Source organism: Micromys minutus, assembly GCF_963924665.1.
Source record: "Micromys minutus genome assembly, chromosome: 4".
Taxonomy (NCBI): domain Eukaryota; kingdom Metazoa; phylum Chordata; class Mammalia; order Rodentia; family Muridae; genus Micromys; species Micromys minutus.
Window position 1 is genome coordinate 28,367,211 of NC_137973.1, and position 72,089 is coordinate 28,439,299.

A 72,089-nucleotide genomic window follows, 5' to 3' on the forward strand; every position below is an offset into this window, starting at 1 on the left:
GAAAAGAAGTGCTTGAGAATATTAGTTTTGGAATGAAAAATAAATCTTAAATTGGCATTACTGCTCCCCACAAGACAGGATGTGCAAATGTAAGATACATATATTTCCCAAGTTCCATCTCCCCCAAAACTGTGGTTCTAATTCTGTTCATCTGCAAACACACCGTGGGACCATCTATAAAGCTCTGCATTCAGGTTCCCAAGTAAGGCTGCGTCTTAGAGGTGGTAACAGCTTCCAGAGCAAGAGAGCTACTACTCTCCAGCAGACTTTTATTGCTTCACGTGCTTTGGTATTTAAATAAGTTCCATTCCATCCAATAACACCCTCTTATCTCCGAGAAGAACTGATATCATCTGATTTGATTGGGCATGTTCATTTAGTCCTGTTTTTCTTGGTGTTTTCAGTTAAGGACATTGGCTGATATATTTGAAAGTAGCAGAAGCAGAAGAATAGGGCATGACTCATTTTAAATCATGTGTTAAACACTCTGGATGCAAAACATCATGCTGGATGCACACAGAATTGGGAGATAATAGAAACCACCCTTATCATAAATGATGTGTCTACAAAACTTTCCATATAGAACTCCAAAAGAGTACTGTACTACTTTAACACAAGGCAGAAAGTAAAAATTGTAGAGAAGGTTATTCTTTAGAAAATCAAGGTAGACCTATCTGTAGATAAAGGCTACATGCTGAAAATGTGCAGATAGATTCAGAGATATGAATTTCTAAGTGTGTAAAAGAAAAAAGATAATAAGGGAAAGTTTCTGCATTGTTAAAACAGTTACATCAAATAGTAAAGAAGAGGGTGTGATATAAAGTGGTATGAGAGAGACTTTAACACTCTGATCTTAGCATAAAACATGAATCTTTAATTGAATTAATGCTTCCATAGGTTGTATGAATTCAGAAACAAAAACTATTTTTATGGGCTTGAAAAAAATACATATTTTACACTTACAAGAGCTAATAGAGATTATAACAGGATTGATATTTCTGGGTGGTTATAGTTTACTTTTAAAACCTCAACCATAAGTGGGGATATGTCAAACAAATTTATAACATAGTTTTGCTATTTCTTTATACAATTAAAGAGTGCTTTATTACTAAATTATTTATCTCTCAAACTCACAATTAAGATTGAAATTACTTTTTTTAAAGATAGATTTAAAAGATAGACTAGTTCAAGTAATGAAGCATTTACCCAGCATGCTTAAGCCCTAGATTCAATCCACAGCACGACATAAAACCTGGCAATTGTAGAATTGCAGCACTGAGGACCTGGAAGCAGGAAGGTTAAAAGTTCAAGGTCATCCTCAGCTGTATATCAAGTTCAAAGTCCTCTTAGGCAGTGTCAGACTCTTCTTTTTTAAAGTGATTTTAAAATACAAATTATGGTGATGGAGAGAGGGCTCAGCAATCAAGAGCATGCCCTGTTCTCCCAGAGGACTAGAGTTCAGTTCTCAGCTCCTACATGGGACAGCTGGCTATTAACCCAGCTTCAGGGGACATGATTGGGTTCCTTAAATTTCTCTGTGCTCTGGCACTCATATGCAGATCTACCCAACCCTAACACACAAACACACAACTAGGAAAAAATTTAAAAGACAGCCTAAAACTTCCAGTTATAACTGAAGAAACTTGGTTTCTTTGGTGCAATGCAACCTCACTTTCTCTTCATCAGACTTCTCTTTAACCCAGTCTGAATCATGAAGAAGGTCTGATTTCCTTAAGATATCTGCAGCAATGAATATCTTCATAAGACACAGGCATGCAGGGGAAGAGTGGAGGGACACAAAGCCTTTAATCATCTGTTCCCATGGAGGTACCTGTTACACAAAGACCTAGCTCCACCTAGCAATTATAAGTACAATTTAATTTTCCACAGGCTTATTCATTTATAAGCTTACATATGAGATGAATAAAACATTAATAAAATAAATAACATGCCCTGACCTGCTAATATAGGTTTATAATTGTACTTGCTCTGCAGAGAGACTGGACTTAGAGGAAGATAAATAGAGAGTTAGAGGGCAGAGGGAAGTCCTACACTTCTCTTCCACAGCCACTTGTATCTGGATCAATAAATGGATTAGACTTATTGTATTTAAGTTTTTACAACAAAGATAACAGTAATAAATTTGAAGGACCCTCAAATAACTCTGTCTCCTATGTCTCACAAAATTCTTTCAGTGACCTACATAAAATAAGAATTGTGGTTATTAATATTTTGAGCATAGAAACTGGAGAGAAAGAGGTTAAATAACTTACCCAAATTTTGACAATAGGCAGTGGGCCTGAGACATAGAATTGGGTGTTCTAACTTTATAGCCATAGGCAGTGTTGTATGCCTAATCTTTTTCCTGCAGATTTCTTTCTTTGAAATCTGACTTTGTGGAGGAAGACTTATTTGCTAGACATGGTACCTTTTCAAGAACCAAGATTCATAGGCCATTTACTGACATAAAGCATATAGATCTACAGCACATCTTTAGAAAAGTTTCCTACGAAGTGTACAAGAACTGCTTTCTGACTCACGTCAATCCCAAGATTTACTCCTGACTTCAGATTCTTCTACTCTACCTCTTCTCCTTCAAACTGCACCCACCATTCTCAGATGATCCCTTGATCTAGCTCAGGTCATAGAAGTATAAAAGCTGTTCCATAAACTACATATTCATGCGTCCCAAGAGAGAGCACTGTCTGGGACACCACAGTTATGGAGCAGGCCTGCAGGTTTGTGATAGCAAGTGAAGAGAGGAAACTAATGGCCTGAGACTAAGAAGAGAGGTAGTCACCCCCATCCCTCAGGGGAGGAGGGATGCTATTCTCTTCCAGACCACTCTTCTACCAATCCCAGCACCCTCAACACCTGAACACCATGATGAAAACCTTGACAGGTGTGCCAAGCCTGAATCTCAGGAAAATTGCATACTACGTTTTGGGCAGATAACACACAAATACACACACTCCTTTTTTTCAGTGAGTTTAGCCAATATTGTTCTCAAACAACTATCCAGATTTATCCTTCTAAGGCTAGCTTATAATAATTCACTCAAGGGATAACAATAATAATTCACCAGTTTTATACATGGTGAAATTGACCATATTTCTGGAGGCTTCCAAGTTTTCCAATGAGAATTGTCTTATTTGCCCTTTATTTAGTAAAGCTCGGCATATTTTCCAATTCATGGTGATATTTTTACTTTATTTAATTTCTGTAGAAATTCTAATATTATTTTCTCCATCCTTTTTAATCTCTTAGTGTTAGTTAATGTGACAAAAAGATGCATGACTATACATTATGTAACGATGAATAAAGTCTGCATGTAATTTGTGATTTTTGCCTCAAATTATAAGTTTAGCTTTTTCACTCTGCTTTGAACAACCAATATGGGGGCTTCTATTGGGAGAGGCTATTTTTCCTTCTCCTAGTAATCATTTGCATGGAGTTCTTTATCTAGGAGTAGAACCCTGTGAGACATGCTGTTGTTGTTGTTAACATGACTGTTGATATTGCCATTGTTCTGATCCTGTTTATGCAGCTCATGCTAAGAGAGACTGTTTCACAGCAGGCTTCACAGCAGTGTCCCCTGAGGCACAGATGTGGGATATGTAAAGTAGATGTTATTAAGTGAGACTCAGTTCCCCAGTTTATTGATCACTGCACTACATCTAGATGTCGTTTTCTGTTCATTTGCTGTTCGTTTGCCTATGCACACAAACAACAAAACTGAACTCAGCAGGTTTTGTGCGGGGGAGGAGGGAGGGAGAGAGAGAGAGAAAGAGAGAGAGAGGGAGAGACTTTATTGTGTGACAATACAACAATAAGATGAAACTGCTATTAATTTTAGAGAGGAATCATGGGAGAAGTTAAAGGGAGGGTGAGCAGCTCAGAGGGACTGGAAATTAGAAAGGGACAATGAGAATGAAAAATCATGTAAGCCTATTTCAATTAAAAACAGGTTTTAAATTCAAACGTTTTCTAAATAAAGACAACGTAAAAGATAATTAAAACTTTATGTGAAACTAAAATCCTGATCTCTTTCCTTCAAATGAACTCAATGTCCTTCCCTCCTTATAACCCTAAGTTTAGCAGTTACAGTCCCAGGACATAAGTTCTAGTGTAAGAAATTGTGGTATTAATACATGGTTTTCAACAGGGCAACTCTGTCACAGAATTCTAGTGTTAGAAAATACCAGAAGATCAAAACTGCAAAGTTTGCTTGATCCTTTATGGCAAAAGAATAACACATTGATTGAGGAAAATAAAAATAATATTATAAAGGTGGATGGACTAAAGAAAAGGGTTTTTGGTGAGGACAATGAAAAATTGCTAGTAGATGTGTTTGCTGAAAATGTAATTTATCTATCTTCTATTTGACAATATTTCTCCACCTTTATGTACAGCATGCTAATGTCACCTTTCTCTATGTCTGCCAATATTTTCTAAATAAATCCTGGTAGTCTAACAACCATAGAGACAGAATATCTGTCCCTACAGCTCCTCAAATTTTTATTTGACTCTTAGTCAATATAGCTAATCTAGAAATAATTGACACTAAGAGTACTCATCTACTCACAGGGAAGATATGCCTGCCATCCGTTAAGCCTTAGATGGCCCATGGTTCCTTGTAGATAACCAGGCAGTGTCCCAACAGGATAGGAAGTATGACAGCTCCTATCGAGACCTATCAGGATCATTCCTAGTGTTCAACAGAAAACAACAGCATGGGCTCGTAGCTATGTTCCCATTACCTACTACCTAGGGGCTACACTACTGTTGACCAATAGTGTCTGAAGGGTACACCTGTAGCCCAGACTTTCAATAATGCTCATATACACTTTTTCAGATAAGAAAGCACACCTTTTGCTAAAGTTCTGCTCATTTCTGGCTTAAGTTTCATGATGGGCTTTTCATACAGCCTCTCCTCAATCTAAGTTGAGCATCCTTCCTCTGTGCTCCCATAGTATCTAACTACTATAGTAAATAGTTTTTCATTGCTGTTTGACGTGCTAGCTAAACGAGGACACTGCTCATCAGAAACAGAAACCATGTATTCCTTATCTCAGTGTTTCCCACACCCAACTCAAAGCACAGAGCATGTGCGTTTTGCTCATTGAGTGTTATAAACACGTTCCAGGGGTGTGGGAATTGAGTGGTAAAGGTCCAGGAACAAATAATATAGATGGCTTTCAAGATGGTAAGATAAAGCTCAACTCTACCTGGAACTTCTAGAAGGGTCTTAGTATATCCTCAGGCTGTATATCCTCAGTATGTCCCTAATTGCAGGTCTCCAGGCAGTTCCACACTGGGAGGCCATTAGGCTGGACATGGGTATCCCCAAGAATGTTGCTCACTCCCTTCTCAGTGCTTGGTGCTACACATTCTATGGTGCTTTTAGGAGTCAGTCTTGGAAGGAACAGGATAAATCTGAATACCCTTTGAAACATGAAGAAGGTGGACAGAACAGAGGGATGGAAGTGAGAGAACACAGGGATGAAGGAAACAAAGGATGAGTCACATCCATCTTCTCTGGATGCTGCCTGGCCATGTGCCTACTCTCTGATCTGGTAGAGTGCATTACCATCTCAGACTCTCAATTTTCAGTGCTATAAACACAAAGTGGTGGTGATGTAATTGTTTTATTTACTGTTGCACGTGTCTCCTATTTGACCATGATAATGGATTTAAAGCTGCTTTACAATTCAGAATTTGTGAAAGCCAAATTTTACCTTGAAGTTTTTGGTAAGCATTACTGCTGGTACCTATGGAAGACCTAGAGAACTAAAGGGAACAATGTGAAAAGAAGCTACAAACAAAACCATTGCCAGCACCCACATGAAAACTCATAGCTGTCTGTAACTCCAGTTTCAGAGAATCTGGTCCTCTCACACAGAAATACATGCAAGGAAAAACACCAATGCACATAAAATAAATAAGTCTTTAAAATAAAAAAGGGAACTCACCACTAAGTGAAGATAAAACTTGTACCTGCTCTCTGGGTAATATGTGAAATTTATTCTTCCAATAAGTACTGCTATTTGCTGGAGAGTTTCACTCTAGACATCGTTCTTGGTGTGGGTATTCAGATAGTAAGTAGGCACCAAGGATCTGGCAGAAAAGGGACACGGTATGAAAATGGAAACAAACTGCAGATTCGGGCAGAGAAAGAGTCAGGAAGGAAATAAAGAAAGAACAAAGAGTAGACACAGCACTTGGTCTTGTGGTTGAAGGCCACGAATGCAATGGAATGCTTAGTACCATGCCATGCTCACAAGAGCATTCACCCCTGTATGAGGAAGCCACAGACACTGTCCTTTATGATGTCACAGGATTAGGAGGATGAAATCCCCACAGAACAGACACATAGAGTCATTATCTTATTTGACAAGAATATATTGTGATGTGTGGATTTGGTGATTTCGAGCAAATAAGGCCTATTTTCTTATTGAAGAGTGCTCAGGCTAAGGTAGGGCAAGACGAACAGGTCTCCTACAGATCCACGTGTCCCAGACATGAGGCTGGCCATGGGTACTCACTCCCTGCTTTTCCCAGCCTACACATTCTGTTCCACCCCCTCCTTTTCCCTGTGGCCCAGCCTACCCAGGCACTTGTCTGTCTCACTCAGCATATGATCAAATCAGGTCACGAATAGTCATCATCTGGGTGGAGATGCAGGAATGACAACCGATGGTGAGATACTCTTGCCATTTTCGTTCTGATGATTTGGTCCAGAGTCCCCTTCTTGCCAAGCACTGACTCTGTTCTGTCTTCCCCTTTAAGTGGTACTTATAGTTACCAATCAAACTTTTCTGTTCTGTTTTCAATATCTTAGCAAGATAGTCTATGTAATTTGGGGGGAAGATTCAAAGAATTGAAATACAAGGTATCCAGGCTACAGTTTCTGAGTGACTGTATCTTCCAAGATCACTCATGGTACAGAAAAAGAAACTTAGGTTTAAAGAAATTATTTACTCAGTGTAACAAAGGGAGTTTGCAGAAATGTTGGAATGAAAATGGAAGTAAAACAAGCTGGAATGAATGGTGGGGACATCCTCATGGAGACAGCGAGTGGGGGGTATGGGATGTGGAACAATCAGAGGGTGAATCGGAAGGGAAAATCTGGAGTACAAAAATTTTTTAAATATATTTTAAAAATCTGGAAAGTGATTATTGCAGTGTTAAATGATGAGTCTTCACAACTTTATCTACAACAAAATTCTTCTCTCATGGCATTTTACTAACAGAAGACTTCAAATTATGTTAATGCTTTCATGCCTTTTATCTGACTGCCCTCTTCTTACTGGCTGCCACACATATTTATTGGTTGCAATCATGGGAGGAAAGCTGTTAACTATGGTTTCGAAGTTACTATGGGCGATTTCATTACACAGTCCCCCTGGATCAGAGATCATGATATCTGCATGAAGTCACAGGTTCTCATTCAAGTCTACATCTTACATATTACTATAGAGCTATGCCTATCGCTACATTCAGACTGCTAATCAGTTCAATCCAAATCTCAGTACTCGGTAAGAGAATATCAAACACACAATGAGCAACACAGTGACTGGGACACAGAAGACCTTCAGCTATTGGTTGGTGTGCATTATTATTTACTTTTACCCCTATGTGTTAAGAATAAAGAGATTTGACATATCTTTCTCATAGATTCTTTAAAATATCATCCATAGATTTGTATATGTGTAAGAGTCAAAACCACAGATATATAATTATATTTTTATTCGTTTGGGGAAGTGTAAATCTATCTACCTGCATTAGATTTATTTGTTAGGAAATTTTACAGAACCTGGGAGGGAAAAGTACTGTCCTACTTCAGGTACAGAAGTTGAAGATCTACTCTGTAGACCTTTTTACACCATAAATCTGCAGCAAAGCAACTCATGCTGGATTCCACACTGCAGCCACATGGCCTGCCCTAGAAGACATTTCCCACTTCAGAAGTATGATGCTGTGGTCTGGGTTTGTGAATTCCTTATTGTTACCTTCTCCACATATACTGTAGAGGGACTAGGGATCAGAAAATCAGTTTCACATAAGAAATGGCATGCCAGATGTTTAGGTTATAAAATGCAGACTCTCATTTTATTTAGGCTAAAAATTCCCAGAAACCAAATATATAAAAGGCCACATTTCCAACGCACCGGTTTTAGAAATAAGATAGTCACCATCATGTACTTCAGAGTCTCTGCATATCAGAGTCTATTATTACCTAATATTGTCTTTTAATATTGTCCACTATAGTTGTGCCAACTAAGAACAAAGATGGAGTTACGTGCAGGCCTAGAGGAGAACAAGGTGAACTAATGTTATGTGACAAATTTCTTTCACTATAAAGAAATAACTTTAAAATATCGTATGTTGTCCCCTGCCTCCTCGGCTCCTCAGAGAAGCTTCGTAGATCCCTATGGTGACCTGAGGTGCTTTTAGCAGTGCTACCAGACTCCCCTGCTACCACTATGTTCCTCTCTTCTGTCTGCCAGACTACTGACTGTATTGAGATATTAACAGAAATATATGCCTCACTGCTGCAGGGAGTAACTTCCCTTCGAGCTGAGCCCTGTCCCACCTAGAAAAGTTGTACTTTCTCTGAGACATCTTGCTCAATTCTCCTGACCACGTAAAATTGTACAATGCTTGGAACTCTCTTTCACACTAATCATCACAGTTGAGCATTAACATTCATTTATTTCTTTATTAAAATATTGAATAGTGCATTTTTTCCTCTTCTCTCTCTCTCCCTCTCTTCCTCTCTCCCCCTCCCTCTCTCTCTCTCTCTCTCTCTCTCTCTCTCTCTCTCTCTCTCTCTCTCTCTCTCTCTCTCTCTCTCTCTTCCTCTCTCTCTCTCTCTCTCTCTCTCTCTCTGCCTCTCTCTCCCTCTCTTCTCTCTCTCTCTCTCTCTCTCTCTCTCTCTCTCTCTCTCTCTCTCTCTCTCTCTCTCTCATAAGCTCCAAAACCATAAAGCTGATACCTGGGACAAAACAGATTTTAAATATCTATTTATTGAAGAATCCTTGAGAATCAGGCACATGACTTGTCTATAGTCTTCCCAGAATAGCAATATTTATGAAAGCAGACAAGCTCTGGCTCTGGATATTTGGTCTCCTGAAGTCTGCATAAAACAGAGATCTCTGAAATTCAGTGCTGGAGTCACTGATAAAATCTCAGTACTCATTTCAGTTGCCTTGAGAGACTAAACACCCTGCATTTTCTCTACATCCATCTAACACATAGCAGGGCTTTCATAAAGATGTGGATTGTGGAAAGTTATTATGTTCTATTTCATCTTGTGTATTCATGAGGGTCAGAGAATTTACTCTCAAATGAAAAATAAATGTCTTGGATTGATAATAACGGTAATTCGCACACTTCTAAAAGTAATACACACACTTTACCTCTTAATGTAAAACTGGAGAACATCTTAGATTTTTAACCTTAATAAAGGGGAGAGTAGAGACAGAAAGAGAACTTAAATGGGGTATAGAAACCCAAATAGGGTGCCTCACACTCATGATATCAGAACTCAAGAAACAGGGACTTGAGGAACACCGATCACCTCAAGTTCAAGGCCAGTCTGAACTGCCTACAAAATCTGAGCCTGACAGAGCTACATATGGAAAACCTGTTTTGACAAAGGACCATTAGGAAGGACCCAGTTATCCAATTAAGTTACTTAATGTAATTAGATACACATTGGAATATTAGAACACAACAATAGTAGGAAATAATTATACACGCTATCCAAAGTAACACTTATCAGTTACTGCATTTAGACAGTACATCCATGAAATGGAAAGTGAAAGTGGATGAATCTGGAAAGTATAATATTAAATGAGGAAAGCCAAATTCAGAAAAAAGCCATATATGGATCCTAGCTTGTAATGTATAGACGGATAGATGGACAAAGGGACAGATTGATAGATAGTAATGAAAATGTGTGTAAAGCCTAACCACCTGAAAAGAGGGTGCCAGAGTGATGGTTCAGTGGTTAAAAGCATTTGCTGTTCTTGAGAAGACCCAGAATTGATACCCAGTAATCACATAATAGCAGCTCACAACCCTCTGTAATTCCTATTCCAAAGATTTTTTTAAGACACCAAGTAAAATTAAGTATTACAATAAAGGGAAGAGAAGGGCTTGAGAGAAAACACTGCAGTAAGAATGCTTCCTGCTCTTACAGAGGACCTGTGTTCAGTTGTTTCCCACCCACATGGAGACTCTCAACTGCCTGCAACTCCTGTTCCAGGGGATCTAATTCTGTCCTCTGGCTTCTATGGGCACTGTGCACACATTGTATTCATAAACTTACTCAGGCACACATACATACATATGAATTTTAAAATTTTAAGAAAAAAAGAAAAGATCAGAAGCATCGCTTATGCTGGTTGTGTAACTGTTAAACCATTGTTATAGAAAAGCATCGCATGCTCAAGTTAACTTCTGAGTAAGCAGCACTCTCTTCCTAAGCTGGAAGTACCACTTGATGGTGTAGGAAGAACACAGGATCCTTGGCATGGCTATTCCTGGCTCTGACTTGGATACAAAGCTTAGTGGGGTTGTATAGAGAGAGGGTCTATGATTTAAGGAGCGTTCAAAAACAACAGGGCACTTGAAATAAATAAATAACTTCATAGTTAAATTTCACTAGTTCTCATTCTTTCTCCTCCTTCTCTCCCTTCTTCTCTCTCTTTCTCTTTTACTCTCTCTCTCTCCCTCTCCCTCCCCCTTCCCTCTCTCTCTTTCCCACATTCATTTATGCATTCACCAAATATGTCGTCTACTATGTACTAGGGCTGTGTGGTTCTTATGAACAAAATCTTCCCTTGGCACGCATGCTTCTGTGCGTGCACAGGTGAGCCATGTTGCTTGTGCGTACCTCTGAAAGTCAGAAGTTAGCTTCAGACGTTCCTCGGAGTGCCATCAGTCTTGGCTGTTGTTATTGTTTGTCTGTTTCTTGGTGTTTGCTTGTTTTATTTTAGAAAGGGTCTATCACTTCATAGCCTGAGACTCACTGAGTAGATTAAGTTGGTGACCCTCTCCACTACTGGGATTACCAGTATGCAGCATCTGTGACAACATGCCAAATCACATACATGTGGGTTCTGTGAATTTGACTCATTCTGCATAAGAAGCATTTTGCTAACTGAGCTATCTCTCCAGGAACCATCACCACCTGTGGATTTTTCATGCATACATATACCCTATGCCCTCAAGAGGAAAAGTCTAATACGTGAGAAACATATAATGCACAAAGCCCACCAGTATCAAACCACGTTCACTGTAGTAGTACACCCTATGATTTTCCTGAGATTTGAGTTCAAAAGTTCCCCAACATCCAGAAGAGAAACTGGGTGGCATAGCAATGACAACAGAAGTCATGCCTCCTTGAAGGTCTGTGACCAAATCTAAAGAGATTAATCAGAGAAAAAGAAGGAAGACCTCAAACCCAAAGTCTGTAGCCTTACAAAAACTAAGCTGTTCATAGCATTCTAGACTGTGTGGGAAGTTCATCCACTTCATTTACTTATCTGCCCATTTAGATATTTAATTGACAGTTGAAAACCAAGAGCATGAAAAGGCACACCAGGGTGTATAATGATAAACATAAATGCAGAGCAAATAAGTCAAAAGGAGCCGCCATGCCTTGCATTCAGAGTTTTATTCTTGCCACAGTTTGGGGGTTGTGCTAACTCTGGCAGGATGCCTTGATAAAGAAGGAAAGTTACGAACTAGGGAAGCAACTAGGAAGTTGTTCGGTTTGGGTAAGTCCAGAAGACATAGCAGGAGGTACGTTTTGGAAGCAGAACAGTTCTTTTGTGTTTAACAGCAGCAATCGTCGTCCTCGTTATCGCAGCATGCAGGACCTCTGGACCTCATGGGAATAATCCCCAAACAGCAGCACCCAGAGCCGCAGCCTCCGCAGTCTCCAGAGCCACAGCCCCCGCAACCTCCAGAGCCACAGCCTCCAGAGCCGCAGCCTCCAGAGCCGCAGCCGCCAGAACTGCAGCACCCAGAATTCTCACAGCAGCTAGAAGATCCTGTGTTCCATCCTTGGGGCCGCTGGATCCAGCGTCTTAGAGGACTCACCCCAAAGGTCCGGGGAGCCAAACAGCAGTAGCTGGTGGAACAGGGGGCAGAACAAGGGTCAGGGACACAGCCCAGAGACCCTGAGCCACTTGAAGAACCCTGAGTATAGTATGTCTGGCCAGGAACCTGATTCTGGACATAAAATGTCTGAGCCTGGCAGGGAGCTGGACATTTGACAGAGGTAGTCTGGCATGGGGCTGGGCACTTCACAGCAGTCGTCTGGCATGGGGCTGGACATTTCACATAAGTCGTCTGGCATGGAGGTGGACATTTCACATAAGTCGTCTGGCATGGAGGTGGACATTTCACACAAGTCGTCTGGCATGGAGGTGGACATTTCACACAAGTCGTCTGGCATGGAGGTGGACATTTCACATAAGTCGTCTGGCACGGAGCTGGACACTGCACGTATGTCTGGCAAGGAGCTGGGCATTTCACGTAGGTTTTGGTCTGGCACGGAACTTGGTATCTCACGTAAGTTTGAGTAGGAACTGGAGTTAAGTATCTCACAATGGTTTGAGGCTGGCTGGGAGCGAACCCTGGAGCACCACCAGTTTGGATCTGGCCTGAAACTTGGCCTTTTCCAGAAGCACCATCACTACCTTGCCCCATTCCCAGTCCTCCCAGTCCGGAACCCTTCACACAAGATGGAAGAAACTGTGGCTGCTTCTGCTGGTCACACATCTTGCTGTGGTTTTTAAGTATCTGGAAAGAAAAGATTCATCGAACTGTAAGATCAGAAAGGTTTCCACAAAATCCTGCAGTACATCCACTTGGGGGCGGGGGAGGGTGATCTCAAAACGGTCTCCTTTCTGAGAAGGTTGTTACCAACCAGAGGCTGTCCATCTGGCAGTAAAGTAGGGGTGGAGTCAAGTATTCTAGGTTCACTTCTCACACCTTCAACCTTCAACCAGCTGTGTGACTCCAGACAAGTCCTCACTCAACCCAGCTACTGTTTCCACAGTAGCTTGAAACAGTAACTTACATTTCTACCAAACTCTCTGGGTTTGACTTTAGTTTCTGCTTTGGGAAGCAGCCTTACATTATTCTTCAACCAGCTTAGCCTCCACCAATTTGTCCCTTGGGGGTGGCATTACTTCTTCTTCCTTCCAACTCAGGAAGTCCTCAGGGAGAGCAGATGTATGTGCCTGAGCTAAGCCGAGTCTTTAACTGAACCGGAGAGAGCGAAACACATGCTCAAGATTTCGGAAGTTTCTACCATTTGCCGGCCGTTGGAACACTTGCATATTAATTCACTTTGTTAGTAAATAGAACCAAGAAAAGATGACACAAATGTCCCCACACAAACCTAATTCTCTGAAGTCCCTGCCCAGGTAATGCTTCCCCCTCCTCTATCCAGCCAGCGTCTCAGTTTCCCATTATCAAAGGTATCCTCCTTCTTCACAGATGTCCCCAATATCAAGTCCTGGTTCATTATCAATTTTGTAGTACTCTATCCGATCTACACCTCAAGTCTATTTCTTGCCAAGTCTCTAATCACAGGAAACAAGTCTTACCTTCTTTCTTGGCAGCAACAACACTGGAAGAAGCCAAGGCTCTGAAGAGCTGGCATTTGGTGAGACTTTTATAGGGTGGCAATGAAGCAATTTGATGCCATTTAAATGAAGCACCTGAGATCACGAGGACAAAGGCTGATATTGCATTGGTGAAATTCTTCCCCAGTATGCCTGACTGTTAACTCAGAGGCAGAGCATGTCTCTACTTGACACTGAATTTTCCTAAATATAAGCTAAATGTCCACCTTCTTCATGAAACAACCCTCTTTCTCTTCCTAGACGCATGAGAGTCATTCTGTGCAATCTGACCCTAATGTAGGGTCATTTAGTTGAGACTCTCACTATTTCATACACTATGACGAAAGCTACTCTGTGTCCTTCCAACCTGACATTCTCATTCCTTCTGGAGACTTCTGGTACTTTCTGCTGGTCAGGGTTGTTGGGGAAAGAGTTTGGCATGGTGGTCTCTGGCTCAGTATAGCGGAAAAGTCACCATGAACTAGTTTACCCATGAACCATAGGTTTTTCTCAGCTAATTTGGGGTCTGAATGGTGTATGATCTCAGACCCCAGGAATTAGGCCTTTATTGGCTCATCTCAGCTTTGCCTAGTCCCATGGACTTCCCTCAACTCACCTTTCCGGGCTTCAATTCCAGAAATAGATTCCAGGAACCTGGGACTGAGGGAATTCCAGACAAATGAATGTGAGTGAAGATGATGATAAAAATCTATCACCTAGTTGAATGTTTTTATGGGCCAAAATGTATAAGGCAGATGTATGTGAGAGAGGCCTGAAAGATAAAGAGGGTTACAAAGCATCCAAAACGAGCAAATATTATTACTACCAGTTGTTGCCTTTCATGATCGAGTTGTTTTTGCATACCAGCCACATTTCGTTTCCCCAATACAGTAAATGTGGAATAAAGACAGGAATAAAATCTCTTGAGCACTATTGAATACTGCTGTAGTCTGTGTCTCTGTTTGGTTTCCCCTATAACTCTGTAAGGAGGCAAAAGAGGAAGAAAAAAACACAGGGGTCCAAATACCTCACCAAGTTATTGTTACCAGTGGAAAACAGAGTACCATAAGAACCCAGAACCACCCAGCTCCATAACCTTGCCCTTCCCACTGGGCCTTGAGGGACGTTTGTGGGATCTGCCAGGGGAGGCTATAAAGCCTGTATCCAGAATTGGTTTCAAATGCTTCTTCCTCAGTTCAACCAGTCCATGCTTCACAAGTCACTCTCAGGTGAAAGGTGGTTCTCAATTGGCTCCAAATACATCTTCAATTACCCAGAATAAACTTTCCTGAAAATACCAAAGTGCAGCTGGGTCACTCATCTTGCCATATCAGGACTTACAAAGCCTATCATGAACAATTTGGAAGAAACAAGAAAAGGTTCTGCCCCAGGCTCGGAAAGTGCCCTGCCTCTTTCTGTCACCTCTGGCCAGTAGGCTTGCCATACTGTGTATCATCTATGTGAAGCCCACTGTCTGTCAGGGGTAAAGGAATAAAAGGTCCTGGCCTTTCTAGTCCTCAGTTGTTCCCCAGGCCTACTGTTTCATGAAATGAAGAATGAAGCAATCATTTGCGGAGAGAGAGAGACTCTTCACATCAATAACCTGTTATTTCAATCTTTGTGATAATGGCTAAAATAAAACAGGACATAAAAAGACAACTGTGGAAAATCACTTAGCTGCAACTACTAGAGCCATAATTTAAAACCAGGAATAAGATACTTCAGAGCCTATTATTTCTCTACCTCATGCTGCTTAAGACTGGCATGTCTTTTCAGTTTCAGCTGTGCAGCCCTCTGTAATGTATGTAGTGTATGTACTGTGTCTATGGTGTATGGGCCATGGACTAGCACTATTTATGGCAATGATAAAGATTTAGAAGGCCACTGGTTTCAAAACATGCCCACAAGTTAGGACAGACACTTTTATGGACATCAATGAAAAGAACTGACCTCTTGTTTTACAATTCTTCAGCCCCTCTACTATTTCAGTATATGATTAGAAGGGTCTCTACACACACACACACACACAAAAATGTTTGCTTTCATAGACTACCTGCCTATGGAGTTATACATAGTTTATAAGTATGGGTAGATCACTATATTTCACCTTCGGACCTGGGAAACATTAACAATTAATTAAAGAAATGGGTGAATGAGTGGGCATTTGTTCCATTGAGGTCAAAGACTAATTTCTCTCCTGATGAGGTTCAAGTGACCCTGCTCTGCCGTTAGTCAATCTGTGTGTCTCATGCCAGCTCTGAGCTCTGATTGGCTCATATCCTGCTTTGTGGGGTGAGGCTCTCACTAATGGTTTTGACATCTTTAGGTAGCACCAACATCACTGGTGAGAGATACTATATCCATGTGCCATTCAGACAGGTGGGTGGGCTGTGCCCCACCCACTTTATAGGCTTGAACGCAGAGCTGGTGAAGTCAGAAGATAAGTGCCAGTGCAAATATGAGTCATGAGGATATTCCAAGAAGTTCCCAGAGCCTCTGTCTATTTATCCCTTTGGCAGCTCATGGATCATAGACTTGTTGGTTTATGCAATAACAGTCCAGTGGACTCACATGAGAATAAGAATAAAGAATCATCTCTGAGATAGAAGAGCCTAAAACAGGTCATTGGATTTGGATGCTGATCCTGTTCTATATGGAAAGTCCCCGTGGATTGTAAAAGCTCTTAGAATCCCTTGGTTAACATGCCTCATAATTTCCCAGCTGAATAGTCAGGAAGTACATATTAGATTATCAATTCATCTCCTTGTAACACCAGCATTTATGAACCCTTAACAGCCAGATAGTAATCTTGATACTTGAGGTGGACAGCATAAAGAATAGACTATTTTTTCCATTTCTATCATCCCAGGAAGGGGCTGTCACACCCACCTCTGGCCGTAGCACCCCTTGACCCTCACCGTTTTCACACAACACATTTCTCTGAATACAACAGGACTGGAGTGTCAAGTACTGTTCTATAAGCTATTCATACTACGGCTGCTGGTGAAGAGAAGCCATCCATGAGATGGTGCTGCTGGCATTCTGGGTGGGTCATTGTTCTTTAATTAAACTTTTCTAGAAACCTTTCTGGAGCACACGGAAGCATGACCCCATGGTTGGTCTGAATTTAGTAAAGCTGACGATGAACTCTTGGGGAACTAATTCTAAAGTACTCCCTGGCCAAGTGTCCCTTACAAGTAGGAATGAATAAGGAAGAGAACAGGGCGAAACTTCCACAGATTCCAAATCTGACTGGCAGATAACAGTAAGATTGACTTGTTTTAAAATTGTCTGCACTGTGATGATATTTTAACTGGTTCACATACACAAAACACAAACAATGAGAGAAGTGCCAAGATACAAGATTCCCACTTGCTCCCCAGGAAAACATAAGCTGCTCTGTTAAGGTTTCATTTCATTATGCATATTAATTGTACACTGTAAGCACTTCATCGAGACACACCCATATGATATGCTTTGATCATATTCCCCCCTCAGTTGCTCTTTCTTATCTCCTTCTCCTCTCTGCTTCCTCTCCATGTTCCTAACAGTCCCTTTTACTCTTATAGGATCAGCTTCTTTTACTTATCCTGTTGCACTGCATAGACCTGAAATTTCATTCATTTTCCTGAAAACAACCCAATTTCATTCTTCTTTAGGGCTCAGGAAAATTCCACTGTGTTCCTTTATTCATTCATTCTCTTGTGGCCCACGGCCTGATTCTATGACTTTACTTGTATGGAGAGTACAGTGCTAAACTTTATGGATGCCTGCATAGCAAGCACACTGATTCTTGGAGGATACATGCCCAAAGGTAGTATACCCAAGTCATATGGTAGTTCTCTTTCTCTGGATGTAGGTGCTTTTAGATTTGGGGCATAATATTCAGAATTGAGATGTCATCTTGCTGGCTTTTTCTTTCATGAATATGAAAACTCCTTCCCCCATCTCTTTTGATTAATTTTGATTGAAAGTCTATTGTATTGTGTATTACAATAGATACTCTGCCTTGTTTCTTGGGCCTGAGTGCTTGGAAAACCTTTTTGTACCCTTTTACCCTGAGGTAATGTCTATCTTTGTTGCTGAAATATGTTTCTTGTATGCAGCAGAATGGTGGATACTGTTTACAGGTTCATTCTGAAGCCTGTTTCTTTTTACTGGGAAAGTGAATCCACTGATGTTGACAGACATTAATAACAAATGATTGGCAATTTCTGTTATTTTTGGTGTTAGTGGTGGTGTTCGTGTGTGTGTGTGTGTGTGTGTGTGTGTGTGTGTGTGCATGCGCTCACATGCACACATGCTCATGCACATGCACATGTATTTCACTTTTTTTGGTTTCATTGGTATAAGGTAATTTCCTGTGTTTACTTGGGTGTAGTTTGCCTCTTTGGTTCAGAGTTTTCCTTTTTTTATTTTTTTATTATATATTCTCTGTATTTACATTTGAAATGTTATCTCCTTCCCTCATCGTGCTCTCATCCCTCCTCCTCCCCCACTTGCCTCTACAAAAGTGCACTCACTCATGATCATCCTCTCTACCTCAGTACCTTGCAATTTCCCTACATTAGGAAAACATGCCCGTCCTGGACCAAAGGCCTCTTCTTTCATTGATACCAAACAGTGCTGTCTTCTGCTACATGTACAATTGGGGTCAAAAGTCTCTCAATGTGCTCAAAGGTTGGTGTTTTAGTCCGTGTAAGTTGTGGAGGGTTTGGGTGTTGATAATGTTGCTCTTCCCATAAGGTACCAACTCCTTTCAGCTCCATCAGTCCTTCCTTTAGCACTTTCATTGGGGTCCCCGTGTTCAGTCTGATGATTAGCTGCAAGCATGCTCAGCTGTATGACTTTGTATGACCCTGGTAGAGTTCCTGAGGAGCAATTCATATCTGGTTCCTGCCAGTATTTCTTTTTTTTTTATTTTACAACTTTATTTTACAAAACAAAGATAAATGTACATATTTTAAGCAATTTTGCTTAAAATTATACAATACATTTTGTCAGTACTTTTTTTCAGATTTTAAGATAATTTTTACATGAAAATATATGAATATATATTTTTAGTCAGTACTTGATTTTTTTCAAGGTTTGATAGTATGCATTGAAAACTTAATAGTTACAATGAGCATAAAGTACATGTAAAACAAAATGTAACATGGAAATAGTTAAAGTTTTCTTGTTTTGTAAAGATTTTTTTTGTTTTGTTTTCTTTATTTCTTGGACTTCATACAGTCTGTGAGTTGTTTCTGGGGGAGTGCAAGCCTCTGGGGTTAGCATCCCACTATCAGTGACTGCATATTATGTCTGTTCCTTTGGGACTGGGTTATCTCACTCAGGATGATATTCTTTAGATGCAGCCATTTTCTTAAGAATTTGGTTAAGTCATTGTTTCTGGTGGCTGAGTAGTATTCCATTGTGTATATGTACCACAATTTTTGTATCCATTCATCTTCTGAAGGACATCTGGGTTCTTTCCAGCTTCTGACTATTATAAATAGAGCTGCTATGAACATTGTGGTGCATATATCTTTGTTGTGTATTAAAGTGTCTCTGGGGTATATGCCCAGAAGTGGAATAGCTGGGTCTTCAGGTAGTACTATATCCAATTTTCTGAGGTATCGCCAGACTGATTTCCAGAGTGGTTGTATTAGTTTCTTGACATCAGCAATAGTGCTTAGGTTTGCTGGCTGCAGATGAGGTGGATCTGAAGGTGACACATCCTCTGAATGATATTTTCTTTAATCCACGCTCCTCTATTTGACCATTTATTTTCTCTCGTGAATGTTTTGTACTCTTCTAAGAAGGACTGGGGCATCCACATTTTAGCCCTTCTTATTTTTGAGCTTCATAAGGTTTGTGAATTGTTTCTTGGGTATTCAAATCTTTCTGGGGCTAGTATCTGCTTGTCAGTAAGTACATACCCTGAGTGTTCTTTTGTGACTGAGTTACTTCTCTCAGGATTATAGTCTTTAGTTCCATCCATTTGCCTAGGAATTTCATAAAGTCATTGTTCCTAATAGCTGACTAAATGTACCACAATTTCTGTATACATTCCTCTGTTGAAGAACATCTGGGTTCTTTTCAGTTTCTGGTTATTATAATTATGGCTGTTTTGAACATAATGCAGCATGTGTCCTTGATATATGTTTGAGTGTCTTAGGGATATCTGCCCAGGAGTGGAATAGCTGGGTCTTCGGGTAGGACTATGTCCAATTTTCTGAGGAACCACCAGACTGATTTTCAGAGTGGTTGTACCAGCTTACAACCTCACCAACAGTGAAGTAGTGTTCCTCTTCTCCTCATTCTCCCCAGCATCTGCTGTCATCTGAGTTTTAAATATTAGCCATTATGACTGGTGTGAGGTGGAATCTCAGGGTTGTTTTGATTTGCATTTCCCTGATGACTAGGAATGTTGAGTGTTTCTTTTGGTGGTTCTAACCATTCAGTATTCCTCAGTTGGGAATTTTTTGTTTAGCTGTGTATAGTAAATAGGACTTTTTGATTCTCTGGAGTCTAATTTCTTAAGTCCCATGTATATATTGGATAGTAGCCCTCTCTCAGATATAGTATTGGTAAAGATTTTTTCCTAATCTGTTGGCTGCAGTTTTGTTTCCCAACAGTATCCTTAGCTTTACAGAAACTCTGTAATTTCATGAGGTCCCTTTTATCCAATCTTGATTTTAGAGCATAAACCATTGGTGTTCTATTGAGAAACATTTCCCCTGGCCCTATGTGTTCTAAGCTCTGCCCCACTTTCTCTTCTAATAGTTTCAGTGTGCCTGCTTTTATGTAGAAGTCTTTGATCCACTTGCACTTGAGTTTGTACAAGGAGATAAGAACGAATTGATTTTCCTTCTTCATGCTGACTTCCAGTTGAACCAACACCATTTGTTTAAGAGGCTGTCCTTTTCCCATTGAATATTTTTAGCTCCTTTGTCAAAGATGAAGAGGCCATAAATGAGTGGGTTCATTTCTGGGTGTTAGAGTAGTCCTCTTTTTAATGTGGGAGAAACTGTCAAATAAATTTCTACAGTTGATTTTATTCACTATTGACAGGATTTACAAACCTGTCAGTAGTGAATAAAAGGATGTTCTCCCTGTTGTGTTCTTACCAGTATGTTGTAGGGATTAACCTGGTTGTCACTTTGCTCTCTTTATGATAGTCAACTGAGAAAAATTAGAAAAATGACCCCCTTCACAATATCACAGATAACATAAAATAACTTGGAGTGACTCTAGCCATGCAAGTGAAAAATCTGTATGACAAGAACTTCAAGTCTCTAAAGAAGGATATTGAAGAAGATCTAAGAAGATAGAAAAATCTCCTATGGTTGTGAATTGGCAGGATTAATATAGTAAAAATGGACATCTTGCCCAAAGCAATTTGCAGATTCAATGCAATCCCCATCAAAATTTCAAATTCAATTTTTCATTGAGTTGGAAAAAGCAATTTTTAAATTCATCTAGAATAACAAGAAACCCATAATAGATAAACTATTCTCAACAATGAAAGAACTTCTGGGGAAATCACCATCTTTTACCCCAAGCTGTATTACAGAAAAATCATGAAAAAAAACTGAATTGTATTGCTAGAGAGACAGGCAGATAAATCAATGGAATGGAATTGAAGACTCAGAAATTAAACCCTTCACCGATGGTCACTTGATCTTTGACAAAGGAGCTAAAAAATCCAGTGGAAAAAGGACACCATTTTCAACAAGTGGTGCTGGTTCAACAGGCAGGCAGCATGTAGAAGAATACAAATAGATCATTCCTTATCTCCTTGTACAAAGCTCAAGCCAAGTGGATAAAAAGCCTTCACATAAAATCAGATACACTGAATCTACTAGAAGAAATAGTGGGGAAGAGCCTCAAATACATGGGCACAAATGAAATTTTCCTGAACAGAATATCAATGGCTTATTCTCTAAGATCAAATATTAACAAATGATACCTAATAAAACTGCAAAGTTTCTGTAATGTTAAGGACACTGTCAATAGGACAAAATGGCAACCAACATATGGAAAAAAAAAACTTTACCAATACTACGTTCCATAGAGGGTTAATATTCAGTATATACAAAGAACTCAAGAGTTTAGATGCCATAGAACCAAGTAGCCCTATTAAAAATGGATTGCAGAGATAAACAAAGAATTCTCAACTGAGAATTATCAAATGGCTGAGAAACACCTAAAAAAATGTTCAACATCCTTTGTCATCAGATATAGATTGTCCTGAAGCTGTTTGTATGTTAATGTTAATTCCACTTCCCCAAGAAAAACTGCCTAGTCAGATACTCCTGAGGTGACTTCATCTCAACCTTTCCATATTAATTAGTAAAATAAAGGAAAGCCAGTAACTGGGAGGGGCAAGGGAGAAAGGAGAGGTCTGAGGAGGGCAGAGGAGGAGGGGGTGGAGGTCTTGGCAACATGGCTTCCCAAGGACCAGCTAGACCCAGGTGGGATTGATTGGTGTTGAAAAGCTATGAATATTAAGGATTTTATAGGTCTAATATCTCATATAGAAGGGCAGTTTGTATCTTTGTCTATTTGATGCAATCGTGTTGTGTAGAGAGTTTGTGGATTGAGAGTTGAATATATAAAACTTAATGAAAAGCAATCAGACTGTAAAGTTGCATTTATGTGGGATTTTGGGGTACAGAAACACCCAGGGACAGAGGCAGAGAACAGGCAGTAGAAAACTGCCAGGGAAGGGAGTTTTGCAGACAGGGTTGGGTTGTGAGGGTGGCTTGGGCTGAGTGACAGGAGTGTGCACAGCTCTGTATCAGGGTCAGGCCTGAGGAGTGAGACTTTAGGGTCAATAAAGAGATAAGCATTTATATTTTTTTAATATTTACTGCAACAATCAGGAAAATACAAATCACAAAAATCCCGAGATTTCACCTTACACCAGTCAGTATGGCTAAAATAAAAAACTCAGGTCACAGCAGATGCTGGCGAAGATGTGGAGAAAAATGAATACTCCTGTTTTGTTGGTGTGATTGCAAGTTGGTACAACCACTCTGAAAATCAGTCTGAAGGTTCCTCAGAAAACTGGACATAGTACTATCTAAGTACACAGCCATACCACTCCTGGGCATATACTGAAAAGATGCTCCAACATATAACAAGGACATATATTCCACTATGTTCATATCAGCCTTATTTATAGTAGCCAGAAGCTGGAAAGAACCCAGATATCCTTCAACAGAGGAATGGACACAGAAAATGTGGTACATTTATAAAATGAAGTACTACTCGCAATTAAAAATAACGGTCTAATGAAATTCTCAGTCAAATGGATGAAACTACAAAATATCATTTTGAGTGATATAACCCAGCCACAAATGTAGACACATGGTATGTACTAACTGATAATTGGATATTAAGCAAAAATCTCAGAATACCAATGATACAACTCACAGACCATATGAGGCTCAAGACAAAGGAAGAACAAAGTATGGATGTTAAGTTATTTTTAGAAGAGAAAACAAAATACTCACAGGAGGTAAATAATGGAATGGACTTTGGAGGAACAGAGGAGGTGGAGGGGAAATGGGGGGGCAGGATCAGGTATGGGAGGAAATGGGGGTGATATATAGAAGATCAGGAAATTAAAAAGAGGCATGTAGCAATAGGGGTATGGGGAACTGAGAGTAGCCACCAGAAAGTCCCAGATGCTAGAGAAGCAAAAGTCTCCCAGGACCCAAGAGGGATGAGATTAGCTGAAATGCCCAATAAAGGAGAGGGAGAACCTGTACAGTTCATATCCAGAGGTTAGGAAAGGCCCCTGGTTTGGGAATGGGGCCACCCACCCTTCTCAAATTTTTAACCTGGAATTGCTCCTATCTAAAGTAAATCTACAGGGACAAGGTGGAGAGCAGAGACTGGAAGAAAGGCCATTCAGATACTACCCTACCTTGAGATCCATTCCATATGCAGCCACAAAACCCAGTCACCGTTGCTGACGCCAAGAAGTGCTTGCTGACAGAAGCCTGATATGGATGTCTCCTAAGAGGCTCTGCCAGAGCCATACTGATACAGATGAGGATGCAGTCAAGCAGTGGAATGAGCACAGAGCCCATATGGAGGAGTTAGGGAAAGAACTGAAGCAGCTGAAGGAGTTTGCAACCCCATAGGATGAACAACAATATCAACCAACCAGAACCCCCAGAGCTCTCAAGGGTCTGGACCAGAGTACACATGGAGGGACCCATGGCTTCAGCTCCATATGTAGCAGAGGATGGTTCTATCTGGCATCACTGGGAGAGGAGGTCCTTGGTCCTGTGAAGGCTCGATGTCCCAGTGTAGGGGAATGCCAGAGTAGTGGGTAGGTGATTTGAGGAGCACCCTCATAAAAGCAAGGATAGGGGAAATGGAATAAGGGAAGTTTGGAAGGAAAAACAGGAAAGAGGATAATATTCAAATTTTAAATAAATAAAATATCCAATAAAATAATAATAATAAAAGAAGTAGTAAGGTCAATTTTAATATTTTATTTAATCTATTAAAATGTTACTGTTTCAACATGGGAGCAAAATAAAATTCAATGACTTTTTAAAGAAAAATCATCAATATAACTCTAAATTTATTTATTTTGTGCAGATTTTTTCAATGACAACCTAGATTTTGAGAATAACAGCTATCATACTTGTAAAAATACAAAAATATGTGCATAATATTTATAAATTGTTTTCAATAGAGACAAACCAAGAGAAACAACAAACATTTTTTCATCTGACGCAAATTAAAAATTTTAACACCCAAGAGATACATTAATAGTGATTTCATTGAGGAAAATAGACATTTTTCTATTTTTTTGTGCACTGGTGGGCATAAATTATCTTATAAAAAGAACTTAAATATAACTCTAAGTTTATTTTTCTGAAATATCACTATGTAAAATAATTTTTTCATGTACTTTTTGGTCATTCTCATTTTATTGGGAAATTATCTGAATCAATGGCCTTTTATTGATTGGATTGCTCTTTTGTTGTTGACATTTACTTCATATCTTCTAGATATTAATTATCAATTTTAAAAGATAAAGTCAAAGACAGCAAATTAGCTTTGTGTATAAAAGTACTTGTACAAACCCAATGAGTTCAATCCCTACAATGCACATGGAAAGGAGAGAATAGATTCCCAGTTATCTTCTGACTTCCACCATGTGCATGTCCTTCAAGTTCATGGTTTGTTTTTCTTATGAGCTGAATAAGACTCCATTGTCTAGATCCACCACCTTTCTTTATCTATTCATCAGTGGATGGGCATCTAGATTGTTTCCACTTTCTGGCTTCTGTGAATAGATCAGCAGTAAACTAAAATAAGTATCCTTGTAGTAGGATATATGAGGAAATATGGTCCTTTTGAATATATGCCCAGGAGTCATATTTCCACATTTATAATTGATCTATTGGCAGTTTCATGAGAAGCATCCACTCTGATTATGAAAGATACACACACACACACACACACAGAGAGAGAGAGAGAGAGAGAGAGAGAGAGAGAGAGAGAGAGAGACAGACAGACAGACAGACAGACAGACCAGAAAGACAGGGCAGACAGACAATCAGACAGACAGGGATGCAGAAAGACATAGTGCCCCTTATTCCTTGTCTTTTTCTCAAATATTTTCTCTCCTCTTACTTCCAGTTCACTTTCTTATCAAATAACAGAAAATTTAGGTATTGGTTTCATGGTGCAGGCTGTTAGCCTCATGTATTCAGGAGTTTGACACAGCAATGTCTTCTGAGGGTCTGATAGAAAGCTTGGCTAATACATGTGTTTATTCCTGTCATTTTGTGGTGTTTCTTATATTTTTGATTGTTTAAATTTTTATAAAGGTCAAATTTTTATTTGACCATGGTTTCTAAGGGGAAGTCCACCATGGTGGTAGAAGAGGTCAGAACAGGAAGCTTTGAGATCACATTTTCAACTGCAATCATGAAGCAAAGAGAGGACTGGAAGTGAGATGAGACTAGAAACTCTCAAAGCCCACCCCTATTACCCAATTCTTACAGCCAGGCTATCTCTGATAAAGGTTTCACAGCTTTCTAAACTAGACCACCAATCAGGGACCAACTGTTCAAATACCTGGGCCTGTGCAGGTTATTTCTTATTCAAACAATGTAACAAGTCTGTGTGTATAGCTAGATGTTAGAGTGCTTGCCTAACATGTACAAGGCCCGGGTCACAAATTCCTGGCATTTAAAAAAAAGATAAATGGGTACAGAAAGCATAAGACAATTTAAAGCAAAACTGGGTTGCCATATTCATTTTAAAGTTCAATTTTGCTAAGTTTGTACCTGTGGTTTACTAAAAAAAAAAAAAAAAAAGTTACAGTTACCTTTGATGTTCTTTAATATTAATTTTTAAAGATGAGAAGCACTTTGTTAGTATTGAAACATGTAAGGTAGTTAAAAATATAAGGTAATTAAACATATAAGGTAATTTAAATTTCCTAGGAATAGGTAAGCAAATGAAGAGAGAACAATACAGCTGGTCCCAACATTCAAACCTTTAGAGTTCTTCTCCTACCTTTTACATACTATCTCAGATCTCAGATTGCAAAATTTCTGGTTATGGTCTGATGCATTCTTTTCATCCTAATTTTATTTTTTTCCTTAATTTACGTATTTATTCACATTACATCTCAATCATGGCCGTCCTTGCTATTCTCTTTCCAGTCCCACTCTTACATCCCATTTTTCCTCATTTTATTCTGAGGAAAATTCATGAGGCCCCCATGGATACCAGGATTAGTTTCTTTATTATGGACATTATAATGTGATTACATCATTTCCTCCTTCCCTTTTTTTCCTCTAAATCCTCTCATATACCCTTCCTTGCTTTCTTTCAACTTCATGGCATTTTTATTATCTATAAATTTTTCATTTATATATATATATGCATATTATATATTCAAGCATATATTTAAATATATGTCCATATATTCATTACATTGTTATGTAAATTATATATAATGAATATCATGTTCATTAAATATATGTATATACATATAATTTATTATCCAGTTGGTTATAAACTGATATAATAAAACCTATTCCTAAATGTAACCTGCTCAGTCTATATAATGTTAATCATGTATATGATTTCAGGAATGACCATTTGATATGGGAAAACCAATTGTGCTTTCCCCTGGATAAAACTATTTCTTCCCCCTCCCCAGCCAGCCTCCCACCTGGGATCTCAGCATTCCTTAGTTTTCTAGACTTCCTTTGTGTATAGTTGAACTCTTGTGGTCTTTCCCTCACTCACTTTGGCTGTTGGTTACCAACAAGGTATGTGCGCCCTGTTCTACCCTTAGGATTATCATGCTGTGCTGGTGTTGTTATGGTTCACAGGCATCATAACTGGGTTACATATCTTCTTATTAGTTTTTCTGGAGTTATTTATTTATTCTTTGTGAATGTGTTTGTCCTTGTCTTCAGACTAAATATTTCTTCTACTATCTCCTCTAGGTCTGGTTTACTGGACATAATTTTTTAATCGGCTTTTATTATGTAAAAACATTTTCCCCTCAATGCTAATTGATAATTCTGTTGGGTGTAAGTGTGAGTTAAGAGTTGTGGTTCAGAACTAAAATGCATGCTTCTGAGCTCTTACAGCTTTAGAAGTTTCTGTTTGATAATCAGGTGTTATTCTAATGGGCCTGTCTTTATAAGGGATTCGATCTTTCTCTCTTGAAGCTATAAATACCCTTTCTTTATTCCATGTGTTTTTAGTTTTTTAACTATAACATGTAATAGAAACTTTCTTTTCTGATCCCTTCCATTTGGAGTTCTGTAGGTTTCTTGTATTGCATGAGTATTCGTTTTCTAGCTTTGGGATTTTACTGAATGTATTCTCTACGCCTTCACTATGATGTCCTATGTGCTATTCCTTCCTCTACATTCTCAATCCAAAAACGGGGTCTCTATGGTTATCTAGGGCTCTCCTACTTTCTGTCCACAGGTGTTTTTTTTTTTTTTTTAATTCTTGGTCAGAGTTTAATTAGAGATCCAATTCCTCTACCTCAACTTTCTCCTCTGATTCTCGGTTTCTGCACGAATCATTGTATTGGTAAAGCTTTCCCATGAGGCTTTTATTTGGCTTATTGAGCTCTTCCGTCCCAGCATCATGTTATTTTGGGATTTCTTCAGCAATTTTAGAAGCATTTAAATACCGTGGATTAACCTCCTTATTTCACTTCTCTCTCTTTTTGTTCTTTTAGAGTACATAAATGTTTTGGAACTGTTGTACAAATTTTATTATTTTTTAAGTTCTTTGATAGCTCTTCCAAGTCATTTAAATTGCTACGGGTGTATGGAGGAGACATGTAACATTGGTTTTTCATGTTCTTTCTGTTTCTTCACTGGGACATTTCTTTTTGGTGCTTCTCTGCTATATAAGATTCCTTAGTTAAAAATTCTTTGTTTAGCTCTGTACCCCATTTTTAATTGGGTTGTTTGGCTTTCTGAAGTCTAACTTTTGAGTTCTTTTGCATATTAGTCCTTTAATGGATTTAAGGTTGGTAAAGATCTTTTCCCAATTGATAAGCTGCTGTTTTGTCCTATTATCAGTATCCTTTGCCTTATAAAAGCTTTGCAGTTTCATGAGGTCTCATTTGTCAATTGTTGATCTTAGAGCATAAGCTATTAGTGTTCTGTTCAAAAAAATTCCCCCCTGCCGATGTGTTTGGGGTTCTTCCTCACTTTCTCTATTAGAATCAGTGTGTCTAGCTTTATGTTTAAGTCCCACTTGGACCTGAGCTTTGTACAAGGAGATCAGTCTAATTTATAATAGCTAGAAGCTGGAAACAACCCAAATATACCTCACCAGAAGAATGGATACAGAAAATTTGGTCATTTAATCATCTATTAAAAATGATGACTTCACAAATTTTGTAAGCAAATAGATGGAACTATAAAATATCATCCTGAGTGACGTAACTCAGACCCAAAAGGACATACATGCTATGTACTCACTGATAAGTGGATATTAGCTCAAAAGCTCAGAATCCCCACAATACAACTCACAGACCACATTAAGCTTACCAAGAAGAAAGGCCAATGTGTGAATGCTTCAGTCCCACTTAGAAGGGGAAAAAATATTCACAGGAGGCAGAAGAAGGAAAAGAGTGGGGAGGAGGAGAGAAAAATGGGGTTGGAACCAGATAAAAGACAGGAAAGAAGTCTTTAGGGCCAGGAGAATGAATAGAAATAAGTAGCAGTGAGGTGGGTAGGAAACAGGAGGAACCACTAGTAAGTCACAGATGCCAGGGATGTGAAAGAACCCAGGGCCCAATGAAGATGGCATTTGCCTGAATACCCAACAGAAGGGAGATATAAACAGAAGACAGCACCTCCAGTAGGCAGACATAGCCCCCAGTGAAAAAATGGGGCCACCCACCCACTTCAAAATTTTAATCCAGAATAAATGCATGGATAAAAAAATGGAGCAGAGACTGAAGTAAAGGACATCCAGAGACTTCCCCACATTGGGAAACATCTCATCAGCAGACCCTAACCCCCTACATTATTACTGATGCCAATAAGTGCTTGCAGACAGGAACCTGGTATGACTGTCCTCTGAGAGGCTCTGCCAGCAGCTGACTGAGACAGATACAGATACAACCAACCATTGGACTAAGGTCAAGGGCCCCAGTGAGAGGGTTAGAAGGAGTACTGAAGGAACTTAAGGGTATTGTAACCTCATAGGAAGAACAATAATATCAACTAGTGGGACCACCCAGAGTTCCCAGGAACTAAACCAACCGAGGAATATGCATGTAGCAGAGGACTGCTGTATCTGGCATCACTGGGAGTGGAGGTGCCTGCCCCTGTGAAGGTGCTTTGTCCCAGTGAATGAGGATGCTAAAGGAATGAGTCAGAAATGGGTGGGTGGGTTGGGGAGAATCCTCTTAGAGGCAGAATGGAATGGGTTGGGGGTTGTGTAGCGGAGACCTGAAAGTGGAACAACATTTGAAATTTAAATAAATAAAATAATTACTTTTTTAAAAAAGGAAACCATTAGTTTAAACTTTTACAGAAATTTGTGGCACTCTTCACGTGCTTGTTGAAATTGGTCCCCACTTTGGTTCCTCAACTACTACTGGAATTTCTGGAAGATGAATGTATAGCTTTCTTGACTGGACAAAAAGCAACAGAGTCCCAAACTTCATTGAAGCATTTTATAGCAAGTTGGAGAGACAGCAATTTAACGAAAAATAAAAGAAGGTTAGGTAAGTATTGAATGTACATATTTATTTAAATGGAAAATGGAGTCAGCAGTATCTCCTGGTAAAGTCATTTACATCTACTGTAAGGCCAGAATAGATAAGACAGGGATGCAACATTGAATCTGATGGTCAGTATTTTTCACTTCAATAATTACTGAACCAGAAAGAATCTGTTAGGAGTGTCTCCAGAATATACTGTGAAAAGGACATCTGGTTGACTGTAAATATAAACCGCTGAAAAATAAGAAGGAATGATAGTCTAATGGCTGGTTTTGTGTATCAACTTGACACAAATTAGAGTCATCAGAGATGAAGAAGCCTCAGCTGAGAAAATACTGTCATGTTATTCATCTGTAAGGCATTTTCCCAATTAGTGATCAACGGGGGATGGTCCAGTCCATGGTGGATGGTGCCATCTCTGAGGTGATATTCCAGTGTTCTATGAGAAATAAAACTGAACAATCCATGGAAATCAAGCCAGCAAGCAGCACCCATCTGTGGCCTCTGCATCGGTTCCTGCTGCCAGGTTCTGGCCCTGTTTGAGTTTCTGTCCTGCCTTCCTCCAGTGATGGATTGTGATCTGGAAGTGTAAGCTAAATAAACCCTTTCCTCCTTAACTTGCTTTTTGGTCATGGTATTTTCATCACAGTAATAGAGACCCTAACTAAGACAGAAGAGGAAAAGGAAAAAAGAAAGAAGAAAAGGAGGGGGAGAGAGGAGGCAAAGCAGTCTAGTCTGGACATCCCATGAACATAAACAATGGGAGAGCAGTCACATTCCCTTGAATTACTATATCCAGTGGTCTATTTAACTTTATTCAGTAAGCATTTTAATGAAGTTCATTGCAGGTGTTTTGATGCCATTACAGCCACAAATAATGTAGAAAATGTCTAGTTCATGCTCTTCACTGGATTTTTCCTAACCAGTACTATTCTTGTCATCAATAAAATAATTTATAACCATCCATAAAACTAAATGTTTTGAACACCATTTTAGAGCACTCTTGACTAGCAGAATTAGTGGTTCCTGGATATCCATGTTCACTTTTTGTTCAAATAAACTCCTTTAGTATACAACTTTGTGAGAATCCTCACTTTAGGTAGACCATGAAACAACCTTTAGGCTATTTACCACTTGATTTGAGAAGAATTTTCTAGACTCAACACTTGGTTTCAGCTCCTTCTTTGACATCAGAGAAATAACTATGAAGTCCCAGTTGAATTTCTCCCAAATTCCTTCCAGAAACTTTTGGTGAATTCAGATTTTATGTAAACCACATTCTCTCCTCTTGTAAGGATGTCTCTCCTCATTGTAAGCTAGAAAGTGTTCCTCTTCATCAAATTAATTACATTTTAGAGGCAAATTTGTCCTTGTTTTGCTTGAATTTTATTTTGTCATTGTTGTTTGGTTGGTTGGTTGGTTAGTTTTGCATGAAAAGCTTCCAGTGTGCACAGTTCAGGTACTTAAGTTTGCTTTAGTAACACTTTTTCAACAGGCCACTCTTTGGACAGCAACCAAACTTGAGTTCTTACCAAGACCCTGAGATACCTCTGCTCCAAAGATCAGAGGCACTGCTTCTTCCCTGCAGTGTTCTAGACAATCAGAACCCTAATGGAAGCCTTCAGCCATTTTGATATGCAGTAGCTTTGAAAGGACCTAACCAAGAACAACATTTGGGAAATTTTTATCCCATCCAGGAAATATGAGTAAGGAATAGTCATCTGAAACACAGAATACTTCACCTGCAAGATAATTGGGTTTCTGGGGCATATTACAGGGTGCTACCAAGTTGAGAATGACAACTGAAAGAGCTACACATATACACAACACATTTGACCTGACACATTTAACAGATTTGGTCACTTCCAAGAAAACTAAATTGTAGGAAACCAATCTTCTAAACCTGCCATCCTTCCTGATGGAGAACCTTCACTGACTACTCCAGCTTAAGAAGAATACTTATGGAGCCTTGTCTTGCCAAAATCTAGAAAACAATTCCTAATCTGACAAAAGATATTATTAAATGACAAAGACCAAAATGGAGAGTATTTAAAAACTATTGTATTTACACGCATAATTCAAAATACTAGGCTCAGAGGCTGGAAAAATAGCTTTCCTCTTTTGCAAAGGACCACATTGGATGGCTCACAACTGCCTGTAACTCCAGCTTCAGGGGACCTGACATTTTCCCCTGGCACTAATGGGCACTTATACATGTATGCATGTATAAATTTAAGTTTTAATAAATAATTTATTAAATTATAAAAATGATTTACAAATCACAGATCATAGACTGTAGGCGAGCATCTACTCCCATTATTCTGAAATGAGCACAGTATTAAAACAACTCTTCATGGTTTTTATGATACTCATAGATCAATATATTGCTCATCAGAGAAACTTGATATTCACCATCTGCGGTAGATAAAGATCAACACAGAGACCTACAACTGGTCAGGGAGTAGAAAATAAGACACTGACAAATGCCATGCCCTTAACTGAACACACCCCCTTCTCCAAAGGCTCAGCAGTCACTGTGGAAGGAAGGGCAGAGCATTGGATGCTTAGGCAATGGATGACTAGAAGGAAAGAATATCTCTGAACACAGGAGGGAAGCAGCAGCTATGACACAATGCATGAGACCCATGCAAGCCTAACTGAGAACAAATCTCAGGAAGGGAAGGAGATATGGGCATGAAGTGCCACCCTTAACCTAGGCATTATTGACAAGCCTTAGCTTCTGGAAGAGGAAAGGTTAGCTCCTAATAAGTTGTTCATGCTCCAGTACAAGGCCACATATCCACAAATGTTTGAAAAGCACAAATTGCACTTGATGGTAGATGGGAAACACAAAATAGGATGGGGAGGGAAGCAAGGATAGATCTAGAAAGAGTTGGGGGACAGAGGGTAAATATGATTTAAAATATTTCATACAAATTTCTCAAAGAACTTATTTAAAAAAAAATACAGACATTAAACAGAAATAATGGAAAATATATTTTCAGTAATGTATAGAACCCTCTTAGAGAAAAACATCTAGACTATGGTGTTATTAGAACAAAAACTAATTGCCAGAAGCTGTCTATAAACAACAGAAAGATATGCATTTCAGGCACTGATGCTATCTTTTGATCCTTTGGCTCCTCCATTTCTTTGTTTTCTTTTGTCTAAGATTCTGTTTTCTGATTGGACCTCCTGGAGGTACTATTTCAATAAAAGAAACTCATACAGTGCCATATCTTTTATTTTTTATACAAATAAGTGTTTACCTATATGTATGCTATATTTTACCTACATGTATGCTACTGTATGCATGTCTTGTGCCCATGAAAAACAAAAACAGTCAGATCCCCTGAAACTAAAGTTAAACAAAGGTATGAGCCTCCAGGTGTGTGTTAGGGATCAAATTCTGCAAGAGTAACATATGTTTTAACTGCTGAATCATATCCCAAGCCTTTAGAGACATTCCTTTTAAGGGGAAAACTGTCACTGGCAGAGAGTGATTATGCCAGCTGCATTCTCTCAACTGTGGACTAAATCTAAATTCAAAGGTGTAGCCAAAGGAACGATAGAGATGACTCAACAGTTAAAGGCAATGGCTGCTCTTCCAGAGAACCCAAATTCAATTCCTATTATTCATGTGGTGACTCACAACTGTCTGTAACTTTAGTCTCCGGGGATTTGATGCCCTCTTCTGGCCTCCATGAGCACTGCATGCATGTTTAGCAAAGACAGAAACACCTGACACATTAAAGTGTGTATTGTGAGGTAAGGGGGTTGCTAGAGCTCTTCTTTAATTCACACTGAGAACTAACTGGATTTTCTATGGAGTTTGTTTCATATACTACATAGTTAGATTCCTCATATTTGCATTGACGATTCTCTGAGCTTTGACAGTTGGTTAATATGCTTCTGTCAGAAGAGAGATCTGCAGAAAAAATTATAAAGTGTAAATCTGTATGATCAGAATTTTAGTAGATTAGCCCACCTAATTTGAGAATGAGTTCACCTTGTGGGAAAAGCTGAGTAATTTGCTTGATGCTTTTTGATCAACAAAATCAAGTCATCTAATCCAGTAGTTCTCAACCTGTGGGACATGACCCCTTTAGATTCAAATGACCTTTTCACTGGGTTATATTTCAGATATATGGCATATAAGATATTACATTATGATTCAAAAAATAGCAAAGTAAGAGTTATGAAGAGGCAATGAAACTACTCTATGGCTGTGGAGCACAACAACATAAGGAACTATATTTAAAGGGTCATGGCATAAGAAAGGTTCAGAACCACTGATCCAATCCATTTTAAATATCAAAACTTTAAATCTACCATATGGGTGGTTTTTCAAGCTAGCCTCTGCCATTAAACAATATTACTGAAGAGCTATTTTTCCTCAAAACATGATGATATGGGATACACTCATTGGATTCTGCTTATGTGGATGGATTTTATTCTAGTCCACAGCTTTTTGAAAGACATGGAATCTTTAGCAATTTGAAGAGCCTTTCAGGCTGCCCAGAGACCCCCATTTGGGAATCCATCCCATATACAGGCAACAAAACTAGACACTATTGCAGATGCCAAGAAGTGCTTGCTGATAGGACCCTGATAGCTGTCTCCTGAGAGAAGCCTTCCAGAGTCTGACAAAAGAGGTTACCATAGCAGACGACTATTGGATTGAGCATGGGGTCCCCAGTGGAGGAGCTAAAGATAGGACTGAAGGAGCTGAAGGTGTTTGCAACCCATAGGAAAAATAACAACATCAACCAAACAGACTCCTTCCAGATTTCCCAGAGACTAAACCACCAACCAAAGAGTACACATGGAGGGACCCATGGCTCCAGCCTCATATGTAGCACAGAATGGACTTGTCAGACATCAGTGGGAGGAAAGGCCTCTGGTCTTGGGAAGCATTGATATCCCAGTGTAGGAGAATGCCAGGGCAGTGAGGTGGAAGTGGGTGGGGGATAAGGGAGCACCCTCATAGAAGCAGGGGGAGGAGGCTTCAGATAGGGGTTTTCCAGAGGGGAAACCAGAAACATTGAAATGTAAATAAATAAAATACACAATTAAAAGAGCTATTCTAAAGAAAACAAACAGAAAGAACTCAGGATTTCAGAGCAATAAAGTTACAGTTTCAGCAATTGAACAGGCAGAGAATACCTCTCTACTACTTTACAGAAAATGACAATTTCAACCAAAGAAGGAACAGAACTACGTATGCATGTAACAGTAACTAAGAAAAAACAAGACTGATGGTTAGCTGCAAACATGTTCATCTGTATCTATATGACTCTAGCAACGTCCCTGAGGGGGCATCTCTGTCTGGTTTCTGCCAGTAAGTACTTTTGGGACTAGCTTTAGTTCTTGGATTTGGTGACTGCATATGTGGTGGATCCCCAGATGAGGAGGCTTCTGGGTAATCTTTTCTTCAATCCCATTCATCTTTTCAGTATCTGGCATCAATCTGAGAAGAGGCTTTTGTTCCAGAGAGGGCACATTGTCCCAATGCAGGGGAATGACAAGGCAATGGGGTGGAGAGGCAGATCAGAAGGGAGTGCACCTTTGTGAAGACAACTAGAGGGGGAGGGGGATGGGAGCAAGGTGGGGTAAAAGGATAACATCTCAAATATAAATACAGAGTATCTAATAAAAATAATAATAAATAAAAAACAAGAAAAACAATCAAGGTAAATAGATAGATAGATAGATAGATAGATAGATAGATAGATAGATAGATGATAGATAGATAGATAGATATAGAGATAGATAGATAGATAGATATAGAGATAGATAGATAGATAAATAGATAAATGATAGATAGATAGATAGATAAATGATAGATAGATAGATATAGAGATAGATAGATATAGAGATAGATAGATAGATAGATAGATAGATAGATGATAGATAGATAGATAGATATAGAGATAGATAGATATAGAGATAGATAGATAGATAGATAGATAGATAGATAGATAGATAGATGATAGATGGATGGATGGATGGATGGATGGATGGATGGATAGATAGATAGATGATAGATAGATAGATAGATAGATAGATAGATAGATAGATATAGATAGATAAAAACAAAAACATCATGATTTTTCAGGCAGATGGATGGAACTAGAAAATAACACCCTGAGTGGGGTAACTTAGATCCATAAAGATATCCATGGTATGCACACTCACTTATGAGTGGATATTAGCCATAAAATATGGGATACTCATGATACACTCCACAAACCCAAAGAAGCTAATCAAGAAGGAAGGCCCACGTGAGGATGCGTGAATCTCATTTAGACAAGGGAATAAAATAGTTAGAGGAGGCAAACAGAACATGGGAACTGGATGGGAGAAAGAATTGGAAGGGACATGGGGGGGGTGTGAGAGTGTGGGGAGAGATAAGAGGGAAGGCCAGAGAACCAGCAGAAGAAATGGAAACCTGCAGCTGGCAGGGTAAGGGCGGTGGCAGGCATCTCTAGGAAGTGTCACATACATTGGATGGGAGAGGCTCCCAGAAGTCTATGGGAGTGTTTTTAGCTGAGACTCCTAACAGTGGGGATATGAAACCGTAAGTGGCCACCTTCTGTAGCCAGGCATGAACCCCAGTAGAGGAATAAAGACACCAACCCACCCACAAAACTTTCAACCAAAAATTTGTCCTGTCTACAAGAAACACAGCTACAAAGATAGAACAGAGACTGAGGGAATGACCAAACAGTACTTGGGCCAACGTGAGGCCCATCCCAAGGGCAAGCACCAATCCCTGACACTATTAATGATTGTTGTACTTGCAGACAGGAGTCTAGCATAACTGCCCTCTAAGAGGCTCCGCCCACTTGACTGAAACAGATGCAGAGGCCTATAGCCAATCATTAGACAGAACTCTGGGAGTCTTATGAAAGAGTTGGGGGAAGGATGGAGGGCCCCAGAGGAGATGGAAACTCCAGGAGAAAAACCAACAGAGTCAACTGACCTGAACCCATGACGAATCTCAGGAACTGAACTACCAACCAAAAAGTATACATGAGTTAGACCTAGGCCCTACACATATGTAGCAGATGTGTGGCTTGGTCTTCATGTGGTCCTCCCAACAACTAGAGCAGGAGCTGTCCCTAAAGCTGTTGCCTATCGATGGATTCCATTTTCCTAACTGATCTTCCTTGTCTGGCCTCAGTGGGAGAGGATGCCCCCTCCAGCCCTGCAGAGACTTGATGTGCCAGAGTTGGGGGATACCCAAAGAGGCCTCACCCTCTCAGAGGAGAAGGGAAGGGGGGACTGCATGGGAATGAGGAAACCAGGAGAAGGCAGGGACAGTGAGCATGACATAAAATGAAAAAAAAATGAATAAATGAATGGAAGGGAAAAAAGAAAGAAAGAACATTAGCTGCTCTTCCAGAGATTCTGAGTTCAATTCCCAGCAACCACATGTTGGCTCACCATCATCTATAGAGATTTGATGCCCTCTTCTGGCATGGAGGTATATATGCAGACAGAGCATTCCTACATTTAATAAACAAGTAAATAAACAAAAAAATAAATAAACACATAAATAAATAATTTTAAAGAGGCTATAAATTTGAGGAGCTGGTACAGGAGGGGTTTGATGGTGTAACTGGGAGAGACCAGAGGGAGGAAATAGACAGAGAAAGTAATAAAATTCTAGTTCAGTTAAAACATATTGTTTTAAAAAGAAATAAAAATAATGACTTGGAAACTATGATAAGAATGGTGACTGAGTTCCAAAGCTCCCTCGTTGCCTGCCTTTGTGGACAGGAAATTAACTCCCTGTGTGCTAAACCCTGCTGCTGGCTTAGAAAGTGTGTGCATTTCCTGGCCAACTTGCTGCCTCTCAATCAGAACTGAGAAGAAGTAGTTTCCCTGTCCCCTGGCCTTGTCATACACTGTCTCCCTGGTGGCTGTAAGGATTGTTACACTCCCCAGTTCGGGGCTGGGCAGTATGCCCCTCCAGATGAGAAGGGCCTCTGAGAACATATTGCATTCTGTAAGAACGTTCTGGCCAGAGTTCTCCCTCCTGCCTCCTCTAGCTCCGGGAAGCTAGTTTTGTCTCTGGTGATTTATAGATCAAACATTCCAGAGGCTGAGCTTTCTGTGGCTCATGCTCCTAATGAGAATGGAGAGAGAGCTCATCCATTAGAGCATCAATGTGTGTCTGCAGAGGCCAGAGTTCCAAAGCACAGTGCCCTTTTATAGTCTCCCCCACCCCATCAGTGGCACAGGAAAGATTACTTCCTCTGGCTGACAGCCCAGTGCCCAAATTCTCAGGCCACACTCACAAACCCACATGCTACCTACCAGCTCTGGTATTGTCTAACAAGTGGCATGAGCAGCCTGGCCCAGGGTTCAACAGCTCTGCCCCACCCCTCCATGTACAGACAAATGTCTTCCAACGCCCACTGGGTTGCAGCTTACAACACCCCATCTTAGCCACAAGCCTCCCTTTGCCGTTAGTAGTATCACTTCCAGCCACTTTACATCTTCACCTGGAAAGAGTAGGTTGAGCTTTAAAGTGATTTGTGAAAGCTCCCTGCAGTTTTAACAAGATTAATCACATTAATATATACCTTAAGAATGGTTCTTTCCCTCCTCCCTTTAGTAATCCTATTCCTGCATGGAATTCAGAAGGGCCAGCCCTCCCAGGCTCCTGCAGGCTTCTGCAGGTTTCTATAGGTTTCTGCAGACTTGGCAAACATTCTTCAGCAACAAGGTGCTATACACTGCCAGGCCCCAAGGCGAAGCGAAGAGAAACCCAAGAACACTGTTCCCTCCCATCTGGGGAAAGTGCCAGCTCCAAATCAGGCTCTGTAGCAATGTCCTGTGTTTCTTTCTATGCTCGTATGTTAAGACGTTAACCTCACTGCAGTTCCACACAGAGCACATCCATTTTGCAGACTTCTTCAAACACTTCCCTTCTCACCTTCCTCCTGTTTTTTTTTTTTTGTTTGTTTGTTTGTTTTGTTTTGCTTTTGCTTTTTTGTTTTGTTTTGTTTTGTTTTCTCTAGTGCTCAGAACACACTTGGGCTGTGTCAACCCTTCAAGCAGTTGGAACAAGGACATTAGGTTCAGAGTGGACGAAGAGCACAGTCAGGAGATCTTGTGTGGGAGGATCAGGATTAGTCCTGGGTGAGCTAGAATCTGTCTGTTAGGAGACATGTAGCACTGCATAGCCACAGGAGGCATCTAGCCAGGTCTGATAGTTATCTACCATCACGTCCTGTCTCTAGTAGATGCAGTCAGTCTTTCATCTCTGAAAACCATGGAGCCTCCCAACTGCCATATGCTGGGATCAATGTAGCCTTAAGATGAGGATCTCTTGGCTCAGATCCCCCTGAGAGTCACATTAGCATAACCACAGCACTTCTGATCTACCATCTGACATATACCAGTCATTGCTCATAAACGGAAATTATTGGCAAATATGTGCACGCACTGTCAAAATGAAAAATTCCAGCCAGAGAGTTGAGAATTCTCATTCCATGGAAATAGTGCAGTAATTCAAATGAACACTGAATTCAGGGCCTTACATGATCTAAAAAGCATCCACTTTGGGTCTGTTCCCTGTCTGCTTCTCTCTTCCCTGTCTCACTCCACTTGCACACTTCACCCTGTTTCAAATGCTGCTAATTTCCCCCTGAGGTGATGATAAGGAAATTCTCTTGTGTGCAACTAATAGGAGACATGAGAAGAGGCAGCCATCTTTGAGAACCTCCTTTTCACATCCCAGTCTAGTGTCAGCCTTCAGGAAGTGCCACAGCACAACCCTAAACCTAAATGAGTCAACCTCTTGGTTGCAGCTTTTTGAGAAGTCCAGCCTAGATTTTGTACCCGAACTTCCCTTGGACTGAGCACAGAGCATTTGCTCTTTGCTGTAAGAACCGGCGCAGAGAGCAGCATATGTCTGTGTAGAATGTTTGTGTTGCAAATCAGCCTTGGGATTGTCAAGTCCACAGCTGCACAAGTTTGAGATCCATTACTAGCTACTCAGGGAAGCTGCCAATCTCTAAAACAAAAGAGCCTGCAAAAATAGAGGCCTCAAAGCCAGGAGCCAGACTGCCTGGGTTTGATTCCTTACCATGTGGTAGCTGTGTAACTTAAAGCAGGTTAATGTCTCTCTGAATCGGTCACTTCCCTGTTAAATGCATCTTGTCACAGACTTTTTTAAATGGCTGTAGTAGACTTTTAGCTACATTTCTAGGTCAGCCACATGCCATTTAAAGGGTTACATTCACAAAGCATGCACCTACAGGAATAGGCAAGAATAGAATGGACGCCTGTGGCTTCAATCTAAATGTTCTTTCAGAGGTGTTCATCTTTCTCCTTGAACTGTGCCTGCCTCAGTTTCTGCCTGCCTAACTGTTCCTACCAGACATTCATTACCGTAGTGAAAAGAACTGCTGTCGACAGACACTTTCCCGTCTTGCCCATAACCTCCCAAGGAAACTTCCAGTTAATCTATTGTCTGCTGTTGGCTGTGGTTTTGCCGCGGGTGGTTTTTGTTATGTATGCATTGAGTCCATGGTCAATAGAGATGACAATTACCCTCAGTCCAAGAACAACTTTAGGATACACAGGCCAGAGACAGTTACTCAGTAATTCTCACTTAAAAAGTAAATTTGTGGTGAGGCATGGGAATTAAACCCATGTGAACATGGGGACAAATAGTCTTCTCCAAAAGCCAACACAACTGGTTATCCCATGTCAAATGGTCAGCCACATTATCAGACTGAGAAGGTTGCATTTATATATATATATATATATATATATATGTTATGTATATATATATGTATGTATGTATGTATGTATGTATGTATGTATGTATGTATATATATATGCAAAGAAAAAGATGTCATAAATTTGAAAGATAGCAAGATGGAACATGAGAGAGTTTGGGGGTGGAAATATATGGGGGAAATGATGTAATCACAGTATAATCTAAAAAAAGTAAGAAGAATTTTTAAGTTAAAAAAAAGAAATACAGGAAAGTATTTCTTGGGCTCCTGATTCCTTTTGCTCTTCTGATACTCACACTAACTTAGGTCTCTCGTTTTCTTCTCGTTGTAAAACAAATTACCATAATTATTTGCTAAAGAGTCCATTATTTCTTTACGGTGAGGATTTGAACAGTTGTGAGTCCTGTTGGATTAGGAGAGATTTTCTTTCTAAGAAATAACTAATTCCTGGAGCCAGAATAAATATAACAGTCTAATCCACTTTCAAGGCCACCTCCTTCATCTGAGCCTCACATGTGACCACCACTTCCTCTGCCCTCAGAACAAGTGTGAACAAACAACAGAAAGAGCTGTGTCAGGATTCTAGGGACCCCCCTCCCCTGTGCTGAGCTCTTCCACCCTGCCCTGCTCTTCCTTCCCTGAAGGGAAACACAATAACACAGTATAGTCTGTGTCTCTGGTTTTTTTTCTGCTAGTTGCTGATAAACCTGCTAATTTGCTATAAACCTAGAATTTCCTGTTTTACAACTATTTTATGCAAGTAATTTGTCACCATCCACCACCCTGCTCCTTTAGTTCTGCCTTCTTGTTGTTGTTGTTGTTGTTGTTGACACTTTACACCTGTCTACTTACTGAGACATCACCAGTGGGTAAAAGACAGAAGGCAAAATCTAGACCCCTCTGTTTACATATCCTCTGCTGAAATGCCTTACAGGGACCATCCCACGTGCTCTGTTCAAGATGTCTCTGGAGTCCAATTTTTTTTCCCAACAGTGACTTTACGGTTTTCTGCTTTTTTTTTTTTTTTTTTTTTCTGGCTGACCAATAGAATCTCGGTTTATATTTAACCATAATGACTTAGCCAGACACCTTCAAATGATATGTTATTTCAAAACAGGGATTCAGATCATCTGGGTAAGATAGAAAATTAAAACCTCGAGGTGGTGACTTGAGGCAAGAGTCAGGATAAGAGAACAGTCTGGACCCGGGCTGGAGTTGATTGCTGTCCTTGAGCTTCTTTGTGAAGCAGAGACTTCCACGGCAAAACAGGCAGCAGCAGCTTCGAGCACTGAGGTACAGCAAAGGGCTCTGGTGGTGAGGTCACAGGAAACTGGAGGAAGTCAGCAGGAGTGCCAAGGACTGGATGCATAGTTGGCAGTGTGAACAGAATTTCTAGAAAGAACCTGTTTGCAAAGGTAGGTTGGTTAAATTCAGTGATTAGTGGATATCATAGTCACAGCTAAATTACAATTTATCTTGGGTTATGTTTAGCACATTAAAGATCTGGGCTTTGCCCACCTCTGTGTCTCATTTAACATCATATGACTACCTCATAAAGCCAGACCTAACATCCAGAAAAGCAGATAATATACTTTGGAATGGATTAACTTAATAAAAGCCTATTCTTCACAAAAAAGAGTCACCACATAGCATATAAGGCCTATAGCTGAGATGCCTCCTCCCCTTTCCTGTAACCACCTACTTATGTTTACTCCGCTATAGTTTAAAGGTGTCTAGGTGTATGGCTGTCCTTGTTTTATTACTACAGAACCCTATGAAATATTGGAACATGGAATTTTGGGTAACCTAAATCTGTGTCCCTAGGCCATGGTCTCTCCTATCTGGGTACAGAAGTAAAAAAGTTTAAAGACTACTCTGACTTCCTTTGAGGTGAAAGCCCTGTCTTAGGTTGACAGCGGTGATGCCCAGCAACAGAGAGCTTTGAGACCCAGTGGAGGAAGTTGGCTGAGGTCAGTAGAAACCCTAAAGCAATGTTTTCCCTCTCCCTTTCCTCACAGTCTATCCAACAGCCCACAGAGGAGGAGCTGAAGGCCTTGAGCCTGGGGGACCAATGAACTATCCACCTTTGTGGACAGGGGAATGAAGAGCAGGGGGCTGACGTGACAAACTACGAGGATGTGCAGGCTTCTTCCTAGGGTTGCTGCTGAGATCAGCGGGCTTTTAGCAAGGTCTCCAATCTTCACCTCTCCTACACACTGGTGCTGTAAAAAAAAAAAAAAAAAGTCCAAGAGAATAGCTCCAAAGAGCCCAGATCCAGTTGTGGTCCCATAACTCTATAGGTGGAGAACAGGGACCCAGAAGTCTAACTGGGTAGTTTTCTCCATGAGGCTGCTAGAGTAGTACGAACCTGCAGCCAGGGCTCTCACCTGCACTCTCTCGCTCATCACTGTCAAACTAAATAGTGCTTGAACTAGAGCATCCCAGGGGAAGCTGAGAACAGCATACCCAACCCAGCACGCCTGTGCCAGAGATTCACTACATGCTGAAACTGATCCAAACTTCACACAAACACACACCCAAGATTGTTTAGGGAAATCTGAGTCTGGAATGAAATCACAAACCACAGCTCCCTCAAAGGCCCATTTGCTACATGAAACATCACAGGGAGGAAATAAATTAAAACCTAGCCAAGCAAGGAAGAAATATTGACTGGTGTTTTTTTTTTTTTTATTGCAATTATTTATTTGGGTGGCAGTATGCATCGATGGAGGTCAAACAGGACCTTCTACCAAGTGGCACCCAAGATTCAAACTCAGGTGGTCAGGCTTAGTAATAAACCCCTTTCCCCACTGAGCAGTCTCACAAGTCCTGTTGGTTTGTCTTTAATCTAATGGAATTTGTCTTAAAACTGTGTATTTTACTCTACCATAGCCTCGCCCCACTTGACTATACTTCAAATATATCCATTGATCAAGTACAGCTGACAAAAAAATCCAATCAATATAATTACCCCCAGAGGTGTAATCTCGATGTGACAATGTAAGAAAACATGACAATCCAAATACCTCCTCTATGATAATGACTGTCACTGAGAATGAGAGAGAATATCCCAGATGAGGAATATTAAAGAATGGTCCAAGAATTTCTTCGTGAAGCCGAAAAGGATAGAAATAAACTCCTGAAAGAATTAGAAGAAAATACAAACAGCTAAATGAAATAAGGAAATGGTATAAACCAAGATTTTGGGATTTTGGGGGAGGGGTGGTTTTGTTTTAAGTCTTCGCTTTTTTATTCTTTATGCACAAAGACTAGCATGACCCGGATTCACTGGGTAGGCAGTCGAATAATCCACTCAAGGTGGCTTAGTCCCACTTGATGAAGCCTATGTCCTTCGCGTACTCCCGGAAGCACTGACGGCGCACGTTCTGCCCGTGTTTACGGATCAGACCATGGTGGTTAAAGCAGACGGGGCAAGAGCGAGCGCCCTGGCTGAGCCTCCGTGGCTGACCCTAGTAGAGCTGCTGGTGACCAATCTTGCCTTCAGACGTGCAACGAGGAAAAGGACAACCGAGAATTTTAAAAGACATAGACATACTGAAAAATTAAAATTGAGAGCTGGGCCTAGACCCCTGGACTGATCCCAAGAGCCATAGAAGGTATCAGCGGTGGCACATGCCTGACATTTTAACAGCGGAGAGTTGGGACCCGGTGCCTATTCAAGGGAACAATAGGCATTTTCCTTGGAAGCCACGGTGGTGAAGGGAACTGAATTTGAGTCACGTCCAGCAGACTCGTCGTCACGCAGTCTAAATATGAGACTTTCACATCTTCGTTTTCTGCAGTGCCTCAATTTCTCTCTCTCATCTCTGCTAACACCAAGATGCCGCACTCAGCCTGTCGTTCTTCTATATTCCCTTCTGATGGTAACAAGGCAAAGAATCCAGGTGTTGAAGGAGGGAAGGCCCATAATACAGGAGAGCACTCTCCATCTTTGCTCTCTTCTGCTAAGCTAGACACCAGGGATTTGGGGGAAATATTTTTGCCAGTAATTATTCACACAGTGAGGAGAGGCTATGGTCCAGGTGGTAGTATAGAGTCCTGGAAGTCATTCCAAACACAGAGAAGAAAAGCTATGCAAGAAAACAAGGCCAAATGTTTTACACAGCTGTCGATCCCAAATATTGGAAACTCTGTTAAAGGGGTGTTTGTCATTTCTTAGACTCACACATTTGCAGATAATTACGTCCCAACATGTCCAAACCTGTAGAATATATAAGAATGTGAAAACACCCGCGCATCTCAGTAGAGACACAAAGTTGAGGCCGCTGGAGGCTCTAACCTCTGCTCCGAGTGATCAACACCTCTCAGTTCACTCACTGCTAACCCAGATCTCCCCCACCTTATGAACAAACAGCATGCATGCCTTAGCAGTCCTGATCTCTGGGGGACATTAAAAGTCACAATGAGTGCAGTTTTGGAACAATTATTCTAACTTATTTAAATTCACAGAGATGTGCAGACTCTGCGTGTAGACAAGTATTGGTTTGAGTGGCTACATTAAGTATGCTATGCCTTTCATTTGCCATTTCTTTACCCCCCCCCCAAAAAAAAAAGTGGTTGTGTTTTTTAAAAACTCACAAGGAGGAGGTAAAAGGAAACGTCATTTCCGGAATAGGAAATTGATGTTTTGTTTTAACGTGACTCAGAAATAAGCTAAGCATCTTGGGGCAGTCAAACACCGAGTCTGCTGGCCGACCTGTGAGTCTTCCTGTCAGCACCGTACTGAACTAGAGGAAATGGAAAGCAGGCTTCAGGTTTTTGATGGAACAGTGGTTTTGCAGCCCAGGCCACCTGCAGCCTCCGGAAGCCCACTTCCTCAAAGCCTTTAGCCAATGACAGTTCTGCGGATCTGCACATTGTACAGATTGCTTTATTTCATCCTGGCCAGCAGATGGCGCGCTAAACTCCTGGAGTTGGACTGTAGAAATCCACCCTTGGAGAATGGACCATATAATGAAGAGCCCGAGGTACCTCCCGGGAACAGTGCTTGAAACAATACTTAACTTCAAGTCCTTTTAATACAAAAAGACATTTTCTGTGATTGTCACCTTAAAAATACTAGAAGGAACTTTTTAACCGGTTTTTACAGTAGAAAGGAAGTGATCATAATCACTGTAAAGAGATATGGTGGTTTTTGTCCTCACCGGTGTCTGCATGTGCCTCTGCTAACCTCTCTAGGTATCTAAAATCATAATTCTGATCTATAAATGTTCTGGGTCTAGTCAGCTGTCTCTGTTGCAAAGGGTCAGACAATGGTAAGAAGTCAAACTGGCTATAGGCAAGAAGGCGTTAGACCTCAAATTTGGAGACCAAGGACAAAGCTGTGGTTTGGAGGAAGTAAAACTTCTGAGGAGGAAATGAAAACTCCATTTCATCTACAGGGTTAGAACTCTGATCTAACCTGGTGGAGCTAGGGCATCTGAGCAAGTGCAGTCACTGTAGCTGGTGTTAGGGTAAGCAGGACACAGACCACATAGGTGAGGCTGTAGCCCCTTTTGTCAGTCCTTTACCGCCATCTACTGGCGTAATTTAATGTATTCCCAGAGGCAAAAGAGGACAGTGGCTTTCAAAGTTCTGTACAAGCAATAGAGAAGAGAGTTTAGCATAGACACAAGAGTTTAATAGTCAAGAGAACTGAGGAGCTGGGAGAGAAAACAAAGAAACGTGCTCCCGCCAAAAGTGCTCCGTGTGAGTCTGGGTATTACAGATGCAGGAGGAAGGAAGAAAATAGTGGAGTAGCCCGTGAGACTCCAACAGAAGGGCTAATTGAACAGCACAGACAGGGTGGTTGTATTGGAAAGCCAAACTGGAGGCAGGAAATGCAGATGGAACTTAGAACAAGTGTTTTAATTTCATCATCCTTTGCGTCTGTTACAAGGACTCGCAATTTTGTCTGAATGCCAAAGCCTTTAAGATCCAGCGCTGGAGCAGGACTCAGAAACTCGGGTCCTAGCTTTGACTTTGAAAATATTTTCATTTGTGGGTTTGGACCAATTGCTTCGCATCTGCCAACATCAGCATCTAAGTATTTTCCGGGAAAAACAAAACACACAACAAACAAACAAACAAACAAACAAAAAGCCTGTAATGGAAGCTTATAGCCCTTTATTTAAAAATGAAGAAAACAGTATTTGCCTGGTGGACCTTAGGATAAAGAATAGCTATCCTAGTGGACTTTTACTTGTGTTTGGGTAACAAAATGGTTGAATACATTTTCCTTAGCAGCTAAATTACCCTTTTGGCATGCAAGAAAGGAAAGACCTTAATTTGGAGACATCACTAAGCCTAGCAAGTGTCTCTTCTGGATTCAGGCTGACTTGAAATTGCAGTATCTTATAGAATGGGGTTGATAGTCTAAAGCTGTAGACAGCTTTACTTCAGTTGCATTGTACTTTTATATACGTGAACGTAACAAAGAAAGCAATGATCCAAGGAAAGTTGTTTGAGTTCAGGAAAACATGATCAGAAAACTGTGAAGAAATGTCAGTGAGCACTTACTAAACATTAACCAAGCAGCTGTCCTGTCAAGGACCATGCAGGGGGAAGACAAATGGCTTTAGAACTCATGGAATTAGGCCCAGCCACCAGTTAGCACAATCTCAATGGCTGTGCCTTGGAAAGGCAGAGCCCCAAGGACTGTGTGTCGTGAGGACTTCATACTGTTGTAGAGGTTCACTCTGCTCCCTGCCTTCACGTCCCTTTAATCTAAAGATATTCTAAAAACTCTAAGGTGATGAGTGATTTATTGTACCCAATTTTTGCCTTCGGCTTCACAATATGATTTAATTAAGTTGCTAATGGGTAAATGTGAATTCTGAGAATTTAAAGTAGAAATGATTAGTTGTTTTATATAAAAGTTTAGAATTGTGATTCTTTTAAACTTTTTTTAATAAAATTACTTTTTAAAATAAATAAGAAAAGAAGTGGTCCTTTCTTTGTAACCACAAATTGCTGCATGAGTAAAAACAAAATGGCTAAGAAGCTTATGTTTTGTTAATCTGTAAAAAAAGTTGAAAAACTACATGGGTTCTTGGGAATAATTTGGGTTTTTTTACATGTATGTAATTTGAGAGGAAATACTGTTTTTTATAATCATTCACTAGAAGAAAATTAGAACATAATCATAATTTTATACTACTTGAAAGGTTTCTCTGTGATATATAAGCTACAGGAGAAAAAATAAAGTTGTTTGGATCCAGCTCACAGAAGTTTGCTCCATTCACCAAATAAATGTAAGTGTATGTATATATGGAAAGTTGTTTGGAATTTTTTTCCATGCACCCAATGTGTAGGTGTGTGTATCTGTGAAGCTGTTGTCTTGTTTCATCTACTCTGCATGTGCATGTGTGTGTGTGTGTGTGTGTGTGTGTGTGTGTGTGTGTGTGTGTTCGAGCGTTCTCAAGCACTTTCTCTCATCACCGGCTGCTAACAGTACCATCCCCAGCCTTTAACTCTACACCCGCCTCAGTTTATCCTGGCTGTCAGAGCTGCCCTTGGACACTTCCCCAGAGCATTCCCGGGACAAACTAATTTCAACACAATTGCCTTGCACATACTATATCTGGGGAAGCACAAAAGGCAGACGGCCATGAGCAGACTCAGGGCACACTAAGGATGCACTCAGCGTATCCTTCCACCAGACTGTTCTATAGGATGCACTCAGCGTATCCTTCCACCAGACTCTTCTATAGCTATGATCTGACATCCAACAAGAGCCAGCACGTCCTACCAACTGAATATCTATGTTAGTCAAAGGAGGCACAGCATCTGCCTTTTCCCCCGGAGCCTCTCACTTCCCAAAGCATTACTCACTGTGTGTCTTTTTACTTCTGACAACACATGAGTTGTGTTTCTATGTTTCACATTATGCCAAGAAATCAGAGTTTGCATGTTGGATGTTTTTAACATTTTACACAGAGCTTAGTGCTCTTTTAAATCCTTATAGGAAATGTTCATATTTTGCGCTAACAGGCAATCAACTGGATTAATAAACCTTTCAAGTTCAGTCAAGTTTTCAAGGCATTTGAAGCACTTTCCCAATCTTTCCAGAGAGTGACAACTACTGTGAGCCTGAGACTGAGAAACAATGTCTGAAAATTATGTGCAGCCCTGTGTTAACCTCTGAAGCTGATAAGCTTATGGGATCACTTTTCTTCAGTAGTCCCTCCAATACTTTTTAGTTCCCTGGAACTAAACTCCATGGTTAACCTGCTAAAATATATGCCCTTGAACCCCACTGCCATGCACTTACATGATCAGACTGAAGAGGTGGGAGAACAGGAAAAGGGCAGAGAAGACAGGACACACCATTCTGGACCAACAAATGGAGAATGTTTCCCTTTCGCGTTTTTAATTCTTACCATCCCTTTGGCCAGCTGCGCAACTGCTGAAACCAGAACTGACTGATAGACTGTCAAAGATTAATACCGACTGTCCATCCTTTAGTGCTTGCACCCGAAACTAACACTAGAGGGCGCTGAGTGATGCTCTGAGCATGGCAGGACTCATTGACAGGTATTCCAGGTGCATTGTATAATTCTCTCTCTCTCTCTCTCTCTCTCTCTCTCTCTCTCTCTCTCTCTCTCTCTCTCTCTCTCTCTCTCTCTCTCTCTGCATTTCCTTAAGAATGTGTTTTTTATAAAAGGCACTGTTTCTTTTTTATATATATTTTTTGTAATTCTCAAAGTGTATTCTGGGTGTCATTTTTAGTATCAGGAGTAGAATGTTGATAAATAAGAATGCATTTCACAAAATATGTCATGAGTTTTGGCTTACAAAGGTGTTAATAAAAATTATTTCTAATATTTCAGCTCGTATTAGAATAGTTTAATATTTTTACCTGTTTTCAAATTAAACCAGCAAGTTTCTAATTTTTTGCTGAGTAGTAACAATTATGACTAGAGATAGTTATGATGAGAGAGTTCCAGAATATGTATATATAGTAACATATACTACATAGTATTATATATATATATATACATATATATAATGCGCCCTTCTTTATATAATCCAAGCACAAAGCCTAGTACAACTCATCAGGTGAACACTTTCAAATCTCTCTCCTCCATGCAGATATAAACTATTAACTGCTTTCTAGATTGTAAACAATAAGTGTAAATTCAGAAACTCAAAGCATGTTTATTTCCGTCTTCTTGGAACAGGGTTTTCTGCATTTCCCCATTTTTCTTCTAGTGAGGCTTAAGCCTCCTTTGCTAGCTCCAGGGCTACTATGCTCTGGAACATTAAATGTTTGGGCAAGATTCTTTTTTCTCTTTACAGTAAAGAGTCCTGGCTCTAAAATAGGCACAGAAGCAGGAAAGCATAATCTAGTCCACATAATTTAGTAAAGGAAAGAGACTTCTAAACCTTCAGAATGACCGTAAGACTAATAGTTTCCAAAGGTGGTAAGAAAAGGGGCAAATGCGGGCATGAGGGTCTGAGTTCAGAATCCAGCGCTTGTGGAAGGTTCAACCTGACCACATTGTGAAGACACACTGTGTTCACTGGATTCCTCTGTCACTCTTCCCAGTGCAGCCACCTTGACTAAATCAACTTTTTCTGCCTCCACTTTTCAGACATGTAGTTTTTTTAATTGGCTTATTGAGTATGGGCAGCTGGACCTGATTTGGGGCACAAGGTTTAACACAAGTTTGGTAACAGTTCCATTGTCTGGATTGTCTTGTGCATTATGTGTTGTTTTCTTAAAATTTAGTTAATAAGAATTCCCCTTATGTAATCCCTACTTCTTTCCCACTGCCACAAATTTTTTGCATCTAGAATGATACTGAATAAGCAGTTAGTACTCCTCTGGTGGGCATGTCTGAAATAACTAAAAAGTGTATGCAGTAAGCAGGAAGACCAGTAGTCATTTACATTTCTCCGGACCTTAATTAAGGTGGGCATTAGTTTGGAAGGACTCACCATAAGACTCACCTCGGAGACACTGAGAAATATCACACATAAATGTTAAGCAGTACTTCTGTCTAAGGCTTTGCTCTATATAAATCATCTTATTACTTTGCTTATTGCGTTTTCAATGAATTTTCCAATGCTAGTTTAATCCTCATCTTACTGACAAGGCACTGGGATATCGGTATACCATAGACAGTTAATTCCTAGAGGTAAATAGAAACCCTGACTATTTGCTCCCCCTATGGTCCTGCATGCCTTTCACACAGCTCCTTCCCTGAAGACTTTTATAGGGAGTCTGTTCAGCCTGAACCCTTGTGTTCATAAACATGACTGGTGGATCTCATCCATTTCCTTGTTGAACTTTCAAAGGAGATCCTCTAAACTCAGACAACTTGTTTTCTAACTTGTTTTGGAAATGTGGGAAACCACCATCACAAATGATGCACTGATATATTTGTTGCTTTCCTCTGAGTCACTATTATCATCCAAAGACTCTAGAGAGATAAATAAATTGACTCTTCTTGGGTTCACAGTAGGAACCCTGAAGAAACAAACCATGGCATTTTCAGGTGCCAGTGCCTCTCCTGAGACAACTCAGATGACATTATTTCTTTCTAGCTTTATCCTAGACTGTCATATTAATCTCCAGACTCCTTAGGCCTCTGTGGCTTTCAGCTTCTGAGACCTTCTGACTATTACAATGAGAAGGTTCCTTGACCACCACGAGAACTGCCACTTCAGTAGCCTCGACAGATTGACCAGGCTTTGTACAGAGCAAAGGAGAGGTGTTTTAACAAGAGAGGTGCAGAAATATTGGAGGAAGAAACAGTCTCAACTATAGAATGTTTCTTAACTGAAGTTTAGACATGGGTCAAGAGCAGAAGGATATACCAGTGGAATTCCTGCCAAAAGCCAACTCCCTTGTGCACTGGCTTTCTTTTTACCAATCTCCAGTTTCTCATTCACTGTCTTCATTTACATGATCTCAGTCTTCTCAGAATTTCTCATTTAATTCAACAAAGATTAATTAAATACCTCCTGTGTAGTCAATTTCCAATCCATCTCTTTTTAGGGATGCAAAAATTATAACACAATAAAAACCTACCTGCCAAGCTGTGTAGTGGGTTGGGCTAATGCTGCTTGTATTTTGTATTCTAAGGCTAATTCAGGGCCCACAAAACTATTTGCCCCAAAGACCAGAAAGTCTGCACATAGTCACTGTAACTGGTGAATAAAGATGCCAACAACTAATAGCTGGGCAGAAGAGATTTAGATGAGATTGAGTTTTGTCAGGTTTAGAGGAAGATGCAGAGAGGAGAGGATAGAGAGCCACTGTGGAATAGAAGAACTTACAAGAGAAAAAGAGCTAACAGCACTGAGGGTAGGCAGCTGCCCAGCTATTGTGCTACTTAACGCACACTAAAATCTGAAGGCTGGAGACCCCACTGAGAGAAAGCCAGTCTCACAGGAGTTCTGACATCTGAGAGCACAGGTGAGATCACCACTTCTATTCAAAATCCTGGCCCAACAGGAACCCACACAGAGCACTCAGGACACTGGAACCAAGGAGCAGTCGGGGACAGGATCCTTCCAGGTCTCTGCCTGCTAGTAAATATCTTCAACAAAATTATAGAAGAAAACTTCCCTAACCTAAAGAAAGAGATGCCCACAAACATGCAAGAAGCCTTAAGAACTCCAAATAGATTGGACCAAAAAACTTCCTCCTGTCACATAATAATCAAAACACTAAATGCACAAAACAAAGGAGTAAGCTGAAGGAGATACTTGTAAATCATAAACAAATTCAGCCTGCCCAGGCTCTTTGTCTATGCCCCTTATAAATGATTCAACTGCACTCCACATGATTTTCGGGTAAAAAAGATCATGGTTAAAAATCCATGTTATTTAAAAACCCATGACTTTTCTTCTGTAGCATATACAACATAATGACCTGACCTGCAAGGGAAATGACTTGTCAATTGTCACACAGATTTGCAGAAAAAGTCATAGTCTTGTCAATTATGTTGTCACTAGTTGTTGTAACTTGCCTAAAATGCACTTGTGAAGGTAAAATCAGTATGTGTTCCCATGAAGTCAAGTGGCTTAACCAGATGATGACCTCTTCCCAAGGATCAATCAGCTAAACCAGGACCAGTCTTCACAATAATTTTGCAGGCCTCAGAGGTTCATAAGCATGATGAATAGCACTCGTGTCTTCTACATCTGGGATTTTCCAAATGCTCCTGGAGAAAAGACTCGCTGGTGAGTCAGCCTTCTGTCCTCACAGGGTGTCTCCTCTGGAAGGCTGCAGGGTGGGGTGAGTGACTTACCCTCTCCAGGATGAAAAGGAGCATCTGACATGACAGCCTCCACAGGGAAGTCACCAGGAAATCTGCTTGTATTTCGTGACAACTCCATCAAGTATCTCTGGGACATTTTAATCACTGGACTCCAGACTAGTCTTAGTATTGTGTTTTATGCCCTGATTTTTGCCTGATTTTAAATGGTCCAAGTTTACACCTAAAGAGCACATGTGACCAAAAGTAAAAATATTTACTCCTCCAAGTAAATGTGAATCCCTGACTACAAACTATCACAGGTGACCTGAATGTATCCTTCAGGAATATTCTCTGTTATATTTGGTGCTTATGGTATCTATCTGAGAACTTGTTTACAGCTTTCTAAATGTAACACACAATCCACCAACTGAGCTACATCTCAGATAAATAACTCTATGGAATTCTTTAAAGAAGTCATAGTATTGCAAATGTTCAAACTTAAGTAAAGACCAGAGGGAAAAAAAAGACTTACTATAAGACTAATTTATTCTATTTAAGAATCCATGACTTGTTATTCTGTAGCATCTACAACATACTGTATTGTCTTTTTAAAAATAGAGCCCATGGTTCATTTATACTTGGTGTAATAATTAAAATAAAACAAAACTATCATTTTTTATATGAAATTGTCAATATACAACTCTCAAGCATTACCATGCCTATTTCATAAGTGAAATGTTTGCATCTCCATCAAGTTCATCACTAACAACAAAATTTTCATCACTAGGCATATAATGAGGTGCAATGTCACAAATACAGATAGCCACGGATCCCTCGTTACCCTTTAATTGTTATTTCTGTTGGTTCCAGAGATGGAGGTCACATTTTTACATGATCTGATCCTCTGGTGAGACCTCCTTCAGCTCTCCCTCTCCCGTGTTTCATTCCAGATGCAGGGTGTTCTTGGGGAAAGTTCTACCTTTCAAACCAAGGCCTGGCCCCATTCTTTCACCTACCCCTTGCCTAACCATGTCTCCTTACCAAAATCAGTACATGGCTCAATCAAATCCCATATGGCAGGAATTTATCTATCGTCCTCTGAGGGACTCTACAAAGAAGTGAGAGTGACACCCACAAACACTGGCTCCAGCTGCTTGCTGCCTTTCTACACATGTGTACACTGCCACTTAGTCTGCAGTATTGGGCTTGAGCCACCAGCGTTGAGCAGACATGCCTGTGGTTCAACATGGGAATTCTAAGGAAGACAGGTCGGAGGCAGCAGAGAGACATGTGGTAGGAATGGCAACAGTGGAAGAGTGGGATGAAGGTGAAGATTGGTGAGCCATGGCCGTTTTCTGTGATGAGTCTGATCTCAGGATCCCATACCCTCCCTCTCATGCCTGGTGAGACACTTGTTGCTCCTCACGTCTACACTGATTTTCATACTCTTCGCAGACATCCAGGGAATTGTGGAGCCTTGGGAAACAATGGGGCACCATGCACCTTGTGCACTGAATGCCTGCTGGAGGCAGTGTTCACATATGGTCTTTAGGTACTAAGCAAAAGGGAAGGTTCACCCAGAAGGATGCTAACAGTCCTACCAAAAGATGGAGGGAAGGAACCATAGCTCACCTGGCCAGTTTAATTCCAAAACAGATCGAGTACTTCAAATGAAAGCACAAGTATCTCCAGCCAAAGTAAATAAAGAGGCAACACTGGTCTGAAGCTTACCCATTGACATATCTTGTTTTTTGTCTTACTTTTACTAGTTTAGTCTAGTTTAGTCTAGTTTGTGCAGGCTCACTGGCTTCTCCTGTAATGTCACTTATCCAGCAACTGTGTCAGCCCTGCTCAAGTGTTCCTTGACCAAGTGTCCCCAAAAGAACCCAACACAGTGTCTACCTACGGCCTTCTTCTGATATGCTACAAGCTCTGGGGGCTGTACTGCTTAGGCCATCACGGTTGCTATAGAGCCATGGACAGCAGGGTGAGAACCGTGACTCCTTTGATTAGCAGCACTGTCTGCATCTGGGGGTTCTACCTGTGGGCATGATTCAGTGAGCTGCTGGTGCCTTGAACAAGCTATAAAATTTCTGAAACCACACTACATCTAGTGTATCTTGTCCCTATCTTCTCTTCTGACTTAGATGTCCCATAAGGCATGGGGTGATGTGAGATAAACAATAGTAGCCAGGGGGCGCTGACTTTCCCTCATTACTAAAGCTATTGAATTACTACCATGGAGGTTCTAAATCCAACTGTATACAGTACAAGAAACTACAGATACCAACCTTGAAAGTGCTCACTTAGATAAGAATCTGATCCAAGTAAACAGAAACCTTGTTTCAGTTGTAGTCCGGTGCCTAGAATAGCACCTGGTACATGGGATAATCAACAACTATTTATTAATCAAATGGCTATAAAATTAATTGTCCATTGCTGCTGCGCTGGCTTTTGATTGCATCTTAACTGTGGCCAGAGAAGGGGGTGAGATCAAAATGAACATATATGAAAGAAGCTGTGGGCAGATCTGGAGACCCTTCTTTACATAGGCAATGTGTGGCACATATATCAAGCATGGAGAGAGAAAACAAACATGATTGACAAACTGGGAGAAGATGGGTGCTGTGTAAATGATGATGGGGCGGTCCCGAGAACCAGCCCTTTTGAGATGATGCCTTTTTCTGTTCTCTAATCTATTCCCATTCTTGAGAGTCTCTTTCTCGTTCTTAACAAATATTTCTATTTCTAACCATGTGTCCTGGGTATGGTTCCCTATTCTGAGACATAAAAAAACCTCGAAATCTCAGGAGGAGCCTTTCCTGCCCCACTGCTCAAACTCTGACTAATCTATAACCTAACCAAGTCTAAAGAATCGATTTTTCCTCTGCCCATTAGGACCTGATCTGTCATGAGCCACTTCTAGTGACAAAGCTATGTGTAATTTTATGGAGATCCTAATAGCTGGCCTGTGTCAGGTCACTGGCTGTACATCTTTCCTTCCTCATCCCCAGTAGACATACCAACACCAAGAATCTGGATGGTGCTTTATTGTAGGAAGTTCAAGTCTGCCTTAGAAGCTTCTGAGCCCTGAGCCTTGTTTTTTAGTTTTCATATTAGAAGATGGGTGATGAATGTTAGCATTCAAACAGTGTTTTACATAATTACATACATTTACATTAAACTATTTAGGGCTCCAAGAAACCATTATTGTCCCATATTTTGGGTGAGGAAAATATATGGGAACAGAGAGGCAATGTGTTTTGCTCAGCTATTAAGTCACCGGAGCTGTGATTCAACCTGCTCATCTCTCTTTCCCCAGCATATGCAACTGACGAGTCTACGTGTATCCACCCTGAAATGAACATGGCTCCCTGAGCTCCAGGTGAACAAGCACAGACCCACCAGTGTTTACAATTCTGGGTGCTCAAGCGAAATGTGAAGCTGGAAGTTCTCAGAAAGGGCTTGTCTGTTCTTCCCCTTTAGTCTGTGACACATTTTAATTCTGACTTTAGAGTACTTACAAGAACATCTCAAAGATCATAAAGCCTATCAAGCAGACGCTCAGTCCTACCCGAAGGGGGTCAATAGCTATTTTCTCAGAGCACTCTGTCCCAGCCAGTCCAGGGATTTGAATAGTGGAGCAGAGGGAGCGCTGACTAGCATTCACACTTCCTCTTCATGTTTCCTTCTCTTGCATAAGATGGTATGTGTCCAAGAATATTAATGCAAAGCAGATGTCCAGTTGGCTTGGAGAGAAAATGAAAAAGCAAAGCTATCTGAGATATTTTATTCCATTGAGTTCCCAACGTTTTACACAGATTTTATTCATAGACTAGACTCTCTATGCTCAGCCTCCAAATATACTCAGCTTCAACTGTGACTGTTGGCAAGGTCTGGACACCTTTGTGAAGTTAGGGCAAGAACTATAGGGCATATGTTCTGTAATAGTGCAAAACCCAAACCATCAAGATGAAGCCAGACACACAGTTCACATGGAAAATAATCCTTGTAGTTCACAGTAGAAATGAGCTCTGCTCCACTCCAAAATCAAAGTAGGTGACTCCAAATAGGTTCTTTTGCAATCCCACACCATTTTACCTCCTCATTTTGTAAGAGAAATTAAAGTCTACAGTCTTCAGCCACTGAGATTCTCCCCATAGCCTCTTTTGTTCAGTTTTCTCAACATGCACAGTTCTTTGTTTGCTTTCAGGAAAATCCCTCAATTTCAATTCCTTCAGTTTACTAACTTTCCATTTGCTCAGTTCACCCACGGGGGTTGATCATTTGTAGCTTGGCTTAATCTCCTACCTATCGATCTTTCCGCACATCTCCATCCTTTTTTCCTCATTACACAGACTGGAAATTTTGGTACCCAATGGTACTAACCCTCAATCACATAAGAAAATCTAACCCTTTCCCAAGAGCCTCTTCAACAATCTCATAACATTCCCCTCTTCCACCCACACTTCTGTCCTGGAAGTACCAACAGATACCTTCTGTATGAAGAAGAATCTAAGGCATTATTTCCTTATTTCCAAGCAGAGATAGCCTTAAGTGTTGGGTATCTTGGGCCATCAAAAGCTGAGAATGGCGTGGAGGAAACACTGAGCAACCCTGTGTGGACTAAGTCAAGGAACAAGTAATATACTGGTAATGTTGAAAAAAAATTTATTCACCAACATGGCCAGATACAGTTGATAGAGCCATGAGAGGGAAGGGCAAGCAGTCTCTTGGAAAATCCACTAGAAGAACCCAGGAACACATAGCCCAAGAGAGATTGGGATGTTTGAGAAGGAACAAGCCAAGATGGCACTACTGCTCAGTACTCAAAACTCTCGTCTGAACCTCAGGATCCAGGTCAGCAGCAGCCCCCAGAGCTGTGGCCACAGCCTGAGCCCCCAGACTGCTGACCACTGCCACGGTCACAGGAACTGGAGCTCCTGCGCCTGCATCTGTGGGACCTGCGCCTGTGGTGGCTCAGGCAGCAGCCTCCCTCAGAGATGGGGACACTGCAGCCCCCAGAGCTTGTGGCACAGCAGGAGGAGGCTTCAGGCAGACACTGTGCTGGGCTCTTTGGGGGGCACTTGGGGGCGCACTTGGGGGAGGGGCATTTGGGAGGAGGTTGGCACTGCTTCTGGCTCTGCTGGCAGGACATCTTGTCAGGAACTTGACCTAGAAGAGTACCATAGAAAACATAAAATTATAAGGAGAAGCTTCTGGAGAATGTCTACTGACTTAGTATGCTAAACATTTGCCTTCCATGACCTATCTGTTTTCTAAGCAAAGACATCTATGAAATAAATAGGACCATGAAGACATATACCTATCTAAATAAATCATTCTCAAGACTGTAAAGTTAATGCTATCTCTAGTAAATGCACTAAGAACAATGATTTAAAAAGTAACCCCAGTGTCCTATGGCTTGTAGGACTCCCAGCTCCCTGACTGTGAGCCACTCATTCCTCCCTCAGAATTACTTCCCCCACCATGGTGTATTGTGGACCTCTTTCTGGGGTTCTAATTCAGATCTGGCTGGTATGCTGTCTCACACACTCCCTCATAATGAAATGGTCCCAGATGGGCACTTACCAGATGCAAAGGTGATAGGAGACTTTCTGAGAAGGCTGTAGATGAAGAATCCAGAGCAGGTGCCTTTTTATTCTGTGTAGAGCTGGTGAAGCATCATCCAAGCATGTTGCTGTTTTCACAACTAGGGGAGGTGACAATGCTAAACACTTCCCAGTTACTGGCTTCCAGTGCTTTCCTGTGCACGTGCTTAAGGAACCCATAAGGTGGAACCAGGAAGCACTGTGACTGTAAAATCACTTCCTTTTGTTCCTCCCCAGGCATTGTTCAACTTTTCCCCATTCATTCACAAGCTCTAACCCTGGTTTGATTACTTAAGAGTATTAACATGACATGTATATAGGATGCCCATCACTCAAAATTGAGTACATTTGAACATGATGAGATCTCAATGTTATAAGGCAAATCCCCATTGTACACAGACCAAAAATTGTGGGATGGGGACCTTCAGATATTCTCTGGGGGTGGGGGGGTCACAGTAGAAAAAGGCAGTGCCTTATAGGGCTACAATATATAGAACAAGATAACAGAAATATACCTTAGACCAGTTACAGAGAAGGGGCTTAGAGATGACAAGACTCACAAATTTATCATTAAGAAAAAAATCTCCCAGACTTCTCACCCCCACCTTCAGTATCAGGCAACCTCCATTTTAGACCCTGGTCCTCTGGGTGTCATTTATTTTAGAATCCAAACATAAGTGATACCATACAAAATAAATCTTTCTGTCTATAGTTTATGTCACTTAATATGATATCTTCCAGATTAATATCTGTTTTCTGAGATAATAAAATTTTTTCCAAAGGCTAAATATATGCCGTGTGTTCTACATGCATTCATTCACAAATACATGTTTAGGCAGATTCTTTATGATACATGTTGAAAATGGTGCATCAATAAATATGAGAGGGTATACATCCTGTCAGGATATGAATGCCCTTCCCTTTTGGGTATATACACACCTAATGACATTGATAATCCTGCAGCAGTTAATTTCCAATTTTTTCAGGACCTCAATATTATCTTTTACACTGGCTGGGGCCCTTTACAGTTCCACTAAATGTCCTCTAGGCAGGATTTGTTCTTTCTTGTATCTTTAGTAATAGACACTCTCACAAGTGTGAGGTGATGTTTCATTGCATATCTAATTTGTACTTGTCCGATAATTAACCTTTTCTCATACATCTACAAACCATTGGTATGTCTTCTTTTAAGAAATATTTCCTCAGGTTATTTTTCCAATTTTAACATCAAGATTTTTCTCTTTGCTATTGAGATCGGTGAATTCTTAATATACTGTGATATTAACTCTTTGTAAGATGTATCATTCACAAATATTTCCATCCTATCAGTCTTGACTTTTTGTTTCTTTGGCTGCGCATAAACATTTTGTTTTGGTACAGATTTATTTGTCCTTCATTGTTCTTTTGGGGGGTTCTTATTTGGAAGGGGTGTGTGTGTGTGTGTGTGATTTAAAGTCCAGCACTTTGCATTTTAGCTTTATTCCTTCAGTTTCATAGTTATTTTCTTCCTTATTGCTTTATTCTGTATGTGTACACACAGACATACTATATATTTACATATATATCATACTCTCTCTCTCTCTCTCTTTCTCTCTCTCTCTCTATATATATATAAATACATATATATATATATATATATATATATATATATATATATATATATATATATACATTTGCACACACCATGTTTTTTTAACCCATTCACAAGTTGAATGTCATTTAAGATGCTTTGAGTTGGAAACAATTGTGAGTAAAAACAATACACATACCAGCTCTGAGATTTTCTATAAAAAATGATTTCAGTTTTTCTCCAACCAATATTAAAGAATTGAATTTTGAAGCCAAACAGCAAGTACATGTATAATCAGTCAGGACAATTTTTAAAAACATCCAACACGGTTGTATACCTTGTTTTTCTACCAGCAGTGGTTGAATCTAGTCTTTCCACAGCCTCAGTGGGATTCCACACTGCCAGCTAAGAGTTTAATTTTAGTTATTGCAATGTGTACAGGTAATCTGTCATTTTGCTGTTTGTTAGTAATGACACCAATTAATTATCCTCCATGTACCTTCTTCTTTGTGGAAATATTGCCTTTTAAAGTATCTTCCTATTGAAGGCCAGCAGTCTCCCCTAACCTGGATTCCCGGAATCTCTCAGACACTGAGCCACCAACCAGGCAGCACACAAGAGCTGATATGAGGTCCTCAGCACATATACAGGAGAGGACTTCTGGGTATGGACTCAGAGAAGATGCACCTAACCCTTCAGAGAGTTGGGTCCCTATGGAGTGGGAAAGTCTGGTGGAGTAGGAGGGGTGGTGACAATCTCTGGGAGGTGGGGTGGGTGGGGGAGGTGTGGATGTGGAACAATTGGAGGGTGGATTGGGAGGGGGATGAAGTCTGGACTGTGAAAACGATTAAAGAATAAAATAATAAATTAACTTTAAAAATCTTTCTGTTTTAATCAGATTGTCTGATTATTGCTTTAGAATATTCTAGACACAAACCTTCAATTAGACATTACTCTACTAATCTCTTCTTTGAATGTATGACTTTTAGTTGTGAATTCTTTAAAAGTTACCTGAAAGCGGCTGTTTTCATTCTTTACTTGTTATACTGTTCTTTGTATCAATCTCACTTTACCTAAAAGTGGCCATAAACTCCTTTCTGTCACAGTCTCCCAAAGACTAAAATTAGTCATGATGCATGTTTAATCATGTACCTAAGAAGATTAAATTGAAGTTTAGAAATTCTCTTTTGAACTCTGTCTTTTTGTCTTATATAAAAATTTATCATCAAAGTTTCATGACCATTCATAGTATTTTATCCTATATTGTATTTTAGAAGTTTGTATTTGTGTTTTACACATTGATCTATTATCTTTTATTATATAGTTTCATTGCTTCATTTTATTATTTATTATTCTATATAAATGTTTTATTATTATAGCTTTTCATTTATAATATAATGCTAAATATGTTTTGGTTATCATAGAAATGCTCAATTATTTCAGTACATTTTTTTGTTTTGAGAATTTTATACATGAAAACAGTGTGTTCCTTATATTTGGATCCTTTCCACACTCCCATTCAACTCCTCCCTTTCCCCCATGAACATCCTCTCTCAAATTCATAACCCTTTTGTATTCATATATTCACAGAGCTACCCCCCAACATACACACACGGACACACACACACACACACACACACACACACACACACATACCCTCCTGGCTAGACCTTCAGTTACCTTGCTTCATGTGTATAGCAATGATTACTGAGAATTGGGATCTCAGCTCTTGGGGAGTAAGAGAAAGACAGGAAAAAGAAAAGAAAAGCATAGGTTTTTGTCTTTCCTCCCTTTGCAGCCTTTGATTTCCTAGAGCTCTACATCTAGGGATGAGATCTTGTGAAATATTCCTTCATCCACGTTGACATCTCCCTCCTCCAGTAAACTGCCTTTGTGTCTTTGAACTATATTCTAGTCTAAGTTTAGACCCTAAGATCTACCTCTAGGCTGCTCTCCATCTTAGGAATACAGCTCCATTCTCTCACTCTAGGCTGGTAGTCAGAAGGCTTATTTGACTCCCCTTTTCACATTGAAGATGCTGTCCTTTGATATTTATTTGTTAAAAGTTTTTGTTATGGGTTACTGCTAGGTTTTGGTAAGTTGCTTCTCTGTTTCTATGGAAATGGTTTTCTGTTTTAGCGGCTCTTTGATATGAGGTCCAGTCTTGCAACTTCACACATTTCTCTAGAACGGATGTCATCTGTGTTTTTAGAAACTATGAGTGCCTTCTCTAATGCATTTGTAACCTGTTGTAGAAGAGAAGATCACAGCAACTCTATTTGCATATGCCAAAGTAGCTAAGAATGACCAACAGTTTAAGGAGCCACAAATAGACCCCACATGATTTCTTGGAATCTACAGACATGTGTCACATGGTCATAGAAGCCAGTCAGACAGCCCTGGTGACAGCCTACCAGGCTCAACATTCCTGTCCCAGCTCATGCCTTCAATGCCCAACTGGATCAGAGGAATTAAGGAGCTTCTCCTTGATGAGTCACACAGAAACCTTGAGTTGACCAACCGTTGAAATACTGCTCTTCAGATGCTGCCTCATGACTCAAGATGAAGCCAGTTTAAACCAAAATCAGTCTTCGTACTTGGATTTGTAGACAAAATAGTCAAAAGTTATTCAAGAATCTAGAGACCCAAACACCTAATGAGGTTAAAATCTCTTCTGAAGTACCTCACAGAACCTATAATTTCTCTTTTATGTGTACCACAGCTACAGTTTATCACTTGGTATATTTCCCTTTGGATAATTATCATATGCCAGTGAGGACAATCTGGGTCTCATTACAGTTGTATCATCAGTGCTAAGGACACAGTTGGTGCATAGTCGTGGGCAGGAGTTAATGACCAAGTGAGAAGAAATGCCAGTGATGGTCATTAGAAAATAGTGGAGCTGGTTTGTGTGAAGACACATAGAAAGTGTGCTATAGCCCAGTGTGCTATTAACATCACCTCTACTAGGCTGCCCTCTACTCCCCGTGTCATTACCTATACCAGTGGTTCTCAACCTGAGGATGGCAACCCCTTTGAGGGTCAACTGAACCTTTCAGAGAGGTCACCTAGGACCATAGGGAAACACAGATATTTACATTATGATTCATAACAGTAAGCAAAATTACACTTAGGAAGTAATAACAAAAATAATTTTATGGTTGGGAGTCATTACAACATGTGGAACTGTATTAAAGAGCCACAGCATTAGGAAGGTTGGGGACCACAGGTCTATAACAAAGCACTCCTGAAGACCTACATTAGGATAAAGGTTGTAAATTTAGAGTGCTCAGGAAAACCAAACTGGACACTAAGCACACACATATGGCATTGTCTGAGGCTTGCTCTGCCCAGGACAGCGGCTGGAAACAGAAACGTATTTTCCACTCTTCTCTTCCTGTGTCTGCATCCCTGAGTCTTCATGGAAAATTGTCTATAATGTCCTCACTCATCTGATCCCATTCCTATCCAGTATCCAGTTACAGGCTCTCAAGAGAAAGAGAAATGGCTCTGCAATGAGGCTAAGACCGGATGTTAAACACCAGGGACCAAGAATTTGATTCTGCAGAGGGCGCATCTGGATAGAGAACAAAGTGGGAAGCTCCTGGCATGGTGGGGATATTACAGCCAGTCCTAACCTGATGACGCTGTGCTTCTGCCTGCTCGACCTCAGTTACTGATACATCCCCCGGAGTGCTCATACCCGTGTAGTAATGTACTGGTAACTCCTCAGTGATGGCTCAAGAAACGTCAGCCTTTCAAGACTGCTGACTTTCGCCCTCGAATGCCTGTGAGATCGTAGTGGCCTGTAGCTGAGATAAAAATAGGGTAAGGGTGTCTGCTCTGGGGAATTTAACCATTTGCTTTCTGCTTTTGTAAATTTTTCTTATCACAGATGGATTTGGATGAAGCAGTCTCATTATTACTAAACAACTGGTAAAAAAAAAAACTAAGTGAGGGGAGTTAAACAATTTTTTTGCCCAGCTGTGGAAAGGAGATAACACATTAGCTTCAGTTAATGTTAGAATGAAATGAAGCAAACATAACTGTTTAAATTATCATATAAGTTTTAATAAATAATAATGATGCATCTTTATTATGACAATTTTTGTTCACGATATAATTAACTACAAGATATAAGTAACTGTATACTGCACATCACCTGTTTTTTATGGGTTAATTCTAAGTCATATATATTTCTCTCTGTAAGAAAACACAAATATATATGATGTGATGTATTAAACAAAATATTTAAACTGTATGTGAACTACTAAAGTTGTTAACTATTGCCCATATTACATTTTAGCCTAGTATAATATTACATTAATTCAGTCAGATTTCAGCTTACATAAATTTGTTAATATCCAGCAGAAGTCATCTTCATCTGTGTAATGCAATTATTTTTCTATTTAAGTTAATAACTTGCTTTTGTTCTTCCTTATTCAGAAAGTCCACATCATTGTTAAAAAAACCATGAGGTGACTAAGGGACTGTTACCAAACAAGGCCTCACACTTCCGCATCACTTCCCAGGTGCCCCACTGCTAGAGCTCAGGGAGCAGAAGTGAATTATATCTGAAGGTCATGTTCCTTGGGCAGGATGAAATTTGTGGACAACAATATTTTATGATTTAAGATTCGTTTTTGTAAGTGTGTGTGTGTGTGTGTGTGTGTGTGTGTGTGTTTTCCTGGTTTAGTCCTCATTTGTTCCTTATGAACGTACCAGAAACAAACCACTGGATGTATGTCTAGGTAACACCACCTCTGGTTGTGAAAGCAGAAACATACCCAGGTGATATCACCAACTTCACAGAATACAAGAGCTCCTGTCCTGGCCTGCTCTGCCAGAACATCCTCAGACACAGACTTCTGCCTTCTTTGAATCTAGTATCAAGCAGAAAAAGGCCTTGGAATGTGAACTTGGAGGGAACATTAAGAGCACAGTAGTAGAGAGAGAAATAAAATATCTTCCATAAAAACCCAGACAAAAGTGCAACAGGAAAAATATCAGTTCCTGGCATTCAATTTAAAAACAATGAGTTTGAAGTAGGTAACTATTTAAATAAGTAGAATCAAGGGGGTTGACAAGAATTGCACAATCTACAAAGGTTCAGCATCCACTTCCCACACCCCATCACCTTCCCTTTTAGGTATTCACATTTACGCTATGACAGCTCTACTCCATATGCTTTTCTCCCCAAACACATGCACCTGTTGCATATTCTTCAAACATACAAAAAGGCAGATTCCAAGACTGACACTGGCGGTACTTCTAGTGTCTGGGTAGCAGAGTTGGAGGCACCGGGCACTATACAGTGAATTCCATCTACATCAGCATTCCCCAGTTAGAGCACAAAGGAGAAAATACCAACAATGAGGATACACATTACTGTAGATTATCAAGAAGACACACAGCTTTACTCTCAGACATGTGCTCTATGTGCATAGTTTGTTCTCTAGAGACTTCTATGCTTTCTGGATTTCATGCATAAGTGTCAGCACCCAAAACCAGCTACTCTCCCCCACTTCAGAAGGGTGGAGTTCCTCATCCAACTGTTCCTTCTGCATTCCCAACACTGTCATCTCTGATAGGCTGCTGGCCTCATCTCGGGCACTTCCATGTGACCTTAAATGACAACATCACAACACACAGGGAAACAAAAAATTGATACATATGAACTCTTGCCTAAACCTGATTACTCCTCAGGTGTTCATCTGGGAGCCTGTCACTAGATGCAGTGACTTGATTACATGACTGTCCATCCCGTTACACAGTAAGTTATCCAACTAGGCTGTGTGTTATGCATATTCTTCATGGATGTTCACAAAAACTGTTTGAGGAGTGATAGGAACTTTAGAGACGTAGTTCCTTCCAGTGTTAAATTCTATATATCTACACATATTTCTCACACATATCTGATGAATAATGACAACAAGGAATGTTTCCCTAAAGAAATCTGTAAAAGAGTACATGTTTCTAGGATCTCTGGCCAACCCAAGTGTGTCAAACAGAACTAACCAACCTTTCTCTTCTCTCCCATCCCTTTTGCATTGATTAAACCTATTAGATGACATGTTGAAAATGAACCAGTAACCACTTGTTTGACCACTTCCTCCTCCTTAGCATGACCACCATGGTATAGCTATCAACATTTGAAGAACAAATATCAAAACATCTCTTTTAGCTGCCCTAACTAAGCTATTCGATCAAAATTGAATACCTCATCCTAACACTGGGTTTCTCTTTCTAACTTTATAAACTTCCATTTGCCTATGGACAATACTGGTCTCTTTAATATCCAGTGCAGTCTTGTCACACACATACACAGGTCCTGCCAAGGACAAATTTCCCTTCCCCATTTCTCTGTTTCTTTATTCCTTCTCCCTATCATCTATCTCCTGCTCTTGTTTCTTATACCCTGCCCTCTGTCTCTCTGGGTCAAATAAATCTCCATTGTCCTGAGAACTTGTGAGTACCTTTTTCTAGCATGATAAGGTTTATGGGCATCAAACACTTAGTAAAATGGCCATTGAGAGAAAAGAGGTAGGGGTGGGGAGGTCTCTCATTTTCCAGATATCATGCTGACCTGCTCTTTTCATTAATAAGGATTCATATTACCACACATGTCTCTGAAGCAAAAGCTAGTGACATTAATACCAAAAGGGGACATCAAATGGGAGACAAACATAAACATAAGGTTGTGGAGAGACAAAAATATCGCATTAATTTAAGAATAAATTTTTCCCTAAGACCAAGCATTATTTAGTCTCTGATACTCATGGGAGAAAAAAAGTAATGGGCAAATGCTTCTTCTAGGGTGTCTCACATATAACCCTCTACATTTTATAAAGGGATGTAACCAGTTATAAACAATACAGAAACACTTGCCTCTGTACAAAAATATAAGCATGTTATATAACTTAAAATGATGTATAAAGAAATTACTAAATTTTGTTCATGTTCATTTTTGACCTTTTCTAAAATTTTGAATTCTCTGGAAATATCTGCATTACTGTCTATGTGAAACGTATGTTTTGTGCCCATGGATGTAAGAGGAAACATTAAATATTTTATAGCTAGACTTGCAAACAGTTGTGAATATCCTTGTTGGTGCTGAGAACCAATCCTAGGTCTCAAGAAAGAACAACAGTGCTCTTAACTGATGAGCAATCTCTCCAATTTTATGGCTAAAGTTTTTGGTAGATATTTTTTTCATTAACACTGTGATCCTGCTTGCAGAAGCTTAAGCACTTCTTATATTGTTGGTTGTGAGCCTGTAATAGATGTTAAACTCAAAAAAAGGCTTGCAGCCACTTTAAGTACATCAGCCTAATATATTATAAATTCTACTAATTTGTTCTCATGAAATAATTGTCAACTGAGCTTTATCTCCCTCTTTACCAGGGACCCTACGATGAGATTTCTGAGTTCCATGGGATCTTCTAAGGCATTATTATTATCTAGAGAAGGACTGGGATCAACTTTGAAAAATTTTAGGTGCTCCTTTTATTATTGGAGCTCAAGAGTATAGGCACTGGATATAACCAGATATGGCAGGAGATTATGGATTACATGTAAGGTGAAGCAAGGGCCACAGCAAAGGCCCTGCACTGAAGCCTGGTGACATAGCACATAGGTAGATTACAGCATTTGCCATGTGATATATGACTCTGTATTGACAATTGTGTATATTAATTTTTCACCTCTTTCATAAAAGAACATGTTCTACCAAGGAGAGAAAGCAGTATAATAACCCACATCATGGCATTCCAGCAAAGACACAGGCGCAGAGCTTGTATTCAAGAACATAAACTGAGGAAACATGGTAAAGGTGCCAGAAGAACAACTTCATCTCTTCCTCTCACCAGGCAGGTCTGAGTGAAGAGTCAGAGTGACATCAAAATTTCCTGGTTCCCAATTGGTGGTAATTGTAGTAAGAACACAGAATGATGGTGAATGGATAGATGGTACTGGCCCTGTCAACTCCCCTGTTATGAAAGCAGCAACATGCTTGGGCTGTGCATCACACACCTGCCAAGGATAAAAGGGCTGCTGCCCTGGACCATTCACGCACAGCCTGTTCACACAGCCTTCTGCTCCTGCCTTTGCTGTATCTGGTGAGTACCAAACTAGGGACAGGGCCTTAGCTAAGAAGGTGTAGAGATGACAAGATGGATTGGACTTGGGTAAAGAAAAAGAAGTGTCTCTTTGTGTGGAGACAGCAGGAATTAAACCTGACATTGGCCAATAGATAGTAAGATAACACAGACAAGAATCTCTGTGGATACAGCAGGACCTATGACAACCACCAAAGACCTGACTCTCAGCATTGCCTCAACTCTGTTGAGTGAACTGCTTCAGCCCCAAAGATTTTCCAAGAGTCATGTTCACATTACCTGTATTTGCTACTATTTAGAAGAGAGCTACATAGAAATATCATCATCTGGTCCTGAAAGCAGAGCAAAATGGAACACAATATCTTGCAGATCATGGAAATCAGTTATTCATGTTCTGAGTGCATTTACTAAGGATGCATGGTGATCTCTCTGATAGTCTTGAGGATGTTGAATTTAGATTTATCTGTACTTCCTTCATTCTAGTTAATTTCATAGAGATCTTTGCCTTGAAAGCAGATAGGTAATGTGAGGCCTGTGTTTGACTATCTAAGTCAGTGGACATTCACCAGAAGCTTCTCCCTATAATGTTTCTATTATACTCTTCTAGGTCAAGTTCCTGACAAGATGTCCTGCCAGCAGAGCCAGAAGCAGTGCCAACCTCCTCCCAAATGTCCCTCCCCGAAGTGTTCTCCCAAGTGCCCCCCAAAGAGCCCAGCACAGTGTCTGCCTACAGCCTCCTCCTGCTGTGCCACAAGCTCTGGGGGCTGCAGTGTCCCCAGCTCTGAGGGAGGCTGCTGCCTGAGCCACCACAGGCGCAGGTCCCACAGATGCAGGCGCAGGAGCTCCAGTTCCTGTGACCGTGGCAGTGGTCAGCAGTCTGGGGACTGCTGCTGACATGCAGCATGATGCTGAGACAAGAGAGTGTGGAGGAAAGAAGACTCCCAGCTGTCAGGGAAAGCCCAGCTTGTCTTGTTGTGTCTGATTCTAAAGACCCTTCTCTGCTTGTCTGATACTCAGGGTCCTTGTTCCCACCCTTCATTTGAAGTCCCATTTCCCTTCCCTGATTCTGACCAAAAATAAAGCTTCTGTTTTCATCACATTGGCGTGTGACTGTCATGCTCTTGTCTCTCTATAGGTGGCAGTCATGTGAGCCTTTGATCCTACTCTCAATTCCAGCACTACACACATTCAAAGCATTAAAAAAGCATAGCTCTGCACCAGAAAAGGTCTAGAGGTCTATCAGAAATGTTAATGTTCACTTGGGTTGAGGCATCACAGGAGGAAATGGACAGAACCGGGGCCTCTAACAAGGAATGGTGTGTCCTATGGCATGTAGAGTGCATATTCATCTCACAATAGAACCCTAAGCCTACAGCAAGAAGGTACTACTTGCTGGACTGTTGTGGGGTAAAAGCCAGATACAACACTAAGCAGCCTACAAGTCACAGGCTATCCCTTATAGCAAGGAATTTTTATTCAAAGTCACCAGTAAGTCAAAAACAGAATGATGTCTAAAATCAGTAAAGAAGTAAAGAATGATGGTACAGGAAGTACAGACACACACACACACACACACAAACTCTAACAGAAAGTTATGTGAGAAAATTCATGGAAAGATAACCACATTATCCACCAACCAAACCCTCCTAAACTCACATGGAGTAAAAGAGCAACCTTTGTGTGTACTTTAAGAGACCTATTGATCCAGTTGTATATGTATATACATGAATATAGCAGTGTCTGGCATCAATGTGAGAACAGGATTTTGTTAAAAGAGGGCATGTTGTCCCAATGCAGGGGAATGACATGGCAATGGGGTGGAGAGGCAGATCAGAAAGGAGTGCACCTTTGTGAAGACAACTGGAGGGGGTGAGGGGATGTGAGCAGGACAACATATAGGGATAACATCTCAAATTTAAATACAGAGTACCTATTGAAAAAAATTTTTAAAGATCAGAAAAAATTCAAGTTAAAACAGTCTAAGTCAAGAGGACAAAAAGAGTCTATGATATAGAAAATGAGATGGTGACAGGCTGAATAACATGAAGTTACAAAAAGGGGGTAGAGAACAGAAAAATTCTGTTCAGGTTAGGGATTCAATCAAATGACTGACCAATAGGTCTCTAACCTGATCATGCAAAAAAAAAAAAAAAAGAAAAAAGAAAAAAAAAGAAAGAAAAAACTCTTAAGAATTACTTAATTTAACTGTGAAAGAGCAGTTCAACAAACCCAGGAAACTATACAAGATTATTAATCTTATATAGCAAGGGTGGAAAATATCTGAATATTTCCATTCCAAAGTTAAAGGACTCAGGTTTTTTAATTTTTATAATTTAATGAAGAAGATTATTTCCCATGGGAGGCATGAGATACCCTGGCCAGGGGCAGGTGAGAACCATTCTCTAGAACAATCCACTCCCTGAGGTGGAATGCTCAGAAGCCATGATTTAAATCTATGACCACAAGATGTTCATTACCCAATACTGGAAACACTATTCAGGATCCCTTCATCAAAGGTAATAATGCACTTTTTTCATTGGTAAAGGTGACTCAATGGAGGTCAGGATAATAAGTTGAGCTAGGAGCTACCACCATGTATATTTTGTCTTGCTATGTAGAACAAGAGCATAAACCTAGAGCTTAGTGAATAATCAGAAGCACCAGAAAGTAGACACACTGAAGATTAGTGGCTGTAATTAATGTACCATATGTCTAGTTAACCATCAGAAGAAAATGTATCTCCAGTGTTAAGTGGACCATTTGAAAAAGGTAATTTAAGTGCACCTGGTGGCTACACCTTGTATAACTTAAGTCAACAGCACTGTCAGGTGTTTACAAAATCACTGCTACATTTATTTGTTATTAATTAGCTGAATCGCTCTCTGTGTCTCAACCCAAATGAGTTAGCACTTTTGACCTATGTGTGAAGCTTAGAGAAATAAAAAAGTGTTAGACTCATAAGTTGTTAAGGACATAATATTAATGTCTTGATCTGAAGTCTGAACTACATAGTGCTTTCAACACACAGTGACCTTGTCTCTCCTGGAACACACATAATGGAAGGCAGTCATCACTTATACAGAGCAGGAGGCAAAGTCAGGAATCCTGGGCTCCTAAATCAGCATATTTACTGAGAGTATTATTCTACTCACACTTTACATAAAATTTTACTCTCAGATATGTGCTCTATATAAACAGTTTGTTCTCTAGAGTCCTCTGCGGTGTCTGAGTTTCATGCAATAGTCTCAGTACACAAAAACAGCTATCATCTCCCACTTTGGGGAGGTATAGTTCCTCATCCAACTGTTCCTTCTGCATTCCCAACACTGTCATCTCTGACAGGCAGCTGACATCATCGCAGGCACTCCCATATGACATTAAATGACAACATCACAACACACAGAGCAACAAAAATTGATACATAAAAACTCTTGCCTAAACCTGATTACTCCTCAGGTGTTCATCTGTGAAGCTCTCTATGGGTGCAGTGACTCAATTACATGACTGTCTGTCCCGTTACACAGAAGTTATCCAACTAGGACTGTGTATTAGGCATATGTGCTTAGATATGATTATCACTTCATGTGTTAAGTGTCTATCTTAGTTATCTGGTCTGTAATATCAGTATTAGTTCTGTTTAAATATGGAATGTGTCGTGAAATTAATAGTCATACTTGCACAGGGATATTCTCACTTTCTTTGAATCATTCCATTTTTAACATATATGCTGCCAAAGGCCAGCATTGGATATTAAATAACTAAAGATAATCAGGACCAGGAAGATGGCAGAACACTAAGAGCATCAGGTGCTAATCCAGATGATGCTGGTTTGGTTTTCAGCGCCCACATTGTGTATCACAATCATCTGTAGATCCAGTAAGAGGTAAGAGTTTTAGAGAAAGAAGGGAGGAGGGTTGGTGAGAAAA

At 40.2% G+C, this 72,089-nt stretch overlaps 2 protein-coding genes and 1 pseudogene across 3 annotated transcripts; all 3 read right to left on the reverse strand.

The window, feature by feature from the left end:
* Positions 1-11,847: 11,847 nt before the first annotated feature.
* On the reverse strand, positions 11,848-12,798 carry KPLCE (KPRP N-terminal and LCE C-terminal like protein; the record flags this gene model as incomplete). The annotated part of the gene is made up of 1 exon (XM_080916355.1): positions 11,848-12,798. One exon carries the CDS (start codon positions 12,796-12,798, stop codon positions 11,848-11,850), a length of 951 nt encoding a protein of 316 aa, XP_080772481.1.
* A 31,177-nt stretch (positions 12,799-43,975) lies between these two features.
* On the reverse strand, positions 43,976-53,003 carry LOC308419996 (small ribosomal subunit protein uS14-like; annotated as a pseudogene). The gene is made up of 2 exons: positions 52,916-53,003; positions 43,976-44,151 (listed from the first exon to the last, which is right to left on the reverse strand). The product of its transcript is annotated as a small ribosomal subunit protein uS14-like (transcript).
* A 4,722-nt stretch (positions 53,004-57,725) lies between these two features.
* LOC308420354 (late cornified envelope protein 3A-like) lies at positions 57,726-58,022 on the reverse strand (the record flags this gene model as incomplete). The annotated part of the gene is made up of 1 exon (XM_080916334.1): positions 57,726-58,022. The coding sequence occupies one exon, from the start codon at positions 58,020-58,022 to the stop codon at positions 57,726-57,728; it is 297 nt and encodes a 98-aa protein (XP_080772460.1).
* Positions 58,023-72,089: the final 14,067 nt, after the last annotated feature.